The sequence below is a fragment of the Bactrocera latifrons genome, unplaced genomic scaffold (genome assembly GCF_001853355.1).
Source record: "Bactrocera latifrons isolate USDA-ARS-PBARC rearing strain unplaced genomic scaffold, ASM185335v1 scaffold_1, whole genome shotgun sequence".
In the NCBI taxonomy this organism is placed as follows: Eukaryota; Metazoa; Arthropoda; class Insecta; order Diptera; family Tephritidae; genus Bactrocera; species Bactrocera latifrons.
This window is the reverse complement of record NW_017534407.1, coordinates 4,901,618-4,961,521: the sequence shown is the minus strand read 5'-3', so window position 1 is coordinate 4,961,521 and position 59,904 is coordinate 4,901,618. Positions and strand designations below refer to the sequence as shown.

Genomic DNA, 59,904 nt, shown 5'->3' with positions numbered 1-59,904 from the left:
TCATTTTTAATTTTTTTTTTTGTAATTCCATTTTTAATTTATTTTTAATTTTAATTGTAAAAACTTTTGCTTTAAATCTCACTAAAGGAATTTAAATATTTTGCCCTCGTCACGTGACTCCGTTGAGCGCACGTGATAACATGACAAATTAACTAACCAATTAAATAAAAAAGCAGAACAAGAAGAAGCGTGTAACTACTACCAAATCTTATTTGTTGCAAATGTTCCTAACATTAACACAATTGTGTTGTTATTATTATTTTTATTTTTAAATAAGTAATTTAAAGTAATCATATGAAAATAATCACACACACACTCTCATACAAATTTGGCTAAAAGCTATTCATCAACAAAAAATCATCAAAACACCAAAAAGACCCAAATTTTCGAAACTCATTAAAAAATGAAAACCAAAAACAAAAAAAAAAAAACATTTTGCGCCGCAATAATTCATTGGCAAGCGATTTCGTGCTCATTATTATGCTTCATATATACATAAGTATATATACATATACATAAATTGTATCATACACACTAACACATACGTACGTACAACGTCAAACAGTTTTTAGACAAAATTTTACAACAATAACAAAATAAAAATAAAAATATTAAACGCGAARTGCGCGTGATACGCTTTTTTGTATCACCTCGTCATTTTGCGAAGCTGTGCTATATATACATACATACATATTTTTTAAGAAGTAACGGTCAACAAACACACAATTCCACATAACGGAAATTGAATGCAAGCAATACGCGTAAATTAAATAAAATTATTTGCAAACGGTTTTTATTGCTAAAGTCAGCATACATACATATATAGATTTATTGTTTTGTTTCTTGCCCAAATAACATTTGTATCGAGCGATTTTATTTATATTTTATGAGATAAACATTATTGTAAAAATATCTTTACTTATATTCGTTTTTATGTTTTGATTTTAATTTTGCAACAAATATAATTTTAAATAAATTAAGTTTAAGAAAAAGCTTTTAATATTGTGTTTTCTTTCGATATTAGTTTGTTGTTGCAAAAATTTATTACCATTTATGCTGGGAGAAAGGAAAAAGGAACTGAATTGCTCTCGTTTGTCCTTCATTATATTTAATAGATTAGTTTTCAGAAACATTTCTTAAAAAATTTCCACTATTTTATAAACTGAGTATACTTTGTAATATCATTTAACGAGGGAGGGTTCCAGGGATGACCACACTTGCAAAGAAACTCGAGAGCGTTCAACGGGCGGCGCTCGTCAGCATGTGTGGTGCGCTAAGGTCCACTCCAACCATGGCACTTAGCGCCATCTCACACATAGTGCCCGTAAGGTCTATGGCTGCTAAAGTGGCTATTACACTTAGAGAATCTGGGTTCTTAAAAGAACACGTTTCTGAACATTTGGGATATCCTCAAACACTTTGACTTCATACCGGACCACTTAGATTATGGAGTGCCCAAGTCGAACTCTGGCGGCTAATTCTCTGCCCATATACTGACGAAGGAGCTATAGGTGGGAAAGAGCATTGGAACATAGACGTAGTGAGTTTCTTTACAGATGGGTCAAAGCTTGGGGAGAAGATGGTGGAGCAGTTTACTGTTAGGAGCTTTCTATCAACTTCAGACTTCCTAAATATTGTAGTGTCTTCCAAGCCGAGGTTATAGCCATTAAGGTAGCAGTACATCTCGTTCAAAGAAGTGCTCATTCACTCAACAGAGCGGCGATACTAGCGTTGAACTCATTTACAGCGTTGAACTCATTTACAGTGCCTTGAGGGTTGGTCGAGGTGTGCCTAACCTCGCTATCAATAGCTTCGAGTATCTTTGTGATAAGACTGGTATGGGTGCCGGGTCACAGCGGAATTGCAGAAGATTGTTAAGCTGACGAGCCAGCAAGAAAAAGAATATTAGAACCACTACCGGTATAATGGGAGCGGGTCGGTGCTCCCGTATCAACTCAACTAGTCACGCTGATCATTTATATACATACATATATGTATGTATATGCTTCATGGCACCTCTGACGTTTCTTTCTTATTGTTATGAACATCGTCTTACTTGAACAAATAAATGCCTATAAATATTTAAATATATGTACAATTCTGAACATATAATAAATTGTACAAAATGGCCTATTCTCCAGCTACATTTAACTAATTCACCCTTTGATGTCTGTTGGTGGTATATTTATAATTTTAACGGAAATTTTATATCGTCGCGCCTAAAAGTATGCAACATTTTTGAAAAAAGGTATGTGGGAAACATGAAATGCTGCCCAGTAGGAATATATTAGCAGTGGCTTTAAATATCAACAAAGCTTATAGCCCTGACAGACGACAGCGCTAATATGCATTAGCGGGCTTAATTTACATTTATTTGCGCATTTGATTCATGTTAATGCAAGCTTGCAATGCAAAAGAATGTCGTGCATTTAGTTGAATTTACCAAATTGGAGAAGGCAACACTGCTCAAAAATGACTGATTTTTGCTATTTTTTGACAGATGTCGCTTGAAGTCTGCCGCTTCCTTTGCGTTTACATCATCAGAGGTTAGCAGCTTTTATATTGCTAAATTATGTGTAAGTATTTTAACAAAAACAAATTTTAATATTTTTAGATTTCAGAAAATAAACAACGCACAGTTTGCTATCCATTTTTCAAATATTTTTAATATTAACTATTAATTTCACTCCATTATCTTTTAACGTAGTTAAAAATAAACGATTTTTTTCGTTAAATTTGTATTGATTTTCCAAAAATACCAAAATTTCTATTAATAATTTATGTTATTAATTTTTATTTCACTTTTTTTTTTTAATAAATAAATTTCACTATCAGCTGTCTAAATGCCGTCTGTCGTCTGTCGCCATAAAATTTCAATGCGTATTAGCGTTGCTAAAGGCGCATTAATTTTGCTTCTCTGTCAGGGCTATTAGCCTCGGCAATTAGTTTTAGTAATGGGTCATACTCGGCATTGCGAACTCGAAACTAAAAATTAAAATTCTATTCTTGGTCCAAAATTGGAATGAAGAATTGATAAGACATTTCTTTTTTATTTAATAATTGGATTAATTGAAGACAATAAACGTGTGTAGTATTTTAAGTATATTTTTGTAATTTCTTCGGACTGCTATTCTTGGGATTCAGATCTTCTTAGGTTAAGTGTATCAATTGTACTCCAACTATTAACATACAACATTATTATTTAATTATGAATATCTACAAAAAAAAAAGAAAAAAAAAAAAAATCAGAGAATATCTACAAAAGAATTCTACAGATTTCCTCGTAGTTGCAAATTATAAAAGCCACGGCCACGCCATAGAGCCAAGTTGCGTAATAACGCGCTCACAAAAAGTTTTCTTCATTTAATTAATTTCTTCATTAGCATTGAAGCGTCTTTTGTTGGAACCAAAAGTCGACCACATCAACACCTCCAATTCAGGCACTAGTAAGTTATCTATCATATTCCCCTTCGATTGTAAAAAATTTTGGTCGGCTTAATTTTTCAAAAATATGGGAATCTGCTCAAAAAGCTCACAATGGCTTGTGGATTATTATCGTTTGGCAAGAAGCGAGCTTAGCCGGTGAAAGAAAAGCAGAATCGGCGACCATCTTCTCAAACCACGATCCTTCGGCACAATTTTCCATTAAGTGAATGGGTAATTGTTGAATTACCGACTCTACTAGGCGATTACGATTTTCAAGTAAAGAGGGCGGTAATTCATCGCTATTTGAGCGTCTTTATAGTCTGTCAATAGCATTGAACAATTATTCCACTGTCATCGATTGAGCAATCGGGTTCTCCAGATCTTACACTTTCATTGCCGTCCAGCAGACTGGACAAGTGTTCCCCCATAACTTCAGTATGCTCTCATCATTAGCAGTTAGATCCCCACTTTAGACCATACAATAGTATGCTTTCTCGCCACCGTTAGGTTCGCCGGGCGTACGCACGTCACTGGAGACATATTGTCCATCTATCACAGAATCATTGATCTAGTCTTAAGCTTTCCGATCCGGAGGCAGCCAAGTAGCTTGGGCCCCTGCCAAGTCGATCAACACATTTATAGAGGTTTCGCCATGAAGATTGAATTTTCATGCATTAACACTCGCTTGTAAGAAAGTTGTACAATAAAAAATGCGAAAATCTGAATCAACGCGCACACAAAAGCGCTTATGTGGGAGCTTGCCCCAAAAGTGAAAACAAATATGCCAACAAATTTGGCTAAATTCCATTGTTTGTGCAAATAAATGCAGAGACACGTGCGCAAAAATCACCTTTTATGATTTGCCCAAAACGCTATGCAAAATTCAAATATCAAATTGAATCGAAACAATGCCAACGCCAATGCATGAAATTCAACGCCTGCGCCAAGCGCATGCGCCACCGCGCGTACAAACACCAGACACCATGAAGCTGACGCGCAGGCAAGTGGAGTGCGCGACTACAAATTGCACAAAACCGAAAAAGGAAGTGAATGACCAGGGGCACCAAACCGCTGGAAGCGATCCCGTGTCGCATTGAGCGGAGCTGCAAGGCGCGCGCAACGCTGCAACTGAGGCGCAAGTGCAATTAATTGATTCGAAAATTATGCCGTTTTATTGCGCGGACGCATACTAACTTAATGCGCGAATCTGTATGTATGTATGTAAATGTATACAGTTATTACTTCCAAGGCGCTTCATAAATATCATTTGACTGCCGTGTGGCAACACCCACATCATTTTCGCGCAGCCGACAATTGGCACCGCACAAACCACTGTCTTAACGTTATTGTTGTTGTGCTGGTATAAATCATGCGCTAGTGATTTATATAAAGCAACAGGGTAGCATGCAACATTATTGACGTGACTGCAACAAAGTGGCGCGAATTACAAGTCGAAATCGCTTAATGCCACAGTGGCGCACGAAGCGCTTGCAACTCAATCGCTGCGCCGGCACAGTCTGCCATATGCGCGTCGAAAATAAACACATCACATGGCGCGTTGAGCTGCGGCCAATGAGATTAACTCATATTTGCAACGTTGCAACATCGATATGATTTACTGCGCGCCGACTGTGCAACATTACATATTCAAATCGATGCAGCGCATCGCAAACGACCGCATCCAGTCCACCTTCGCAGTTTGCTTGGCGACAAATGGCAATGCAAAGCCGCGCGCGCGGTTGTGCGGGCACAAAGTAGCAGAATGGGAAGAAGAATTGCAAACAATGCCACGGAAATTGTAGCATATATTGGCAACATTTGCAAACACAAGCTGATTGTGGTGATGAAGATGCCTGCTGGATGCTTGTTTGTTTGTATGTGCGGTTGTTGCTGCTGGTAGTTGTTGATGGCAGCGCGCATGGTGTACGAATCGCTTCTAATGAAAAACGCCTGTGTACCACAGTGCTCCTGCACTTGCGCGCGTCTGCCAAGCAGTAGTGTGGAGGTAGTTAGTTGTTTGCCGCTGCACCTCTACCGCGCCGCCTCACGTGGCGACGTTGTGGCAGCAGTTGCGCTTGCGCTTCAGTAGGAGTTTCGCCCGGCAGGATGCAATTGTCCGCCTAAAAGCCACTTATTGTGCGCTGCAATGCCGCAAAATATGTGGCATGGTGGCTTGTGGGTTTGCGTCTGCGGCTGCGCGACACTAGAATCTTTGATTTATAGGCTCGGCTACATATAGACTACGTGCGAAGCTTCTCCTTGGTAAGTTAGCGTGGTCCCAAGCGCTCTGTTGGCTTCACTTTGTGTATTTTGCTGCAAAGTGCACATTTTGTGTTCGTAATTTCCACTATATCCGGATTACGGTATTGAATATTTCGCTAAGCGATAGTGGTTTAATATTTAATGGACGCTAACAAAGATAATAGAACATTTTTCAAAACTTTCGGAAACAATTTCACTTCCATTTTTAGGCTCCAATTCCAAATGTTTCAATTAACGCTTTTTCTACACATGAAAAGCTCACTTTCGGGTGAGTTTTAGATAGACGAAAGAAGTGCTATACTCCAGATTGATCCTTTTTTAGAGGTTATCTGCTTTTGTTTAACAATAACACACATAAACTTCAAATCTAACGGCGATTGTTTATTATCATTCGAAAGAATTATTATTCGGCCGTTGAGTCTAATTTTCGATGACTCGTCAGAGCATTTCGACTGATAACTGGCGAATGACACGCGTGATATTTAGCTTCAAGACCTGAATCGAAGCGCATTTGTCCGCATAGACATTAGACTTTACATATTCAAACAGGAAAAGGTATAACGGCTTGATATCAGACAATGTTGGTAGCCAATCGACCGGCCAAAAACGTGAAATTATCTGCTCACCGCAGTGTTCTCTCAATAAATCCATTGAATGATGCGATATGTGGAAAGTGGTGCCGTCGTGTTGAAACCAAATGTCTCTGAGATCACGAGCTTCAATTTCAGGCTTCAAATAGTCGGATATCATGACGCGATAACGGTCGTCATTGACGGTTACGCTCTGACCAGCACCAATTTTTTGAAGAAATATGGACCGATGATTCCACCTGCCCACCATCCCCACAAACTGTTGTGTTTTGTAGAAGAAATAATAGCTCTTGAACGTCTTCAGATTGCATTTTGTCTCAAATGTTTACATATCCATTGAGCCTCATGGTTGAGCGTAATTTGGCTCGGAAATGTGGGATCTACTTGAAACAATTCACGAGCCTATAGAGCGGAACGATTTCGCTTGGGAAGGTCGACCGGCTTCAGTTCAGTTTTATACACTTTCAATTTAAGATTCGACGTCCGAGTTGCTGCGAACGACACCGAATCTACTCTCCACGGTCTACGTCTACACTCTCAGCTACGCCTGTTCACTGTGTGGTGGGCGTTGGCTATTCGGTCGAATATTATCCAATAATGAATGCTGGGTCTCAAGATGGTCTATAGAGTTGCGAGTGAACCGCGCGAAACACATTCTTTACAGAAGGTGAATTTTCTTAATAAAGTTGAAAAATTTGTAAACGCTATAAAAACGATTTGAAAACTTATTTTTCTATTTTTCGCGGTAACATTAGAATGAAATAAAATAAAAAAGTTTAAACATTGCCACCTGTTAAAAATTTTTAAGTGAAAAAAGTCATGCAAAGTTAAGAATACAAATTTTTTTCAAACTATTTTTCAGGAGAGTTGCCACTCACTTACAAGTCTTAATTCAACTATTAATATAAATATTATATTGAAATTCTTAAAATAAAATTAATAAATTAAGAAAAACAGATTTAGGAAATAGTCTTTTTGGTTTTTGAAAATGGTTGCCATCTACACATGAAATGTGTCCAAAAAATTAATAACACAATAAGCATTATAATATGGATCTAAAAGTTATGTGATTTAAAAATACTCAAATTATTTTTATTAAATTAAAATTTATTTGTCGCTCGTATATTTCAGGATGGCTGCCACTTATTAGGGATTTTTGTAAATCCTAGAAAAAATATGGGTTTTGTATGGGTACTAAAGATATTTAATATTTTTCAAAATTGTTGCCACATTTAGCAATTAAAGCAATTATTTTTTTCTTTTCTAGAAATTGTAGTAAAAACCATAATGTTTCTAAAGGTTATTTTGAATATTAGATAGATATTTTGATATCCGCGTCGGAACAATTTTTAAGCAACGTTGCCACATGTCTGGATTATTGTACCCTAAAAAGTTATGAAGTATTCTTGTTAATCCAATATGACTATACAACTTAAGAAATAAACTTAAAAAATATGTGTTTAAGGGTTGCCACCTAATTGTATTCCTTTTATAGACTTGACCCTAAAATCAGTTAATACTGTCGTTTTGTATTCAATATTTTATATTAATGTGAGGCATTTTTTGACACTTGTTGGACCTGTGTTGGTTAAGGGCATGAAGGATATTTAAATTTGAAAAATTTATCATTCGAGTTGCCACCTTATTTTATATAAATTTTTCTTATCTTCTAAACTTCGTATTCAAATCACATACACCTTTCATGCACTTTGGTATATTTTATATTATGTAAAAATGTTAGTTATTTTTGACGTAATTTTTTTTTGGGAAAGCTTGCCACTTATTTGGAAAAATTTGGGGAAAAATATAAGGTATATACTATTGGCATTATTGCTGTACGAAATAATGTTTTTTATTCAAAAGATGAATACCTAAATTTTAAAGGTTAGTAGATCAGAGTTGCCACCTTATCCAAAACAAAGAAATTTTATATTTTAATTTTCGCTAGATTTCGCTTAAAGTCACTTGCTGCAACTAAAGATTTAAGCTAAAAACTGAAAATTTCTCTTAAGAGTTGCCACCCTATTCGTTGCTGGTATATCATCTCATCTTTTTGTTAGACTTTATATTAAAATCACTCAATACTTCCGTTTGTATATTTAACTTTGTAATTTGTAATAATATTGGAAACTTTCACATGCTTGTTGGAGCTGTGCTGGAGAATGGCTGCCACCTTTTTGAAAAATTAAGGTTGCAACATTTTTTTAAATAAACTCTATATAACAATAAGGCAAATAAAGAGAAGAAAAGAAGGTTAGAAAACATAAAATTGCAATTATTTTGTTGCAGTGTTGCCACCTTTATCTTACAAATTTTACATTTTTTCTTTTATTTACACTTCGCTGCCGAATTATAAACATACTTTCGTGAAGCATTAAGTATATTAAGTAAAGATGTTGGTATTTTTGACGTAAGTTTTTTTTGGAAAACTTGCCACTTATTTGAAAAACTTGGAGAAAAGATAAAATATTTTTGTTTTGTTCAATAATAATATATGAATTAAAGAGTTGTAAAATACTTTCATTTGAAATTAATCGATTAGAGTTGCCACCTTATCTTTTAGTACTTTTTCTAACTTTCTAAGCTTTGAATTAATAAAACTAAATAGAGATGTTGGTATTTTTGGAAAAGGTTATTTTATTTTAAACATTTTTGAAAATAAATAAAATAAATTTTTCTACAATAATAAACATTTATTAATGAGTTGAAAATAATTGAATATAAAATTAATCGATAAGAGTTGCCATATTAACTTTTAACATTTTTTCTAACCTGCTAAACTTCGCATTAAAAAATTAGATAAAGTTGTTGGTCTCTTTTACATAGGTTTTTTTTGTAAAGGTTGCCATCTACTTCAAAATTTCGAATAAAAACAAATAAAATATATAATTTTTTCAATATTGCTATAAGAATTAATGGTTGCAAGAATGCTTATATTTGAAAAATTAATCAATTGGAGTTGCCACCTTATCCTAAAAAAAGTAAATTTTACGTTTTGGTCGTCTTCGTGCATGCTATTACATGCTACCTCCGTAGACCTTTTTGTATATAAGATAAATATGTTGCTGCCTGAGTCTGCAATCACCAATACTCTACTCTGCAACAACAAAGCTTTTACTCAAAAAGTCGCAAATAAATTAAGTAATAACGAACTCAATGTGAAATCTTCAAATGAAGTAACAAAAGCCGAACTGCTACACAGAGTTATTTGCTTTGTGCAACAAATTGCTGCAAGTACAACCAAGTTGGTACATCTGTGCGCCCATTTACTACACATTGTCCAGCAGCCGGATGTGCTCAAGCGCCAGCTACCAGAGAAGCCACATATTTCTGCTCGTGCAGCGCCAGCCACAGCACAGCGACAGAGGGCGGCACTCCAGCAGCGCCTTTCTTTGGCAAATTGGTAATAATTTTTCAGCTTAATCCATAAACATTGCACGCTACTTGTTGAGCCGCAGAGCTGTAGAGCCGTAGAGAGCCTCGGAACCGCACAATGTCGGCTGACATTAAGATTCTAATAAGTAAACTGAAGTGCATTTATCTATCAGCGCAGCGGTGAGTGGTCATAAAGTTAAGATGCAATCGATGCCACAGCAGCATGCAACATGCGACTGTGAGGACGCTGGCTGAGACCGCTGATGCGATGGCGACTGATGTGTTGCGCGTATTTTGTAGCTCCTGGCGTTTTTGTTGTTTCCTACTGAACATTTTTGTTGTTGTTGTTTTTCTGCATCATTGTTGTTTTTTGTTTCACCTTGTGTTGTTGTTTATAATACTTTTATTTTTGCTGTTGTTGCTTCTTTAAGCTGCTCAGTTACCGTCAATCCCAGGTGATCTCAAGTGGAGTGCCTCCAAATGACTTGATTGCAATTTGGCGACCAATGCAAACACACACACACACGCATGCGTAGCCTTTTGTTGCCACAACGCATAATTTACAAACTACAAATTGCCGTTAAGTAAGTGAAATCAATAATCGAACAATCAGTAACCGCTGTGGATTGATATTTATGCGCGTGCAATCGGAGTCTGGCAGCGAGTAGTCAGTCGAATAAATATATGCACAGGCAAACAAAGAGCTGGAATTTCATTTCAGCTTTGAGCATAATGAGCACATATATATATATATATATATATATATGTAATTTATATAAAATATTATGCAAATGCCCACCTAACCATGTGTAAGTGCGTATATGTGTAAGTGTTAAACATTATCCAAGCGTTTAATTCACTTCGTTGATGGTTTTCCATAAAGCACTTTTCCTGCAAATGTGAGTAATTGATTCAGGAGAAGGTTAATCACACAGGTCAATGGGGTTACTTGCGAGCCAACACGCAAAAATTAATACGATTTGGCTCGTACACGGTGAAAAAATATTTTTGAGCAGAAACTAATTTGTAAACATATAAGGCTTTTCAAAATTGGCATTTCATGTAAACATGTGGGTATCACCTCTCTTTGTACTAAAATTATGTAAAATTTAATGGGACATACTGTGAGAGCGATGTGTATATTCTGCAAAAGAGTATATAGTACACATCAAGGAGGCATGGCTGTCTTCACAACTCTGGACTTTAACAGTGAATAAAATGTTGTTGGCTCTAGAGAGGGTGTGGCGATTTCGGTTAGTGGCAAATGTCACTAATAGCTTCTCTAACCTTATGAAAACAATTTTAAACGACATAAACCGATGGTCCGTATTGTGCAGACTAAACTTAAATGCCGGCAAGACAGCGCTAGTATTATTCGGAAACTTTGATGGAAACCAAATCTAGACGCTAGCGCTTTGCACTTGTAAAATAATGATGGGGTTCAAATGGGGATTAACACCTGGAGTAGCTTATTGGATCTACACAGCAGTTGTAAGGCCATTTATGACATACGGTATATTGGTATGGTAGGAAATAACGAAAAAGCAATACGCGTATGGCGTACGGAAAGCATGCAAAGGGTAGCTCAGCACAGAGATAACTCATGTCGAAAGTTGTATAAAATAATCACTTGAAAATGTTCGCAGTTTAATTACATTTTTGGCCGAGATGAATATTTTTAATTACTGTGAACAACACGACGAAGCAAAGTTGAATCTTCTTCAAACTACCATACCGCGGTGTCCTCCCTTACAGTAATTTAAGAAGGATTTCTTTTCTGACAAGTAGTGTGCTCACAACAAAGAATATATTTATATGCACAGATAGTACACATAGTCAAGCGGGTTTGAAATCAATAAAGTCTTTTAAGGTTTTGTCAAAGATAGTGAAGAAAGCCATTGATCTATATAATATCCTATTTCACTATAAATCGGCAATGAGTTCCAGTACACGGTGATAATCCTAATAACTGTGAAGCAGATACACTAACTACGCACCACCTACAATTAGACTACGAAAAGGTGGGAAGTTATATATCTTTGGCTACTTGTAGATAAGTAATCGAAAGATATTATATGTTACAAATACTACAGCTAACTCTCGGTGGAGTCAATCAACAAGCACAGAAGGATAAAACATATTCTTTACAAAGGTATATGAAAATAATTGAAATTATCAGTGCAGGGTTTCTTAATGGTATTTCGGAATTTGCTTTGATAAAACATCATAGAGAAGATAATAGTGTGAGGGGATCTTAGTCGCATAGTTCCAAAGGCCTACGTTCATTGTCAGACAATAAATCTATCTACCTACCTAAGTATATAGGCTAACTCCTAGTGTGAGGTTACTTTACTTTGACAATGGAATACTTTTTAAAATAAAACATATGTAGTTATTGGAGGTTGACTCTTGAATATATATACATATAAGTGGATTTCTGGTTAGTCCAACTAGGTAGTTCTGCAACTGTTAACTGGCCTAAAAATTATATATTAATATTAATTACATATTTGGTATTCAATTGCCTCACAACTCCAGGGGAGTTATATCATGCTCACAAAAGAGTATTTAATAAAGAAACTTAATGTGATGCCAGTCGATTCGTATCTTCGGGTTTCCTGAAGGATACCTACTACATATAATGTGTAACAGATTGTAACATATTTAATGAGTATAATGAAAATAACTTACTTTTGTCATTTATTTGTGGTCCATATTCAATGCATTGACGAGAAACCCAACTAAACTACATTTCAATGAAACTTTATTCAGGTAATGAGGAAAAAGTCACTAACATAATCACTCACAGACGTTTTTGAACTTTTATTATTGCTGTTTACGATTCGAAAATATTTGGAGAGTAGCAAATAGAACAAACAATTAATATAAATGCAATATACTAGCATAATCAAAGAGATATTAAATGCCAATAAATGGTGTGCCATTATAGTTAGGTATTCACCTACTCCAAACTTATATCGAGCATTCATTTTGAATGTGGTTCCTTTGCTAATCTCCCAACCAAAAAAGTCAGATATCGCAGAAATTTATTATAATCCATTCAATTAAGAAAGCATACCATATTAATATGTGAGGTTCAGCAAGTCAATTAATATACAGTTTTCTAAATTACTTTATATCCTCACTATGTAAGTCGCATATAAATTCTAAGATGGGTAAAAAATGAGTAAAAAAAAATATATATACTTGTAATGTCCTCTTATATGTATATAATATTTGCTTTGACTTGTCTAGAAATTTTTCAAAATAAAATTAAAAATATATTGCTTCTCTCTCGATCCTTTTAATAATTTTTAATTTTCTCTCAGTACATAATTTCGGCTCCAGTGTAAACAAGACACACGAAATTTACCTGATATATCAGAATTAATCGAAATTATTATTATTCATGAAATTTTATTGCACAATTTGCAGACTGGCTGACTGAGTGGCTAACAACTTCATATGCTTCATTTTTGCCACAAACACACACAGGTGCATGAAAATCTATAATAAGTTAAAAAGAATGAACTTATGTGGCATTACGAGGAGTTATTGATAAACAAGTTTCTCTTGAATTTGCATCAACTTTGCAACCAATGTTAGGGTTGACTATATATCATACAGATTTAATAGCTGTAGTGCCATCTATGTGTCAGCCTACGAACTTTTTAACACACCTTAGGCATCAGTCTCCACAATTTTTATCCAACCAGCGATGAAAAGGAAAACGGCCAGATTCGTAGAATAAGGTAAATAGTGAAACGATTCGAAGCTCCATTCAGGAAATTTTGCAATCATTTTCATTTATTCAATAGACGATGCGATGTTTTGATAAAACAAACCTTAATTATACTTCAAATAAGTTTCTTCCACTATGAAAATTATTATAAGCGCATCTTTCGGCATGAATGACTAGTTCGTTTTTCAAAGCTTTCGAGGAGCTTTCAAGTCAGCAGTTTACTTCGCTGACTGTTATTTACATATAAGCCGAAAAGTTTTTAAGTATCATAGTCACACGTTCTTTCGACATCTATAGAGTCCAAGAATCTTGGCATGCGGAGATTGTCACCGATCGTGATTTTCGCAATATGATATCCCTCAGCGGACCTCAGTGCCTGTCGTGAGAGGCCACTAAAATCTAATATGCACCATGTCTGTCATTTGGCTTGTCTCGAAATTTCAGCACAATCTTGTCAGAAGCCTGAACTGATATTATAGACTTTGAATGAGACAGCTTCTACCGAAAAGACATTTGAAGTTCAAGCGACAAATGTCATCAGCCATTGAGTTTGATGGTTGCTCAAGTCCTTGTAGTTCGCTTCTATCTGCTCATTGGGTTTGGCCCTTTTGAGGAGATCCGTGGTGGTTGTGGTTGTGGCGGGTATAATTGAATATTCAGTTCAGTGTCTAGTCGCATTGTAGCCGAGTGCTGGACCCACAACACGGCAGAGATTTTAGGTCGATCTCGGACCCAGACCAGTGTGTGTGTGTGTTAAAAGCAATACAAATAATGAAACAATAAATTTTTTAAAGGAAACTATTGGTTTGCGAATCCAATATTGTGCGATTTAACACCGCTTGCGTAATTTTTGTGGGCTATGTGAAGTTGCTTGTTTACGCAGATAAGCCCGCGACAGCTGCAGTCTTGGAAGAGAACATTCGGCGCATTTTTGTTAACATATGTAAGTGGTGCAAAAAGTGGTCGAAAATTTAGCCTCCCTTCAGTTTATGCGCAGCGGCGGTCACTTGTCCGAAATAATTTGTAAAACTGGGTCTGGCAGTGACCGAAGGCAAGACGGAATATCTCCTGTCATCAAACAGTCATCGCACTTGTGACTTCACTTCCACATCGCTGTTGACAGCCATAATTTCGAAGTCGTAGATAACTTCGTCTGACTTAGGACTAGCATTAACACCAACAACAACGTCAGCCTGCAAATCCAAAGTTGAATAACTCTTGGACTTTGGACTGAGTAAGCAATTGAGAAGTAAAGTACTCTGTCGACAAAAAAATTACCAAACTCTACAAGTCACTCATCATACCCGTCTTGCTGAATGGTGCAGAGGCATGTACGATGACAACATCTGATGAGTCGGCGTTACTAGTTTTCAAGAAAAGGTTCTGTGCAAGATTTAAGGTCCTATATGGATTGGCAATGGCGAATTCCACAGGCGATGAAACCATTAGCTGTACGAGATATATGACGACATTGACATAGTTCAGCGAATTAAGAGACAGCGGCAACGCCTAGGTTATGTCGTCTGGAAGCTCTGTGAGTATTGGACGCAGTCCCCCTGGGGGAAGCAGTGGAAGACCTGCACTCCGTTGGAAAGATAAGGCGGAGAGGACCTAGCTACACTTAGAATTTCCGATTGGCGTCAAAAAGCGAAAAGGAAGGACGACTGGCGCACTGTTCTAAACTCGTCTATAATAGTGAAAGCGGTGTCTACGGTGTCTATCGACTAAAGACGATATAAAGTTTCGTAGAAAATGGCATGTATCAATCAAATTGGCCTCGTATAAGTGCAGATAGATGTGAGCATAAAAAGTATATCTTTAAATTAGGAATATCGTTACTTTGACTTTTGTTTTATAATATTTCAAGAGTTGTTGTTGCAATTTGTGCCATATAGTAAATATTTTCACCGAAAACGCATTTCAGCTACACAAGAAGCTCACACACATATAAACAAGTACATTCATATGTACATAGTTATACGGATGATTCCGTTCGCGCATTCGCCAATTATTTGCTGCTCGTCCATTTCATTTGTGTATTTGCCACGCAATCGTCAATGAAAAATTATTCACACGCTGTGCGCAGCCACCAAACCCACCAAACGGTGTGTCGGTGAAGCATAAAATTCAGCAGCAATGTTGCTGGCCGTTTAGCAGTTTCGGCGCAGCTCGTGCGCCCGTTGCGCAAGCAATTTTTTAACTCCACTGCGCTTATTAGCTTTTATGCGAGTGTGCATATGACTCGCTATTACGTCACACGCGGTGATTATGGCGATTTTTCGTTAGCGTGGCCCCTCCTCACTTCCCTCTGCGTCAAACACTAACAGTCCATCTTATTTCCTTACAAAATTCTTGTACGGCAATCGGTGCGCGCTTATCTCAGGTGTGCCTACAAAGCCCCGCTTAACTGTACTGTGTGGCGCGCCGCGTTCCAGCGTCTCCATTCGCCCTTCTCCAACCAAGCTTAGTGCTCATGCGCACACCGCTTGCGCAATTGCTTCTGACATTATGAGCAACATTCTGTAGATTGCATGCGTTCTTACGTATTAATATATTTTGTTGTATGTGTGTTGTTGTTGCACATGTGTACAGCCTTTATTTGCCGTGGGTGTAATTTTCCCACGGTTCACTGCTTGCCCAATGGCTGGAGCAATCTTTTCGCAAGTGTCTTTTTAGCCACCAACACTTGAGTGGGCGATTACGCGGCGCGCAATTTGGAGGCATGCAACACCTGAGCAAATATGAGCAAATCAATAAAGACAAATAGCAATAACAACAACATGTAATAAAAATGAAAAATAAGCAAAGACTGGCCCATTCGTGCCTCCAATGCCCATAATGTTGCGCATTTTATCGATAACTATTGATATTGCTATACACATACACACAAGCATATGATACATATGTACACTTGTGTGTTGGTATGTCGGTTGATAGCCCTTTTGCAGGCGCGCAAAGCGATCGTGAGAAAGTAAATTTTGTCAGCGAATTTTTCACTGTCATTAATGTCAACAGCGATCATTTTGTGGATTTTCGTTGGCGAGTTTGTCAAACCGCAAACACACACGCACACACACACATAACCATATATAAAAATATATCTACATCGAGTATGTGGGCCAGTGGCACTGTCACCAGCGTCAGCAACAATGAAATGCCTGTTTCAGTGCAAATATGTACTGAACTACACACACACACACACACTCGTACATACATACAAATGTATAGCGGTTTGTTTGCTTGTGTGCAAGTTTATTGGTAAGCAGTGTAAATATTATTCTCATTCGCTGATAAGCAACTTGCAATCGCTCAACATTCACGCACTAATCCCTGCGGCTACTTTGCGTACACACTTACACACACACACACGCACACACGCACACACAAATTATGTACCCACACCAGCTAGCTAACGACTATCTGACATTAATAAATAAATGTAATAAAATAATTCTTCAACTTGACCGCTAAATGTCTGCAGACGATAGCAAATACTTTGACATAAAAATATTTACTTGTTTTTGTTGTAATGCATTCATTATGTGTCAAGTCAAACAAGTGGACACTTTCTGTTAGAACAGTAAACACAAGTAACGGGTGGTGCAAATGCAAGTTTTATTTCAAATAAAAGTATGTTTCCCGCAACTTGCAGAAAACAAAGCCAGGGAAATACTTCTAAGTGTAAACCGTCAACCAGTTATTGGGAAACACAGGAATTTAAATATACATACCTGTACGCTATATATAATAATAGGGTGTCAAAAAAGTCTTGCGGTATTTTTGCGGTATTTTTGCGGTATTTGATTGCATTTTCAATTGTTCATAAAATTTTTTTTGATGACTCATGCCCAGCACTTGACCGATGCTACGCCTGCATAGTATCTCTTTCGACCAATTCAGCGATTTTATCGCAATTTTCGACGACAGGCCTTCAGGAGCGTGGCACATCTTCGACCACCTCTACACCAGAACGAAAACGTTGAAACCATCGTTGTGCGGTGGAAATGGAAACTGTATTGGTCCATAAACTGCACAAATTTTATTGGCGGCTTGATATGCATTTTTGCCTTTATCGTAGTAGTACTGTAAAATATGCCGTTTTCTCATTATTTTGCTCCATGTTTGCGACGCAATAACTCACGAACGACTTAAAGGAAACGACAATCAATCAAACACGTGTTAGCGCGTGAAATGAGCTTTCCAAAAAGCTATAGCATGACTCGATGCGACGAATAAAACTAGAATTACGCGCTCTCAGCGGCAACTACCGAAAATACCGCAAGACTTTTTTGACAAGGTTTGTTAGAACAACGAAAAGAATTATATGCAGCATATGAAAGTTGGAGTAGTATCGACCAGCATTTATCCCTTTTTCCCAATAACGCGTAATATTAACATGTCACTTACTAAAAAACTAATCATATAGAGTAAAGTCAGCCGGATGAATAAAAAATCCTGATATTGGTTATGTGGGGGGTAGGTCAAGTTTGGCTCATTTAAAGCACAAATATATACTGTTATGAGTAAAGTATGTTCTGTAATTTTTTTTTTATTGAGATAGCAGACATATTGACCGATATATGCAGTATAAATTCACCCGATAGTTCGGAAATTTTTATATTGGGAATATTTAGGGTAATGGAAGTATTGGTCCGATTTTTGACTTCAATTATATATCTCAGACATTGACCGATTTTGAGCAAAAGTCAACTATAAGTACCGGGGTCTAAATATTCGGTACCTAGGGGCTTGAACAGTTTTTGTTGGATTCGAACAATTTTTGGTCATAAAGTGTCATACCTATAGGCATTATTTGTGCAAGTTTTATCCCGTTATATTAACAGCTTTTTGACTTGTGTACTGGAAACTGACCGAATCAAGTGGAACTTATAATTGTGTGCTATATGTGAAGTGGGCGTGATTGTTGTCCGTTTTCGTACATTTTCACAATGTGACTTAAGAATGTCACGTACTAAATGTTGAATTGAAATCGGTCGGTCGAGTCCGACGGTCGAGTGGGCGGTGCCACGCCCTGGTCCAATTTTGACACCTGGTCCTCAGCAAATTTGATTTTTGTTGATTCAGTAGCTCATTAGATAAGTCCATTAAACTTATTAAAGCGCGTGGTCGCGCCCATTTCTTCAAAGTTTTTTTTCCCACAAGTGTCTCTTTTTACTGCAATGCCTTGTACCAAATTAATGTAGTTTATATGTTCTCAATTAGTGGGGATTTGTGGGCGTGGCAGTGATCCGATTACACCCTACGACGAACTCCAACTTTGGTTTTATACTAAGAAACCCACATACCAAGTTTCATCGAGATATCTCAATTTTTACTCAAGTTATAGCTTGCACGAACGAACGAACGGACGTACGGGCGGACAGACAGACAGACGGGCAGATAGACAGACAGTCAAACGGATTTCAACTTTTCTCATTGAGCATTTATATACATATAAGTATATATAACCCTATATCTATCTTGCTGGTCTTCTACTAGAGTGTACAGCTGCTGGCGTACTCCGATGGTGTTTATATCATTGGCCTCAATAACGTCATTAGTTCTGCGTTATCTAGACTTGATAAGGAAGGGAAGCAAATGGGTCTGGTAGTGGAAGAGGGCAACAGGAAATAACTCCAATCATTAAACAATCACGATTACGACATCGTGACTTGGCTCCCACGTCACTATTGACAGTCATAACTTCAAAGTAGTAGGTGACTTCGTCTATCTTGGTAGTTACAACAAAAATAATGTCAGTCTCGAAATCCAATGCATCATAACTCTTGCCAACAGGTGAAGCTTTGGATTGAGTAGTCAATTGAAAAGTAAAGTCCTCTCTCGACGAACAAAGACTTAACTCTACAAGTCACTTATCATATCTGTCTTGCTATATGCTGCAGAAGCATTGACGATGATAACACCTGATGAGCCGGCGCTAAGAGTTTTCGAGAGAAAAGTTCTGCGGAAGATTTATGATCTTTTGCGCTACGATGAGGTGTACGAGATACACGACGACATTGACATAGTTCAGCGAATTAAGAGACAGCGGCTACGATGATTGGATCATATCGTCAAGCTCTGAGAGTATTTGACGCAGTAACCGCGGGGGGAAGCAGGGGAAAAGGAAGACCTCCACTCCGTCGGATAAACCAGGTGGAGAAGGACTTGGCTACATTGGAATCACCGATTGGCGCCAAACGGCAATTTTGATCCTGAGGAATAGAAAACCCATGTGAATAAAATAAAGTCGTCAAATAATAATCGTCAAATAACAGCTCGAGAGATTTCTGAAAGTTTAAATTGGTCCAACGTGATCTGTCACAAGCACATAGAACGTCTAAAAATAATTTTGTAGCTTGACATATGAGCTCTTCGTGTTCTTACGGAATGAAATTTGCTTCGTCGCATTAACGACTGTTGGTTTTTCAAACGTCGAAGAAACGATTTTCAGGCGGATTGTTACTGTTGACGAAAAATACCGTTTCTAAATAATGTAAAGGGCATGAAAATCTGTATGGCGTAAAAAGGCACAACGTGTAAGGTCGCTATTCACCAAGAAACACACGTTAAAAACTATGTTTGGTGGGATTTCCAAGTGATCGCTTGTTTTGACAATACCAATATTAATTCTTAAATGTACTGTGATAAGTTGGACAAATTGAATAATGTACTCAAATAGACAGTATGAGCAATGGAAAAGGTTTCAGCTCGACAAGAATAGTGCGAAACCTCATACAAGTTTGATAACTTGCCAAAAGCTTTCACTGCTTGAAAGGGATGTGCTACTATAACTACTATATTTTTCAGACTTAGCACGCTCCGACTATTACTTGTTCCGGTCTCTGAAAGATTTTTTGGATGACAGAAACTTTAAGACAAATCTGGAAGACAAAAACCATTTGGACCACTGTGGATATTATCGTCACCGTATCAAGCAAGAAGTTTTAGAAAATTGGGTTAATAGAGCGAGGTAAATCGAAGCCCAATGATTACAATGCATTATAAACATTCGCTAATAACTAATTTATTCCAACCTTCGCAATATATCGCACATATGTACAGCCCGGCCACTTTTCTTCGGACAACAAGCGTTTCGATGAAACCTTTCTCTTCTTAAATAAGCGCCTACTGTGGATCCATATATCCCGCGCTGCGCTTCACTGATCTCTTATGTTAATTATATGCGGCGATTTCTGTGTTGCATGTAAAATTTATTGAAGATACAAATCGAACAAGTGTTCAATGGATGACCGCTGCATACAGAGCTACTGACAGATGAGCAGCGAGAGGCCTACGGAGTTAGAAAGCGCAAAGTTCCTTGAAGCGGAAAAGTTGCGAATTGCAAATTGCGATTGAGTGAGTGTACAAGTGTGTGTGTGTGGGTATGAATTAAATTTGCTTTTCATTGAAGCCTTTCGCAGCGTTGCATTATCATACATTTATATTCGTGCAACGCGACAGCGTACAAATTGTGGCGCAGCTAACTGTCACCTGCTTAGAAAGTACGACGACACATGTGGCGCTACTGTTAGCGCGCAACGCTTACCGTTTACCGTTCACCGCTGACTGCTGACTGCTGATCGCTGTCAATGTCAACTTCGCGCAGTTGTTTTTTTGTTTTTTTGTTTTGTTGCATTTCACCGCTGAATGTTCGCTGTCACAGCCAGGCGTTACAACACGAAAGCTGCAGAGCAAGAGCGCGCGTGAGGAACAAAAACAATAACAACATTGTAATGGTAATAAAAGCTGCTGACAAATCGCAGTCGGATAAGTGATCACCAGCAAAATTGCAAATTATTGAAAAATGACAAATGCGCATTGCCGTAAATCTTTCAATTTAATTCGATTCAAATATTGAGTGTTGCACGCACACATAAACACAATGTGTCAGCTGGCGCGCAGGTCAAGCTGCAGCACTATCACCTGTGGGGTCCACGCGCGGCTGGCCGGACATTATGGCCCGCTATGCGCTTCAGCATCGCGTCGCACCGCAACGATTTTAAGTATTTGCCACACGTTTGTTGCAAGTGCAGCGCTAAAAAGCGCCAGCGAACGCGTTGATCACGGTGCGTTACACAAGCGCCGCTATTGGAGCGCGCGCGCGCTCAGCTCATCCGCGCATCATTGTGCATTCCTGTCGCATTCGTGTAATTGCTACTGTACATTTATATATTGACACAGATACGAGCGCCACATTGCGCATGCAACATTGACCGTAGTGGCATTGACAACAGCTTGCCACCAGCATCAGCCGTGGTGGTTGTTCGCGCAGCGTCGGCGGTGGCGACAGACGTTGCCAATGGTATCGATTTTAATTAATATTAATGAAATTTGTCGGCAAGAGATTGCAACGCCTTATAAGCCGTAGCGTGGCGCCCGACTGATGCTAACATTTGCTTGCAAGTACAGAAGCATCGCGGCGTGTGTGTATGACTCATGTGGGTATCTGCGAACAACCAGATAAGCGATACCTGCAAACTTGCATACATTTGTTCAGCTATCTTGTACAGGCATGTGCTTAAAACCTAGCGAGCCACAGAGTCAATCAGTCACTTTGTCAGTTGGCCGTGCGGCATTAGTAGTGGTTGCTGCAACCTTAGAAGGCAAACGGTTTTGATGCTGATGTTGTTTGTCTTGGTAATTTCTAGAAGATGTGGCTGCCGTTGGGGAAAGAAGTTGTTGTTTTTTGGTGTAACCGTAAATAGGAGTTTCACGTAGGTCGAACAATTCAAACTGAGATGTTTCATGGAATCAACCTTTAGTACAACTGAAAGGTGCCTTTATTTGATGAAACCTCTGTAACGAGCAATAATCGACTTCCCGATTCAGTGAGTACATGTTAGCTATTTGAATGTGATTTATTGTATATATGTATATAAATATCTATATATGTATGTAATCTAATAATAATGTCAAAAGCTGTCATTTTCTGAACCAGATCCCATAAGAAGAATTCAAATTCTGAAATAGCAATAATACAATATGTAAATTCAGATGAAACATGTGAAAAATATGAAATGATTTTCCAGTCCTCGAACTTTTTCTTAAGCACTTTTTGAGATGGCCTTCAGCTCCTTCAGCGAATTTTGTTTTATCTCTTCGATCGACTGAAAACAGCTTCCACGGAGTGGCATATTTAGTTTGGGGAACAAGGAAAGGTCACCCAGACGCCTCAATACGGAAGAAATTCATTAAACGCAAACCCACTAAAAAACAAGAAAAAAAAAAGTGAGCTTCACCTTCATTTTTCATCTTTCATTTTTTGGGGCGAAGTGCAACCTGGGAGCATTTCATCCAGAAAAAACAAGGGTTTGGTATGGTTTCTGGGCCGGTGGAATCATCTGTTCATATTTTTTCAAAAATGATGCTGGTGAGGACGTAACCGTGAAGGGCGACCGTCATAAACGACTATTTGATCTCTGAAAAAATATCGCTTTATTCTTGGCCTTAAAACAAAATATCACATTGGGGCGCACACATGGGCCGCGGCCAACATCTGAAAGAGATACTCTTCAAATAATAAATGTCAAAGACTGATGATTAATAATTAAGGTACAGAGAGAGCAGACGTGAGAGTCGTCTCGGCGTATTCAAATGCGTAGTTCTACATCTAAGTGACGAAATTTTAATAGGTATTGGAAAAGAAAGGAAAGCGCCCTAGTTATGAAAAAGCACATAATATAAATACACATGTCCGCAAGACAACAGACGAGGAAGTAGGTAGTCGCACGTAGATTCTTTTTCCACTAAAAGGCGAGCGAAATAGCTTGATATTAGCTATAAACTCGTTGGATTCCTGGACGCAGGGTGAGTGGAAACCGACCTGAAATACATTCATTTTGGTATCCCTCCCCTGAAGTAATTCGTAAGCGCTCCCAGGGTTAGGAAAATATCGATGATGGAAGGGGGAAAAGTTTTAGCACAGCACTCACATAGGATGACGATTTCTTTATAGAAAAATGCCATTCATTCTTGCTACGTGGTCTCATTATCATATGTTATTATTAAAATTTCCCAGGCCAAATTTACATACATACATACTTGCTTTATTTTTTATGAATGAAACAATTTTTTGCAAAAACGTATTTTTGGGGTCGTTGTCCTGTTGAGACCTAGGTTTTAGAGGCATTTTTCATTCTGTAAAAAGAAGCATAATTTCATTGAGTATGCGGACGTAAATAAATATAATCTTTTTCCAATACAAAGGACTTACAACCTGCCGAGAGAAGTATTGCCATACTATAATGCTTCAATCCGAGTTCTTAAAAGTTATTGCAGTATGTTTGGGGTGAAATGCTTCAGTATTCAGACCCCTGATTCAATATTTCTCATTAATTCAAGCTAAATTTACTTTGTGCTGGCAATTTTCTTTTCATATTTATTGGGCCGTTCAATTCGACATGCCACAGCTTCGATGTCAATAACGACACTTTGTTATTTCATAAAGCTGACCGAACACATGTTTGAACTCTAGTCTTCCCCTTAATGACGATAGCTGATTTGAAAGGACCACGCAGGGATGCAATTATAATGAAATTATCGTCTGCGCTTGTAGTTTTACCACGTCTACCTCTTATGCACTGAGTTTTTTTTAAGGTGATGGGACTTTTTGAACGAATGCGGAAGATCTTCCAATAAATCTTGCATTTTGCATAATACTTTGACTTTCATTTTTCAGTTTTTTTACTATTTCTCACTTTTCCTTGTTAAAATGCTTCGTCCTACCCATTTTGTTCCTCAAATGTGAATTTATTTGCACTTAATATCTTGAATTGGATTTTGTTAAACTCTATTAATATATCCGTTCCAAAAACAAGTGAATTTTGCCGCACTTTACACAAAAGAAATCGCCTTTGCTTCTGTTCTGATTTTTATGTCCAAATACATTCCATTTATCAGAGGACTAACACATACATGCTGTCAAATTTTCCACTGTTACATTATAGACGAGTATTTTAGAGTTTCCTTATGTTTAAAAAGCGAAGGCACTGAAAAAATACATGATCAGATTCTTCTCTGCACTCTGTACACATCGGACAATACGTACTAACGTTGTGTTTAGATTGCAACAGATATTTTCTAAAGCATCCATGACCACTCAGTGTTTGAGTTATTTGAAAATGCAGGTCCTCATGATGCCTGTCTATTCACGAAGGAATCAGAATGGATCAGTTTGTGGGTCCAGCGTTCTTGGAAGAGCTTTGCCACCCCCAATGGCACATTGTAAGACTCTTGGCTCGCTCTTCTTTTTTCAGCCTTATAAATGGCTTTGATTGCTGGTATAATCGCCCGAGTCAAGCCCTTGGATGTTTGGAGGTCAGTATGTGGCATGCTGGCTAGTACTTCAGCAGCATCGATATCGTTCAGAAGTACTTCTTACTCGGATTGCAGAAATCTTTTGTACTGTTTTATTAGTCTCGCATATGATTTGATGTTTAGCGCCGGTATTCATCACGGAACTCATTGCTGTTGCTATTGAAATTGCCGACTCGATTGTACGCAGCCTCCAATGGCCATTATTCTCCATAGAACGTTATATATTTTGATTGCTTTGTCGCAAGTTTACGCCAAGTGTTCCTTAGTCCAATATTAATTCCAAAGACTTCAGATGCGGCACTCCTTATGGTGAGTGACATTCTATTCTCCATCTCTCTTGTGCTTATGGCTAAGTTTTCTGTTTAAAATTTTTAGTTCTTCATATAATAAATTATTTATTCCATGTGATACTAAATCAACATATCATCTTGGTGTTATTTTTTGTTAAAACTGATGAAATTGGCTCTCCCAACTTGCACATAACCAATCAATTTATTTTCATCTTTTGGGATTTTTGATTATAATCGATTCACAATTTAAAAACAATTAAACTGTTGAAAGCGTAATATAATTCATAATATTAAAATGCTTTCTAGCACCATGCTTAAACTCAACTCAGTTACTTTACACCAACAACTTGGCGTTGCTGCTCTTCTCCTCGCATACAATCGCGTCAAATTCAACGCGAACGGTCGTGCGAACTTACAATATCCTTTACAAGGTCATCTTATCGAATTTTATTTATTTTTATTTATTTAAATGTAGCTTAAAACCTCACCTTTCCAACACCTGTCTCTTATACACATCTAGATGTGTATAAGAGACAGAGTATGTATAGCAAATGTCACTGTCTTATGAGAAAAGAAAAACAAAGTTTTTTTTTTTTTTTTTTTGCTTTGCGAATAACACTCGAAAATAGGTGAGAGAAGAACGTAAGAAGTCACTATGAGCACTTTAAGCACAACCGTACACGTCGAGTATCAGTCGATGACTGCGTATCGAATTTTACACCTGACAATTTGCTCAACTCTAAAAGCCAACAGCACAGCAACATGCCAACAACATATCTGCGATCTCTGGTATGCTGACGACAGGCGACACAATGAAATTTGAGCATACCAACCTGACAACGCGGCTAAGTGCAGGCGTACCGCAACGCGCCGCCAGATCGTGGGCGCTGGCGTGCGAGTACGCGCCAAACTGACAGAAGCGAGAACGAACGCAAGGCCAACACCAACACTTGGCGATTGCTTATCTAAAGTGAAAATTTATTCATTGTCGTTCGCGTCGTCGGCGTCGTCGTAGTGGTTGGAGACGTAGACGTAGATGCTGCAGACGGTGTGGACGACGCGGCAGTGCGGCATACTAATGCTAACCTTGTTGTCAAACATGTTGTTGTTGTTGTTATTGTTGTTGCCTTTTTTGTTGTTGTTAACGTTATTGTATTTGTTGTTATAGCTGGTGCATGCTGCATTCGACATAGATGTTGCATGTTGTTTTTGTTGTTGTTTTCTTGTAGTGGTGCATGCAATGGTTGTTGTTGCAGTTGTTATTTTCTATACTGCTGCATGTTATTTTTGTTGTGACGGCATCTTGCCCTGTGCTGCTGTCTTGTGGCACTTCGTTGTGCTTGCAACATTAACGTCAAGGCATGCGGCAGCTGAATATCTGCAACACGAAAGAGGGAGTGTGTTTAACAACAATAACAAAACAAAAGTGTGTTGCAAAGCACGAAAAAAAAGAAGAAGTAAAAGCAGAAGACGCGTTAAAAATTGCTGCGTTGACCATGTGGCGCAACGCCATCCTAGGCGTGCGTACTATTACTTGCACCTAATTAAGATCTGCAAATATTATGTCGTAAATTAAGTGGCGGGTGAAAGGTTAGACCAGCCCAAATCGCAGAAAAGCCAAAAACAAAAACAAAAATATACAAAAAAACTCGAAAAAAGCACACATGCAACAAAAACGTTGGATTGGCAAGCGCGCATGCATTTGTGGCAAGTGCATAGTGTGCGCGCGTATAGTGAAACAAACGCGCGCGCTCACGCCTGCCGCATTCTCAGCAGCGGCGAGTGTCGAAAAACAATTGCTGGCGGCGCGCATGTTGCAACATTGCCGCATTGTAGCTAGGCGGTGGTGGTGGTGCTGCCAGTTGGCGGCAGTTGGCGGCGCACATGCTAACATGTGTGAACAATTTGTGTGCAACTGCAACACATTGTTGCCGCCATGTATGGGCAGAGCGCTTAATTTGTTGCAGCAGTTGCGTGGAGCTTTCGTGCGCGAAGTAGGTGTGAAATGCACATTATGCCAGCGATGTGGCACACATACTCACACGCATAAATGTATGTGGCAATGCGTCGCTGCTGCTGCAACATACTGGCAAAATGTTCTAGAATTTACCGCATCGTGTCCCATTAGCAGCGGTAATTCCCCTCATTAGATGGAGCCGTCGATGGAGCTACTCAACACTGGCCTAGAATGGCAGCTCGAACGCAGCCAGCTCACTGCGATGACTGCTGGTTGTGGTGGTGTTGCTGGTGGCCGGTGGCAGCGCTGCCATTTTGATGGGTTCACCGCCTCACTAAACGATGCCCTGGAATTTATGCTGATATGGTTATGGTAATGGATGTGCGAATGGCTGGCCGGCTGGCTTGCCGTTTAGGCAATTGGATGGTCGGACGACTGTGGGGCTGCATGCGCGCCTTAACAGTTGCATGCTGCTGGGCTGTCGTTGGCTCGTATATGGGTTGGGTGGCGCGCTACTGACAATGGAGTTGCGTGTGTTTTGGACTTACAGCTTGTGCGTACCTACACGGTGCTCCCGTCTAACTGCCGCGCGCTTGGCCACCGCCTGCCTTTTGCTACTTGCCGCACTCACTCGGTGCGTAATTCACGCTTCGTATGTGCCGGCAGTGTTGCTGTCTCATTATATTGCCGCTTGTATTGTATATTGTTTGCTACTTGGGTATAATGGTCTCTGCTGGTTTGTAGTGGTGTTGCAGCCAGCGGCCTTTCGGTTCGTTGGGCTCAGCAGGCCTTTGATGGACTGCAGATGGACAGTTTGGATTGCGTAATTTATTGTTTGCCTACACTTGATGAAGTGGTGTCGGTGTGCGCTATTGACATGGTCAACAACAACAAAAGCAAAAGCATTCAGAAATACAACAACAACAAGAAAAACAAGAACAATAGAAGACAACAACAAACAATAGTAAATTAAGCGTACTGGTGGCAGCAGTAATTTGAGCAACGCCTTCCCGGAATCACTTACAGCCAACAGCAGTAACGAAATACGCGCAACTCGACGTCAGTGCCAAATAAATTGAAATGTGGATTTAAAGCGGCCGCAGCAAGGGCCGCAAGAGCACATAGTGGGTGGCGGCGGGCCGACCCAGCAAGCGGTTAGCCACACGTGCTTAGGCGAAACAGATCAGCAGACCAGACGGGCAACAAAAATAAATTTAAACCAGCAACACAACACACAGACACATACATATGTGCACCCATACACGCACACACGCACACACAGAGGAAAATGTTGCCCTAACATGTGCGTGTATAACTCTGGTCCGCGCTGCATGTCAATCCTCTTTTGGGGAGTTCAGAGATTGATGGTTGGAGTTTTTGCTTACATAAATCGCAGCAAATGCCACAAATGCCACGCGGCTCGGCCTGCTTGCAACATTACATTTGGCAACGCATCATTGTAAATTTACTCACACACATATATACCTATTTATAAACGCGCTTACCTCGCTTGCTGTGCGCGCTCTGCGCTGTTGTGGGAATTGTTATACGCTTCTGCATGTCGAAGACTCCGGAAAGCTGCAACTGTTTGCCACACCATACTGGCGAATGTTGCAAGCAAGTATTGTGGCTTTAAATGGTAAATTATCGTTTAATTAGCTACGCAATCTACATATAGTTAGAAGGTGGTGGCGGGAATGGACGGACGAAAGTGCGAATGGGGTCAGCAGGAAAGAGAACTTTGCAAATTGGTGGAACCTGAGTTGTTGAGCGGGCATACTTTTTGAGGTATAAGAAGCTGAGAAAAATCATGGTGTGAAACCAAACTTTTATTGTGTTGAATGGCGCTTCTTAATGTGGGAGAATCTATAGTTGAACCTGAACAATTTTTTTCGAATACTTAAAATATTTAGAATATAAACTCGAACTTTCTTGTACCAAACGAATAAAGAAGGTCAAGCAAGCGTACCATAATTATAATATTCAACTGCAATTAAGTTCCCACTTCTATATGGCTGCGAAACATGGAATCGAAAGTGTTATTAACCTTCAAAGTGGAAAGTTTTCACAATACAAAGCTTATTTGCTGCATTTCCTGGCCTATCACCGTCTCCTTCACGGACTTACCATATGTTCACGCACAAATATAAAAAAGAAATATAAATAAAAAACAAGTAAGGAAGAGCTAAGTTCGGGTGTAACCGAACATTTTATACTCTCGCATGATAAAGTGATAATCGACATTTCAGGCGTGGTGGGAACCGATTTCACCCATATTTGGTACATGTCACAGGGTGTTAAAAAAATATTATGTACCGAATTTCATTGAAATCGGTTGAGTACTTCCTGAGATATGGTTTTTGGTCCATAAGTGGGCGACGCCACGCCCATTTTAAATTTAAAAAAAAAGTCTGGATGCAGCTTCCTTCTGACATTTCWGCCGTAAAATTTAGTGTTTCTGACGTTTTATGTTAGTCGGTTAACGCACTTTTAGTGATTTTCAACATAACCTTTGTATGGGAGGTGCGCGTGGTTATTGTCCGACTTCTTCAATTTTTGAACTGTATATGGAAATGCTTAAAAGAAACGATTCTATACAGTTTGGTTGACATAGCTATAGTAGTTTTCGAGATATGTACAGAAAAGTTAGTAGAGGCCGGGGCCACGCCCACTTTTCCAAAAAAATTACGTCCAAATATGCCCCTCCCTAGTGCGATCCTTTGTGCCAAATTTCATTTCAATATCTTTATTTACGGCTTAGTTATGACATTTTATAGGTTTTCGGTTTCCGCCATTTTGTAGGCGTGGCAGTGGGCCGATTGTGCCCATCTGCGAACTTAACCTTCTTATGGAGCCAAGAAATACGTGTACCAAGTTTCATCATGATATCTCAATTTTTACTCAAGTTACAGCTTGCACGGACGGACGGACNGAACTTAACCTTCTTATAGAGCCAAAAAATACGTGTACCAAGTTTCATCATGATATCTCAATTTTTACTCAAGTTACAGCTTGCAGGGACGGTCGGACAGACGGACAGACGGACGGATGGACAGACAGACATCCGGATTTCAACTCTACTCGTCACCCTGATCATTTTGGTATATATATCTGACTCTTTTAGTTTTAGGACTTACAAACAACCGTTATGTGAACAAAACTATAATACTCTCTTTAGCAACTTTGTTGCGAGAGTATAAAAAAATGAGACTGACTGGGGTATGTTTTAAGGTGAGATCGAAATGAATTGCTTCAACCAGACTATTTAGAGACAAATCATTGGAGACTATCACATCGAAATAATATTATGGAAGAGTCTCATTTTAGTCGTTTGGTCGCCCGCGAACTGATAATTTAAAAATATATATTTTTGATTGTATTTAATTTTCCAAACCAGACTATTTTCATCAACAAATCGATAATAATGTTTACAGAGGAACAAAAATATCACAGTCCATATTCTTCCTATAACCGTTAAATACTCGAAAGCAATAAAACGTAAAACTCATACCCCATTGAGACTATGGTAAATAAGAAGTCCAAACCTGATATTAAGGTTGGTTTTCGTACTTCAACTGAAATAGCAGCCATACATCTCAAGAAGTGAAATATTTAACAATTTCACCCTATAAGACCAAACAGAAAATCTCATCCACACAAAGGACTCATCCAGACTAGACTTTAAGGTCGGATATGTGAATTTAGTTTGAAGTTAGTAGGGTGAATAATCCTTCTGTTATCACATACACTACTGTTGATGGGAGTCCAAAACTTTGAATCTGGGTCTTAGTTTCCATTCCTTTTCCGACAAAATATTTTCTATTGCTGTAGAAACAACCATCCAAATCATACATACCCGGTGGTTGCGGCACGATATTGGTAGGAAATTTGGCGAAGAACTCACGAAAGAACAATGCAGTGAGCAGTGGTGCATTATCGTGGTGCAAAAACCAAGACTTGGGGATCCATAATTCTGGACTCATTTTACGAATAGCTGCATGCAAACGACGTATAAATACTCAAATAGTTTTCCTTTGTTGACAATCTAGTCGGTAGATAAGAATTCGTAGTGCTCCATGTCTCGATAATGGAAGAAAACTGTCAACATCTATCTTGATTTTTGACCTATTTGACGTGGTTTTTTCGGCTTCAACTCATCTTCACCACGATATTCGACCGATTGATCGTCTGCTTCCGAGACATACGCATAAATCCAACACTCGTCGTCAATAATAATATCCTGGTAGCCGGAAAGCATTGCTTCGCAGACGTTAACGCGACACTGTTTTTCGAAAAAATTTTGTGAAAATTGCGGGTTCACTTTTTTAGGCCCAAATGGTCTTTCAAAGTGGTTTTCACTGATCATTACCATATTGCAATAATGTCAGTAAAATCTCTGACTGTTAAATGTCGAATCTCAAGAATCAACTCCAAGGTAATACCTAACTACCTAGTAACGATATTCCAGGTTATTCCTCTTTAGAAGATTAGAATGTTTTTGAGAATTTAGTTGGTCAACTTAACAATCAAATGAAAACGGAAGGGGAAAGAAACTGTGCAACCAAGTTGATACTGAAGAGCAGTATAATATCGGAAACAGGTAACTTGGATCGTAGATACACAGTTGATGTTTTGACAACTTTTGAAAGCAATTAGCATCTGAGTCCACCGTAGTAGGGAACTTTTAATCACATAAGTACTAAAGACCTTTTAGAGGTAAAATTTTCATGGTCCATCGGCACCGAACTTATATAAGATAAGAATAGTGGAGGTGTTCGTATACAAGTCTAATTGATAATTGACACCGGGAAAGAAAAAATTTGTGGCGATATGACGGGAAATGTATATAGATAGAAGACTTTACCGGAGGCTTCGAGTAAATCATTTACAAGTCAGGCTCTTCGGTCAGTTATAAAGTCAAAAAATAGTATTTCAACTCTTCGATGATCTGTCAAGTTCCATCTACTTCGCAGTTCATTATCTTAAGCAGTTTCATTATAGCAATAATATTACTTTTCAATTACATTTTCATTGCACATTTTAGAAAATGTGCCTCCAAATTTCCTAACAGCCATTTGTTAACACCACGATCCAATTAAGCACCTCTGCGCCTTTTCGTAAATATTTAGTCAAGTACTCGTGTCAGCTGCCTGTTGCACATGCGACAAAACATTTGTAATTTATTGCGTAAAACACGACAATCTGACGACAATGACAAGCGGCAGTCGAATAAGAATTAGAGACAACCGATGGCGAAGGCTGTGCTTTCTAATGCAACGCTGCAGTTGATGACGCTGAAGATTTCTGCGAATTCAACTTGCACAAAGATTCTCAGCAGACACTGCGTCAAAGTCTTACCACGCGTTGTGGCATACAAGCTGGAAGCAAGTTGCTCGCACCTAGCGGTATATGGTTGTCAGGGAGTGCCCAGAGACTGGCGACACGTGCTCCCCGCGCGTGCCAATCACAGCAACAGCAATACCGTATACGATGCACCGCTTGTTCGATGCTGTGTCGGAGCTCACAAGCTCGGTCGAGCCAAGATGCGTTAAGACGAGTCGGCATATTGCACCGCAATAGCTCATTGTCTCTGCAGGTTCAAGAGGTTAAACGTTTGTGGTACTGTGTTTGCTGGCAGAGCCGTGCGCTACGGCGACTCGCCAATCGCGACAGCGCGCTGTCTCAATCGTCGTCGCTTATCGAAATGGCGGACAATAAAAACAAATCAAATTGCCAATGAATAGGCAGAAAGCAGCAAGCGGACAGCAATGGTTAGCAGCTCGACGCCTCGCTAACGAATTGCGGTTGCCACTTCGAATGCTATTCATTATAGCTGTGATTGCTGGCGATTGCTGTTGTAGCCGCAGCAGCCAACAGCGTTTGTGGCATGTATCAATTGGTGGCTGCTGCTGCGCGCTTTGACATCCTGCTGCGCCGTAGCAATGAGTTTTTCTACGCTCTTTGCGCACTTTATTTATTTGCTCTTCAGTGTTTTTGACTCTGTGCGTCATGCAAAATGCTGCATGTGCCACAAGTTGTATGTAATACACTTCTTCTGTGGCTGACGTGTTGTTTTCGGTTAGCGGGTTTGTCTAGTGTTGTGGCTCGTGTATCCTGCCTTATGTGGCGTTGGTGGTCACTGAAGTCAGTTGGACATTTGGCCAAACACAATTATGGTCGCGGATGATTGATGAAGCTTTCAGATTCGCCATGACGAGCAATTGGACAATTATTTACGTTTATTAGAATGCTTTGCCAACGAATTGAATTGAAAGTGTGCGTAGTCCTGCTTAGCTATTTCCGTTCATGGAGTGGGCAGGTGTGGTGCGGATTGGTGGGTTTCTGGGAATGTCTTCGGAACGTGGGAGCGTGAAATTTTTGGAAGGTATGTGATTTGCATTTGCAAGAGAATAAACTCATATATATACATATAATTTTAAGAAATTTTCGCTGTAATTTATAGACTGCGAATTAAAATTTTCATATCTCCCAGTATTTTTGTTTTTACAATTAGAATCTTCTGCAGTAGGACTTTAAATTTTATATTTCTATATTATGCATACCAACTCCAACTCCAACACTTACATAGTAACTGAGAGGTAAAACTAAAAAGAGTTTACACAGTGCTGTTGGAAGGAAATTACACTTCTTTTACGACATGAAACCCTTTTGTGCACTTACTGTTCTGCACGAACTCGGGGATGGAGTAGAAGTTCACGCAAGTGAGGAAAGTTCTCTGATTGCTATTCACTTGGGAGTGGTCAGAAGTGATTCTTTTACATATGGCTGAAGCAGTTCACGACTTCCGCTCTTAGACCAAGTATCCTCTGGGTAGCCAAACAACATCCATTTGAAAGCGAGCTAAAGTGAGAAGGCGAAATTTCCCCTACACAGGATTGTGCGCTGGGACCCGCAACGTAAAAAGCGCCCTCAATGCAAATCAAACAACAGCTTTGGACGCCTATTTTAATGACGACCATGGCAAACGCATTAAAAACAACAATTGAAGGGCATACTTCTTGAATTACCGGTCCTTAATTGGGACGGTGCCGCCGCCCAGTTCGTTGATGTTGTCGTAAAAATATAGGTTGACTTCACCGCCGTCCAAGAAGTGCGAGGAACGGGACAAGAACTGAGACGAGTAGGTCTTTGTGGCATTTACTGCGGTAAATGAAAATATGTAGTACTATATGCCAGGAGAGAAAAATTCATCAAGCTACCTGGCTGTCTCCGAAAAGCCCCTAATCAGATCGATCATGCTGTGATAGGCGGCAGACATGTCTCCCGTGTTTTGGACGTGCGTGCGCTCTGAGGTCTTAACATTGACTTGGACCACTATCTTCTATTGTTGTAGCCAAGATACGCCTCCGCTCCTATGTAGTTTGTGTGCTATAAAAACATATTTATCTTCAAATATTGTGTGGAAGTGAGCTCGAACTCTGGGTCTGTGTAGTGAACCTTTCTGACAACTGCACCACTTTGATTTTTAGCATTACTTAAATCATTGCTGTAATCATAATACAACAAATGATGAAGGTATGGTGAACAACTTCGAATACTGCGAGTCTCAAGATTTCAGATACCAACTGGTATAAATTGTAATTTAGAGAAAGCGTAAAGAAAATCGTAATTGCGTATGGTAATTACGAAATTTGTATGTACGAATAAAAGATTAAGTACTTCATATCGCTGGCATCTCAACTAAGTCTAGAAATAAATGATTATTCCTTCACTACCTGATCTTATGATACTAAAGAATTCTTCAGTCGCACTAAAAAAGGATAATATATATATTTTTCCACCTTAGTCTTTTTTAAGATTGATTCGGTGATCCTGACCAAAACATACATTTGCTCCAGATGAAATAGGAAAATGTTATAGCTCACACGTTCTGAATCCATGAAAATGATAGCCATTATCTTTCCGGCACAAAGCGAGTGATCACCTTCTTTGGTGCACATTCACCGGATGAAGACCACCGCTTCGACTTGATCTTTGGTCAATAAAAGTGAACCCATGCTTTGTCGTCATGAAACAGCACAGAACTACTTCGGATTGAGCTTATGACCCACAAACAGTGACGAGTATTGGTCGCACGGTTGGACTTATTGTCCGGAGTGACGAAATGCGGTACTGCTTTATTATGTGCAATATTTCGTATCGTACACGACCCCTAGGTAATCTTTTGGGATGTCTGCTATGTCAGTTATCTTGCATACCTGCAATTGTTGGTGTACCAATATGTCAGGTTACGTTAAAAAGTTGATTCTAACAGAGGTCTCTCTTGGACAGCGTAGAACATTGGTCCGTTGTGGTACCTAAATCTCAGATGAATTGTTCATAAAACCATTATAGGCCGACAATGAGCTTTGCGCTTATCACAACTTTCTTGAGACTGCTAATATCAACTGATTCGCCGAAAGTATGACTACCAAAATGTTTCAACTTCGGTCTCACAATAGTTGGACAATACAGCCTTATCGCATAAATTTCTATGGGACAATATCCAGTAGTAAGAATAGTTAAAAAGATGAGCTTTTCTTTAAGCAAGTGGTTCAGTAAATCCCCTGCGTTCTATTCTAGGCTAGAAGAATCTAGTCGTCACACAGAAGCTGGACGTCGACCAATGCTTGTGATACTCGTGATGCTAGAAGGTAAGATGACAGCGGAGATCAGACGTTACCTCCTCGATGAGAGCGGGAAAGGGTGTTACTTCTATTAATTCATTAGCTTTGTAGTTTCCAGCGAATCCGTAAAGATGTCTGAAAATACGAAGTCTTGGACTGTTATCCTCTATAAAGCTTTCGAGGCATGAGGAATTCGTTTTTATACTCTGAAAAAAGTATACCAAGTTTGTCACGATGTTTGTAACACCTAAAAGGAAACCTTGGAGACCTCAGATAAAGTTAGGTTAGGTCTACCTGATTGACCCAATAAGCCAAGCATAGACCAGTTTGATCATTTATAATACGAGATGGAGTTTCCTTGTTAAGTCCAAGAGGAGTAGTCATCGTTTAGGATGCCATCATCGTTAGTCATCATTTAGACTCTGCTGCTCTGTGAGTCACTAATGATGGGGACCCCAGATGCTTGCGGCATAGTTTTGCCAATGCAGGACAAAGGCCAAAGTTCTGCTCCATTATTTCCTGGCGCCCAGCTCTCGACATTTCCTACAGTCTTCTTGATCTGTTAGCTCCATCTAGCGGGCGTATGTCGCCACCAGACACTGACCAGTTAGTATTCCGCTGGAGACCCTATAAAAAATAAATGATCAGCGTAATAAATTGTTCTATTTAGCCATGTCCATCATTTCGCCCGCCCGTTGGGCCGCCTGTCAGTAAAAGGGCACACCACGAACCCTCAGTTTTTTAGATGTCGATCTGAAACTTTTTTCCTTCCTAAAAAGCTGATCATTTTTCGGAATCGTGGTTATCCGACTATTACAGCATCGCTGCTATACAAAGTGATCAGACTCAAGTTCACTTTTTCAATATTTCACTGGTAAATTTTCAATATTTTGTTTCTCATAGAAATGTAATGACGCTTAATCTCCTGCGTTCGAAGAGTAAAAATATGTTTGCCTGTGTAATTACACGGATATCTTCGTATTGCAATCGCATTGATTAGATGTGAACTTTATCTCCATCAATTCAGGGCTGTGTGCTTGTGAAAAGCATATATAAAACTCAGTTCAGACGCTACCGCATGCAACATACATGCTACGCGTGGACTCGATGGCCGGAAGAGGAGGTGGTTGTGATTTTTTCTTCATACACTTTTACTCAAAATTTTTTTCAAGCAACTTTTTTCAAGCATCTTTTTTCAGCAACTTAAAAGTTCTCTTCTTTGCGCATTTGCTTGCAACTCCTACCACGGCTAGTGGACGCATCGTAAATCAAATGTTGAAGAGCAACCGTGCAACATCTCCCGCACAGCAGCACATTGCATATGCAGTACAAACACGCATACAAACACCGACCGCTTTGTTGAATATAATTGCGGCAACGCAAGCTCTTGTGGCAAATCAAGCCAATCGGCCGGTATTTGGCGGTGTGGCAGTTGCAGCGGTAGGAGGCGCGCTCCTGTGTTATAACGTGGCCAGCAGCAATAAGTGAATATGCCGTCGTCGTCATCGATGGCGCATCTGCGCGATCTGCGTGCACATGAGGGTGGCAGTGGCGGTAGCCATGTGGAGGCCGTTGCGCCGCAACATCACTTGATGACGTTGCAAAAAAGTGGGAGGATGCAGTGAAGTTTGCGATTTTTTCTGCTTTGCTGCGCTCACGTACGCTGCGCTTTTGCGCCCCGCAGACATTATGGACCACTTTAAGGGCGCGCTAGTGAACGCAACGTAAGGCTGAGGGGCAAAGCAAGAACGCAAGGGAAACGCGCGCGGTGCCAACGCACATCAGCTGGATGGAGTGGCGTTGCAAAAAAGAATTTTGAAATTATAAAAAATGTTCGGTAAGTGGGCGGGTTCGGCTGCACAAAAAAGATAAGTAAAATGAGCAGTATAAGAGATGCGGCGTAAGTGCAGTCGCCGCAGGCTAAATTGGCTGCGATTAAGGACAACCATACGACGGTGATAGCCGTTGAACAGACGCTGAGGAGCGCGGTACGCGCAGCTCACGTAGACCTTCGTATAGTGCTCAATGAATTACGAAACGGAGTCGTAAAAGTTTAATTCAGCATTTTGTTTACATTTTTTGTATATATATTATTATTATCGTTGTTGTTGTTGTTGTTGCTGTTGTTGCTTTTGTCTTGCATTATTTCGTTAAGTGGCTGCTGCTGTGCAGCAAATAATTTACTCTCGTCCAGCAGTTGGCGGTGGCTGCGGTGCGCGCGCGCCTTGCCAGCCGGTATCCTTGGTGGCGGACAGCTTCTGCCACAGCAGCTAATTGCATTTCGGCGGGCGTTGGCGGTTGCCAGTTGGATCGGCGCGTATAGTCATCTCAGATGCATTCGTTGCGATAGCGCTGCACAAATGAAGTTAATGATCGGTTGCGCGCAAGAACATATCCTCAACTTATATGAAGATTCGGTAATAATAATAATATTCRGTGTTGTTGTTATGCGTAGTTAAAGCTTGCTGTGGTGCAATACTCGTCCACTCATCCAACGCAGGCACAACTTGAGGCGTGTACTAATTTTCTATTTCCGCCGCGTTGCGTTGTTTCATTGGAAAAGAATGCGCCGCGGCAGCGCAGCAGTTCTGGAGCTACGCTGCGACAATGCGCGCGTTTAACCGATAATTATTCACCAAAATATAATAATTTACTAGTCAAATCGCGCGCGTTTTCTGCTCCGTCAGCAAGCAATTATTAGCAAACAATTTACAAATCAAGCGCGGCTATTCAAGGACTCGCGCTCAATTGTTAGCCAAAGCGACTTAATCGCTTTGGCCCGCTGGCTAGGCGCTTTTATGCAAATAACCGCGCAAACAGAGACAAAGGCAACAACAATAATACACTTCTTCTTCTTGATTGGCGTAGTCACCGCTTACGCGATTATAGCCGAGTTAACAACAGCGCGCCAGTCGTTTCTTCTTTTCGCTACGTGGCGCCAATTNGGTCAAAGACCGGAAGTCGTGAGCTGCTTGAGTCATATGTAAAAGAATCGTTTCTGGCCACTCCCAAGTGAATGGCGATCAGAAAACTTTCCTCACTTCCGTGAACTTCTACACATGACTCTATCCTCCACAATCCAATAATACACACTAAATGCAAAAACACACGCACGCACCCACAGTTATGTGCAAGTATTTGTTTGCGTGTGTGTGTGTGTGTGTGTGTGCGCAGTAATGAAGAGTGCCCATTGCCCGGTGGCAATTTGAATTCCGAAAATCTCTTAAATTGATATTTAGCCGCAAAACTTTCTTGGAAATTAAAACGGCCAACAACAGTCCAAGTCACAACAAAAATGAAAACAACAACAAGCGCACCTCAGCAAGTGCTGTTGACTAAGCGCTGAGTAAAGCGAACCCTTTAGCCGCTCATAACAACATTTTAATAATAGCAGCCGCGCGCAGATAGCCAGATCAGCCACTCAACTGTCCGTCCGCACAGCCAATGCCACAAATGCCACAAAGATTGTGTGGGCGTTTAAGCTTAAAAATTATCTTGCACGGCACATGCTAGTCTGCGTAATCGTACCCTTTCGTGCGGTCTCTGATTTGCAGTCAGTAGTCTGCTTGCTTTGCCCTACAGCTAGAAAGCCAAATGTTGCTCCGCTGCGCTTCAGCCGCTTCGGTTGTATGGCTGCTCGCCGCGCACTTCACTGAAACGTCACTGCCTACACGTACCCATTATTCAAACGCATATAGTTTCATTCTTTAAAAAATCTATATAACATATACATATGTAGTATATAGAGTTAAACATATATTCGTATATGTAAGGGTGTTCATATCATTATATGGGGATTAGGGCGATACATTTTATTCGTTCTTAAGTTAGTTCAAGTGTTAATTGAACGAAACTTCGATATTTAAAAGACTCCTAAACATCAAAAGAAATATCTCTAGTCTAAGAACCTCCTGTCGAGGCATATATTGATCAATGGGTAATAACCGCTGTGGAATTTGTCTTACGGCCACTAGAAGGTGGTTTAAAATACGATACGATACGATCTTTTATATATTTTTCTCTTTTTTAATCAAAAAGTTCGTCTACAACCTGTGGTTAAGGTATGCCTAACCTCACTAGCATTGTCGACTCACCTCTGGAAAAGACTAATCTGGGTACCAGATCATACAGGTATCGCTGGAAACTGCAGCGCTAAAGAACTGTGAAAGAAGAACACTTCAGCCTGGCTGTCGTTGAAGTAGCCAATGTTAGAAGCATTGTTCTTTTCCGGCGAATCACTATCGTGAGAGAACCAGCTTACTTTTATTATACATAGACATTGGACTATTGGTGTTTCCATGTTAAGGTTAAGTATTTTACCGGATGCCAGCTGCAGAATCTGCTGAGAGGAAGACGAGGTTGAAACATCTTCTTTTTAATGGAATCACATTCAGCCAACCCGGTGACTGTTAAAGGTCTATATGAATTGCAGTAGGTGTGGAGTGAACCTTCTTCTAATTGAAAGCAAGTGTCACTTCAGCCATATATCTGAACAATAAGTCCAAGAAACTTTCAAAACATAATAGGATGAATATTACGTGGATTTCTGGTGGTCCGAAGTGTTCCATACCGGAACCGGGTATGAAGGGGTCACTTTTACCTTTTTCAGGCCTCAGACTTCCAATGTGGTACAAATAGCTATATCAATTTTCAAAGTCAATGTGGAAAGGAGCAGATATCAAGCAGTTGCATACTTCGTCTTAAAGAGAAAGTAGTTGAAATCCGTATTCTCTTTCTGTCAAAATAATGCCAAGCTATAGGCAATGTCATTCCTATACGGAACAAACCGCTTTTTCATAATCTGAAACCCCCTTCGAGCCGTAAAATAACAAATTACTTTTCAGGCAAGGCGACTCCCCATCGTGGGAGTTCCTCAACTCTAATGTTGGAAAAAAAAAATCGAGCTGCAGAACTGAATTGAGTAGGTACAATCTTCCACAAGAGTATTCAACATTCCTTTTGCTTTCTCTAGGTTTAACAAAAAAAAAAAAACGAAGCCAATGAGTTTGTATTTCGCATACGATAGAATGATGAGCTGTATGAGTCATACGACGACATTGACTATGCTGGCTATGTTTTGTGGTCGGATTGGTTAAAAACACTCAAGCTCTGAGAGTATTTTAGCCAGTATCCGCCGCTGGAAGCAGAGAAAGAGGAACGCCTCCACTCTGTTAGAGAGACCGAGTGGAGAAAGACCTGGCAACACTTGGAGTATACTATTGGCACTAAACAGCGAAATGAAAGAACGACCAGATCACTGACGCATCTTTCAAGTGGCGGTGACAATCATCAACTGTCCTTGAGTTCGCTGCGATCAAGACTTGTTAAAGAGTGTTTAACTTACAATTTGTTATAACATCAAGCTATTTTGTTATCCGACTTGTTCGAGTACCGGATTAGAGCCGTACCAGGACATTTTACCCCAATTTGTAATTGAGTCAGTACTTCGTTTTCCTCTTGCTCTCTAGCGTTTTATTTATCCAGTGAAGTCAATAACCAAATTTGTGTCGCTGCGGCTTCCTTTGACCCAAAGTGGAATTCAAGAAGTAGTCTCGCCGCCAATAGGCTCTAGACACTATCCAGTAAGCTCACATGCGGTGAGGTTACATACATATATTTTCGGGTGCAAATTCTTAACTAATTTATGGTCGGTTCAAAGCGCTTCGCCGATCTACAAAGATCTTGTAATTCATATCGAGGAGTTTCAGATATCACAGAAGACGAACGTTTACAGCTGTTCAAGTGGCATCCTGGCTTACTTTTGGTACGAGGATAAGCCTTACATTCTAACCTATCTTAACCTAAGCTGCCGGATATAGACACTTCATTTACCGTTTTTCTGACATAACCTAAAGTCACTATTAGAACTCTATGCTTTGATATTGACTGCAGATTTCAAACACTGAACTTGAGAACCCTAATATCTGAATCTTTTATGGTAAATATCTATAGCCTCCATTAGTTGCAGTTATGCATTTAATAAAACGGCCTTTTTTTGTTCTTCTCTGACTCAGCCAGCTTTTTATAATTTTTTGTTTTGCTTACTTAAATAATTCATCTTGGCCGCTGGGCTTTGCAGGCGCATGGGCAAGACAATGATCTCGAATGTGTGAGCATGCGGTTGCTGCTCTTCGTTTGTTCACAATTTATCTTGTAGTAGTAGCGCCAAGGATTATGCAAGTAAAATCTACAATTGTGGGTGATAAGAAAGATGATCCTTTTTAAAAATAGTTGTAATAAAATATAATAATATTTGTGAATATAGAAAACTATTTTAATAACACTTATCTATTGTTTCTGAATATTGTTACTAAGGATTTTATGAAGGAAAAAGGAAAATAGTTGATGGTTAACATGTCGAAAGGAAGGCTTTGAATATTATTGTTCACCTTTATCTAAGCATGATGAGCTGTGTCTCAAGGCTTTTAGTACTCTGGCATTAAAAGTCACTATAAAATAATTCCTACTACTATCTGTTCCTATCAGATAACATAGAACCTTCAACCGAACGTTTGTGTCTATTAAATAATCTGTCATTTGATTATTGTAAAGTAGATGCGATAGAGAATTATCTGGTTAGCGGGTTTGTTGAAAGAAAAGTGGTAGACGGTCTGACTAAAAGCGGCTCCAATCAGACTACCATTAGGCTCACTGTGCTCCAAAATGGTAGCATCAAGAAGAAGTATGATCCTTTAAAACCACTTCTAAATCTAACTATAATACGTAAAAGGTTGAGATAATCAGCCAAACACTGCCATGAAAAAACAGCATAAACGTAAATGTTTCTAAATTTTACGAAAGTTTTTGGAGTGATTTGCGATGATTAAGGATTGATTATGTCATGGAAAGTATTCGTCGATGAGATTGATGTAATCTAGATTATATTCAAACCGTCATCTGTTTGCTCAAGTCATTGTAAAAGTACAACCTTATCATCGTGGATGCTTATCTGAATATTAAAGCTTTTCAGAGTCTAATCCATACGTTTTCGTATGGAAATATTCAGTTCAGATGCAGGACAGATTTCATAGATTTTAACAGTTGAGCCAGGTAATCGTACATTTTTCATACACGTGATATCGGCGATAATTTGTTTCAGCAAGACCGCGATACTTCCAACACATCGCATCAATTAACGGATCTGCGAACAAATAATTTAACATTTTCGCCCGGTCGATAGCCCTCGAAAATCGTGTGATATCACACCGTTAGACTTTTTCCTGTAAGAACATGTAAATTCAGACCTTGATGCGAAACATCACAACTGTCATTCGCCAGTTACCAGTAAAAATGCTTGAACGAGTAATCGAAAATTGAACTCAACTAAGAATGTTCTTTCGACTGATAATAATTATTCCCCGAAGTTCCAGTGTTGTTTTTTCAAGTAGGGAAACTCGAAATGGATAACCCTTTATTGCTATTCAAACTACAACTTAAAAATTATAAATAATTTATCTCTTTTTGAATAGAGGAAGTGACTTACGTATAAGTCAGCCAAACACTATGGCCTTGTCTATATATCGCCGGATACTCCCACTATAATATTAAAATGCGATATCAGAACGAAATTCGGTATACTAACATGTGAGTTAATACATTTTTTGAAATTTTTTGCATGAATTTTTTTTGACAGGTGAATTTTCGACACCATTTTTGTAATACGATTTGTCTTTTGCTTCAAAATAGGCCTCGGTTTCGGAGATCACATCTTCATTCGACGTAAATTTTTTCTCGATCTGAGGTAAAAAATAGTCGATAAGGTGCCAGATCTGGGTAATATGGTAAATTCATGGGTTATCGTTATCGCAGTCATCGACTTGTGATTCGGTACATTGTCTTGGCTGGCGCGGAACCCATTTTGCACAGAGCCTTCTCATACCCAATTCTTCGCGAATGATATGATGTACATGTTCAATTGATATCTCGTGCTATCTCGGACGACGTCATTTTATCGTCATCCTAAATTATTTTGTGAACGTTTTTGATATTTTCTTCTGTAACAGCCTCTTTAAAACGTTCATTGCCTTCGTCATCGTACTCGGTGCCAGAGCCAAGATTCAGAAGTACATATGCCCATAGTTTTCTTCTATGACAGGAGCTATAAAATGTTGTACAACTTCTGCATAATTCTGAGCGTTTATCTTCCCATCAATAAAAAGTAAAGGACCTCGGTTATAAAGAGAAGAGCACGCTCAGACCATTTGACTTTCAGGATGCTACACCGTTCTCGTCACACAATTTTCGGCGAAACGTTGCCCCAGAAATCGACGAATATGCGGTAACTGGTCGTTCCATTGCAAATTAAATCTATTTTCATCTGACCGTATTACCGCTTTCCACTGCTCCAAGGCTCAGTTACGGTGCGTTTTCGCCCCTTCCAATTCCTCATTTTCGCGCATTCAAACCATACTCCTTCAACCTCCTCCACACTGTTCTCGCACTCATTGTCACATTGTATTGCTCCTCTAAGTCCCGTCTTATCTCTTTGGAGTTTTTAAAGATGGTTACATCCTATTGTTCTCGCTACCGCGCGAATCGACAATACGTCTTCCTTTAAAGTAAAAATAATCAATTTTTTATTACGCGTTAACTGCCTTATTTTTAGGCGCGCAATTTTGAAAGATATTCTATTTTCTTAACGATTTCTCACAATACATTCAAATATATTTTTGGCAACATTTCATTCCATCAACTCAATTTTGTCTTCACACAGCTAGAAAACTGTCCAGGCAAGGACACATGCAGAACATGCAGCGGGAGCAACCAGTTTCAATAATATTAAGCGCAAATAGAATACGTCGACGTTCCATTCTAGTGGAGCTTGAAAACACTTAAAAATAAAACTAGTTAGTTCCCTCAAAGTATTTTACTGTTATAAGTTATTTGCAATAAATTGTCATCAGCTTGTCGTGCGAACTTTACAACTTTCCATTTAAAAAGCAATTTCTCGCACAACTTCCTTCCAGCTGCATTGTGGCAGCCACAATAAGGACCCGCTTGTGACACACGCACAATGCAAAATGCAAATGTATATTTATGCCAAAGCATTTGTATTTGTTGATTTGAGTACGCCGGTGACCGATTTGACCTCATTTTGCGCGACAACTGCGACGCTTGCCAACACAATGCAACAACAACATATCAATAACAACATTAAGCATAAACCAGGCAACTATTTGTTGTATGTAGGAGTAAATTCCACAATAAATGCAAACAACAGCAACGCACTTTGGGCGTCAACTCCGCCGCGCCGCGCTGCTCATTCATATTCACTTGCGTAGAACATTTTCAATTTCATTTCACATTTCACCTCGCGCTGCCGCGTTTCGATCGCTGCAAGGAATATTTTATGCAAATTGCGCATTATAAAAATCGAATGCAGTAAAATGTTGACATCAAAGGTGACAAAATGTGTGTACGCGCGCCGCAGCGTCGGCCGTGCGACCAATAACCTCACGCACCCGCAATAGCCGCGCGCCGTAGCCGCGAGGCTATGAATTTGCATATGCATTTGCGTGTGTAGCTGTGTGCGTGCGCGCAGCAGTGACTTGCTCATCATGGCTGCCAATAGAGCGTGCGATTGGCATTTAAAAGTCCACTTTCAATAGCCGAGGGCGGTGTAGGTTCAACGCTGCTCTTTAGCGCCTACCAGGGACGTACAACAATACAACTGCTTACATGTATACAAATTTACATATACATTTATATAAATATGCATTTCGATTTTATTTGCATATGCATGTACGTAGCGGTTTCTGTGTATAATCATTGCGGTGGCGGAAATGTTTCTGCTGCAATAATGTAAAATGCAATACACATAAATCCCTGGCAAATGGGAGGCTTGTTTTTTTCGCTTTCGCAGCGCAAAGACTTGCTAGGCACAAACTCAATGCTAATAACAACAAATTATTTAGTTGAAGTTGTTTACTGCTACGCGTTGTTTATACGACTTTTGAGGACACTGTACTTGTGGGTGGTTAAGGTTCAGTGCATTGTCTTGAGAAAAAAGGCTATTTAATTAACCCTTGCTTCAATATACTACAAGTATATGGCTATACCCTGAACAGGGTGCCTTCAGTTGGCTCGGAAGCTTGTATGGTAACACCCAGAAGGAAACGTCAGAGGTTATATAAGTTACTGGGCTTTTTTGGTGGGCCGGGAAGAGAGCGCCGATGAATGAGCGTATCCAAAGTGAAAAAGACGCTCATTCTCTTTTTTGACATCAAAGGCATCGTTCACCATGAATTTGTTCCTACTGGACAAACCGTCAAGTCAAGTTTTACGTGGAAGTCCTCAAGAGACTCAAACGCAGGGTAAATCGGGTCGGACAATATATCGCAGCCGCTTTTCATCAGAACAGCTACCTAACCAAGGCCGGCATTCCAAAGCATCCGCAGCCGCTCTATTCCTGCTTGACTGAAAATGCCATTGAAAGGGGATCCAAGCAGCGTGCAGCTCGGCTCTCAGGGCTATTCTGAAGAACGCCTTCCAAGGCTATTCTGGAGAACGCCTCCAAGACGCCTTCAATCCTTAGAAATAGCGCTGGTAGCGCTGCAGCGACGCCGAAAAAGCTTATTTTGGAAGTTTTTAAATAATTTTAGCGATTAACATTTTTTTAAATCGCTTCAGTCCTACTACTTTCCGGACAAACCCTGTAGGTAGGTAGTTTGTAGGATAGCCTCCTCGGGCTCAATTGGCGCTAGATATCATTTTGATATATTAGACCTTTAAATCTTGCTATCTCGTTTCATCGGCGTGTTTAAACTGTTTAGGGCCCTCAATGACACGATTCATCTCCGTTATGCTGAGACAGACACTCAAAGTGTAGTAAGTGATGGATTTCAAAAGTTCTGTGTCGGGTTTGTAATAGACTTGGACACTCATAGAAGAAGTACATGAACATTTTCATATTATCTTTGAGTTTGCAGCTGCAGCAAGTGTTGCTATAGAGCATTCCCATTTTCAACGCATGTTCTCCAAGTAGCCATATCCCCATTATGACAGCCCTAAGCCTCTAAATAAGTCTCTAAATACTATTATATATTTGGACCTATGTAATAAGTGCTTAGTTCCAGTTTTGTCATACTCCGTTATCTGGTATTTGCTCTGTTATGTGGCAGTTTGCTATTGACTTCCATCAGCTATGAGCAATCTATTAAAAGTGAATGTAAGGTTCTTTTTGATGAAGTGTTATTGCTGCCTCGAAATCTTGCAGAAAGACTTCTGATCTAATTAATATGTCTGCTCTTTTATGCCAAAAATATTCCCATTACCGGAAACCCAGATTATGGACAAGTGGAGAGGACATGCGAGTGAGCTGAAAATCTTTCCTACACTTGTTGACTATGTTGGCATTAATCTTTGCCGAATACTAGCAATGCTCCCTGGTTATCTGTGTATACTATTGTTTTCTATATCCTCCCGTTGTTATTCAGTAGAACTTCACAAGCTTTTTAAATGCCAAGTACTACCGCTTTGTTTGCAAGACGGATAGAAAGCGAGATATCCAGATCCCCGAAATATACCCCTGTCTCTACTCCAGAGTTCATTTTGGATACGTCGTTTAAGAATGAGATAGTATCCTCCTCCCGTACTAAAACTCTTCTCCGCTCTCGCCTAGAAGATATTCCTATCTCACACTTGGATGGTAATTTCACCTTGAAGTCACTAAAAAAAAAAAAAATTAAAAAAAAAATAAAAAAAAAAAATCTTGAGAGCATATAATCGGTGCATTTAGATTTATTTTAAGCTGGTTCAAGATATCTTTGTGTCCATAACTTTGCATGTTACAGCTGCATATCTCATTGATTCTTATAACAGCAAATGCTAGTACTTTTTGTATGAAAATATCTATGAGATCGATGGGTAGTTGAAACAGGTGCATTTTAAGCGCATCAGTCGTACATGACATAATAGCCTTAGTAACCCGTGCAGAGTTTGCTCTCTGTGTTCCATTTAATTTTCTGATATTATATTCTCTATTGAATGCCAACCACCAGACCATTGCTTTAGCTTACAACAGTATATATATTTGACTAAACGAGTCACAATGTCTAAAATTTCTCTTAATATCAAATTGAAGTCAGGAGTTATGTATATCAGTCATACTACCAAGGGCATATGTAGTTTTTGAAGATTTCACGTTTAGGTCTACCGGAATGTAAAGAACTGTAGTTTTTCTTTACTTAAGTGTTGGATAGTAGTGAATCGTACCATCCCTACCATGACGCATGCGCAGTGGTGTTGCACTTCTTTCTTTGATATATAAATTCTTCTTTCTGCGAAAAAAATATTTTAGTAAGCATTAATTTTCCATAAACAACTATAATTTGTTAAAAGTAATTCTATAATGAAAAACTTAATTTTTGGGGTCTTTGGGTCACTTATAATGATAAAACTAGCAAAAACTTTTTAAGACCACGTTAGGTGGATAAGCCAACTTAATGAAGGTTAAACATATTCCCTTGCATTAATTTCAGTACTCTCTTCAAAACAGTGTACTTTTCACAATTAAATTTTTTGAAAAGCGAGCAGCGCGAAGTTACCGAGCATTGTAATGGCGAATCGAAGACAGCTGATATGTGTTAGATATGTTACCGTTTTTGAAACTTGGTTGGTGTTATTTTCCTTCAAACAAATAATAAATTTTTCCTATGAGACCGGTTTTTCCTTGGAGCACTTCACATTTAATTGTTTAGACGAAACCACAAGCTCCAATTTCCTACTGGCTACTTTGCCAGATACTGGTATATACGTAAATATGTTAATACTGTAATAATATGCATTGACTTCGATGCGTCGCGATTGTTTGGCAACTAGAATTTGCTGCGTGCAATCGCTATGCGGGAGGTCATCACGACGCCGTTGTCATTTCATTTGCAAACCAATAACGCGGGCACATTTCTCCAGACCACGCTGAACGTGGGGATACTCGACAAAGCGCTGATTGTTTTTTCACCTTTGCTGCGTATGCATTTGTAGCACGGAATTAGCATAGAAATGGCTGCCAGTTAAATTTGCATTTTGCAAAGCAAACTTCCGGCAAACGCCGACTTTGTAAAGCGACATTAAGTTGCCGTAAGAATTGCAGATGGAGGCGCGCACAAGCAAGTAGGCACACGCGCGCACACATGTCAGTTGATATTGTTGTAGTTGTAATGCGTAGTGTTGCGCTCACAAACGCCAATTGGGTCACAAACTTCACATTCAAGTGTCGAGCGCGAGCGAATTCCAGCAAGCAAACGCCAAGATATGCGCGTGCGAGCGCGCCAACTTTAATTGCCAGGCGCGATGTGTGTATGTACACTAATGTAGGCTTAGTTTTGACTGTCTTCGCATGCAACATACAGCACATGCGCTGTGTGTACGACAACGCGGTATGCGCGGCACATGTCAACGCGTTGCGGCAGCAATCATCATCAATAGCCAACAACAAGCGGCTGATCGGCTGATCAACGCCATCGAGCATCGTCAACGCCATCACTTTGGCAGTCTGCCACAGCGCGAACGAAGGCGCAAGGCGCGCGCCGTCATCAGTGCCACATCACTGCCAGCGCGCTGGTGGCTCCGCGCTCCATTTGAACACGGGTGCGCGCGCGCGCCGTTTGCATGCAACTTGGATAGGTATTACTGAATATATCGTTATGCTGAGCATGTCACATGCTGCATGTTGCACCATGTTGCAAGTATGTTTGCAAGCTGCGTTAGAAAATGGCGCTGCGCATTGCCTGCAGCCGGTAATTTACGTAGCGATTGAGCGAATGTCTGGCAAATAGTCGCGTTTACTTAATTATGCGACATGTTACTCCGTTGCTGCAACACACAGACATGTAAAAACAGCAGCAACAAAAACAACAACTACAATAGCTGCATTGTGGTTGCAAAAATCCAGCAGCGCTGTTTACATTCGCATAATTGTTGTTGTGCGATTGATTTCTACTACTATTGTAGTTGTTGTTGCCAGCTTAAACATATATTGTAAACAATTGTCGGCCACAAATGGCAATCATCGAAATCGATTTTCGGTTTGACACGACAATTGACATATGATTTCGATTTGTAGACATTCACCGAGCTCAGCGGCAACTGACTAACACACACACACATATATACTTGCAACAATGCGACAGAGTCGTGGTAGTCCATACACATGCATGTTTTGTACAACATCAGATAGCAGTAATGACAGCGCGGGCATGTTGCCGACAACAACACCAACAACTGTGTAGTTAGTGCCAACAATTGCAATTGACTAGTTGTTGCTATTGTAGTTGCTGGTAATACGAGTGTGGTTTGCAGTTAAATAAATGTTTATTGATGACTGATTAAGCGCCGCCACAGACATAAGTACACAGATACAGCGGTTGGTGGCAGGTGAGCGGCAGTATTTTGCGGCACGGAGTTCCACGAGAGCAATAGGAATTAGGTCAACCAGTCGGTTTGGGCTCTTTGTGCCCCCAACAGGTAGCAGTTTTGATTTGCATCAATATTTCCAGTGAATTATCACTTTAATATTCCAAGCGGCATCTGTGAAACAAAACACATTGATGCTTATGTTAATGAAGTCAGTAATTCCCAATGCAAGAGCTCAAAAATTACTTATTTCTACTATTTTACGAAGGAGTGCGCCACACTTCGATAATCGAACAAAATTGTCAACATAACCTGTGCCCAAAAAATAAGGTGACATTTGCATTTAAACTGTGCGCGTCGAAGGATTTCGAGAATTATTGTTTTTTTTTTTTTTAGCTTGGTAGTACTCTCAGTCACATTTATGTCAAATTCCATGTCAAAATATTCATTAGTGTTTGAGATACGTGTCGTTTTGTGAGCTGCTAAAAGTGAGTTTTTCGTCTTTTGCGATGTCGAAATTTTTTGAGCAAAGAATTTGCATTAAATGATCATTTCGCCAAAAACTCAACCCATATCTTTCCGCAACCACCGTCTTCACCTGATCTGGCGCCGTGCGACTTCTGGCTGTTCACCAAGCTCAAAAGACCGCTCCGGGGACACCGCTTATATACGATATTCAAGCCGCAGCGAAGACGGAACTGAAGGCCATCYYGGAAAGTGACTACAACCAGTGTTTCGAAGATTGGAAAATCCGTTGGCATAATGTACTATATCTAGTGGGGATTACTTTGAAGGGGATGAAATTGTTGTGGAAGAATAAATAAAGAATGTTCAAAATAAATACAATGTCACCTTATTTTTTGGGCACAGATACTTCAGAAAGATAAGCTTACACTAAATACTAATGATTATTTTGATATGACATTTATGACATATATCACTGAGAGTCTTATCAACCCACCAAAAAGATATTTCCATTAATGGGCTTTCGCGCGAAATTTACCTGAAAAAGTCTTAAAATTTTTTGCGCAAAATAGTACAATATACATACATATTGTATTCGGCTTACAAAACTTAAAACTATTTTTTCTCGAAACGCTGTTTTCAGAATGTGTGAGAACAGTTTCTACAAAACAGCTGGATTGAAATTTTCACACGACCGTCTTAAATAAGATTTTAGATAAGTCATTCAATGATAAAATTAAATATATTTATGGCATTAATTTGGCTTCTTAAGCCACTCTGTAGTGTACATTTTTTTCATTATTGCTTCATTTATGCTTATAAAAAAAGGTGTGTGGTTTTATATTGGAGATAATTTGTAGCAGTAAAATCTTCCTAACTTGTATGGCAGCTAAGCATAAGCTATAGCTATCCGAACTGGAGATTGTAACGATGCCTCGGAGAATAATATGTGCTTAATTTCCTGGAGATACCTTGTCAAATATAAACGTTTTTCATAAATGGGGTTTGGTTCAATCGATCAGTTTGTATGCCAACTATATGCTGTGGTGGTCCGATATCGGCGGTTCGGACCAATGTTCAGCTCTTTGGAGAGCAGTGACCTGAAAAAATACATTCCAAAGTAAACAAGACTTAAAAAGAAAAAAACAGAACAAATTGTTATTTCGGCAAAATCAATTTATTTTGTTCAAAATAGTCTCCTTCTGCTTCTGCCTCTACGCCTACATAACGCGTTCCTTTCATGGGCAAAGGCATTTTTCCGAAAAGGTAGAAATCGCATGGTGCCATATCAGGTGAATACGGGGAGTGGTCAATGGGTATCTGATTTTTTTTCAAATAACCGTCCTTCGATTGTTGAATTCTGAGCAATTTTTGGTCGTCAGTAATTTGTGCGGAACAAACCGTGCACACATCTTTCGTACGCCCAAATGTTCAGTCCAAATACTAATAAAAAATAATATGCAAAAACATTTCCATGAATTCCAATGATGATTTCGGCTGATTTTTGATGAATTCACATACACTTTCTATGAAATTTGCGCTGATCACGGATTGGCCCACATGTTGATCGTCATTTATGTCCTCACGACCACTTTGAAAACATTGAAACCACTCGCGCACTTTGCTACGGGATAGGCCATCATCGCCATGAACTTGTTTCATCAATAGAAACATTGCGATAAAAGTTTTACCAAATTTTAAAACAAATTTAATGTTGGCTCTTTGTTCGAAGCTCATTTTCGCACCGATAACACAAACGTACTGACACTTAAAACGCTATAACTTCACTTCAAATCTATGAAACGTCCTGAAATTCTCACTTGACAGTCGATAACGACGGCAGATTCTAATGCACCAATCGACGTATGTATAGATGTCCTGATTTAAACTGTCCTGTTTACTTAGGAACGCACCTTGTATATATCGTCACCTAAAATGCATAATAACGTAACATCACTTTTTATAAATAAGTTTACAGGCGAAGGAAAAAGTATATAATAGAAACCACTAATATTGAAACAAAATTTGAGTTTTATTTATAAAATCATTATTGATATGGGTTAATGACTGCTTAACTGTTTTTAAAAAACAAGATTCAACCTGCGACTACGACCGACGGAATCTACTCAAACTAATATTTTATTCCGAATTATAAGTTTGGCTTCAAAAAATTGTATGCCTGAATTGAATAATGCAATATGGTAGAATACCTTATAACTGTTGCTATGAAAAATACTGCTCTGCTGTTTCCTTGATGTCGGTCAAGCATTTGATAAATTCTGGCATCTAGAACTATTATTTAAATTAAAGGAAAAACTACCAATGCCTGATTATTTGCTGCTAAAGTCTTACTTGCACAATCCAACGTTCTGCTTTAGATACCCTCTTGTTGTTGTGTCGGATTTGAGATCTGTTCATGCTGGCGTGCCCCAAGGCAGTGTACCCGCCCCTGTGCTTTACATTCTTTATATAGTACATCAGATAGAGTTCTGCGCATCATGGCTGGGTATTCTATGTGAGTTCCGATGTCCTCCACCGGGATTTGAAGTTGTTTACAGCAAAGGAAAAAATTGAAGAAGTTAGGAGACGCTTGTATTGCCAAAAGTATTGCTTTCTACACAATAAAAGCTTTTTCAGAAAGGATTTGAGTCAATTTCCCTGAGATAATCATATTCATTATACACTGTCCTTATGTACCTTTGAGTTGCTAGAAGACGTAAAGAGTTTACATAGTTCGGTATTTCCAAAAACAAAGAATCCAAATTATTTGAACCAAATATTTATTGATGTAAAACCTTAAAAATCAGAACCTATCTAAAATCGATAATTATGTTTCCAAATCGATTAATCTTACGAATTCGCCTCAGAAATACAACTGACAGCTGAAATTCTAAAATTTGTTTATAATAAATTCTGCAAAACACTTACTGCTCTCGGCATGAAAAAACAGTTTAATGAAATGGACAAAACACAAAACAGCGTAAATGAAGATTATGATCCGTATCAGCATCGCAAGGTCGAGAATCCCATGAGGTACGCTTGAGCATACAAATAATACAAACAAAAAACAAAAAAATAAATTAATTAAATTAAATTAAATTAAATTGAAAAGCGGAAATAAATTTCAGTAATGTCGAAGTTTACATCAGCCTGCTGAAGGCCTCCATCGGCATTGGCTGCTTGGCCATGCCCAAAGCCTTCCAAGCGGCTGGTTGGCTGAACGGCCTGATTAGCACCGCCTTGATCGGCTCGATCGTTATATTCGCCCTGCATGTGTTGGTAAATGTGCGCATTCTATGTTTATGAATGATAAATTTTAATTGGCGCTGCTTACAGTTGCGTGGCATGTACAAGCTGAGCAAGCGGAAGCGTGTGCCGCGTTTGAACTATCCAGACTCGATGGCGTTCGCTTTGCAGTTGGGACCGAAATGCTTGCGCTTCTTAAGCGAAAGTGTGCGGTTTGTATGAAGTTTTGTATACAAAAATATATATTTTTCTTGTCTGTGTATGTGTGTAACATTTTGTTGTTTTAAGCTCCACGATTGACTTCGTGTTGGCCTTCTATCATTTTGGCGTCTGCTGCGCTTACGTCGTTTTCATTGCCGACAATCTGAAGGAGTTGCTCGACTTTTATGGCTACGAAATCGACACACGCTTTTACATCTTCGCACTTTCTTTACCGTTATCGGCGATTTATTTTGTGCGCGATCTGCGGAATCTGGTGCCGTTCAATGCGTTAGCTGACGCCATGATTTGCTTGAGTACAGTGTAGACTTTTGTTTGTGGCTTTGATGGAATTGATGCAGAATTAATGTTTTGCAGGTTTCGTCATTATATTCGCTTACATTTTCACGGGATTACCTGCGTTGGCCGAACGAAGTGCATTTGGTGACATGAAATCGTATCCGCTATTCTTCGGCACGGTGCTCTTTGCCATTGAATCTGTTGGCGTGGTATGTTAAAATTTTTGTTTTTAACTAAAAAATATATATGGAATTAAGTGATCAACTTCGGCAGATTATATCCGTTGAAGCTAAAATGAAATCGCCGAGGGATTACTTAGGTTTATACGGCATATTGAATATGGGCTTAGTCACCTCTCTAATATTATATGTATTGATTGCATTTTTCGGCTACTGGCGCTATGGTGAGAAAGTCAAGGATAGCATCACCTCAAATCTACCAATGGAGGATTTGTAAGTTGACTTGTAAAACTTGATCCAAGAAGTAGGTAACGTTTTTTGTTGAAAGAAAAACGTAGAAACTTCAATTTAATTGGGAATGTTTATTATCATTCAAAAGAAGATTAACTCTTTCGAATGTTGTATGCGGCTACGTCTTAGATGGTATATCCGTTGTATTTTGACTGGTAACTGGCGAATGCAACGCTTGATGTTTTGCTCCAAGGCCTGCATCGAAACGATATTGTCTACATAGACTTTAAACTTTACATATCTCCAAAGCAAAAAGTCTAACGACTTGACATCACACGATCTTGGTGGACAATCGACCGGCCTAAAACTTGAATTTTTCTGCTCACCGAAGTGTACTCTTAATAAATCCATTGACTGATGCGATGTATGGGAAGTGGCGCCGTCTTCTTGAAACTGAGATCACGAGCTTCAATTTCAAGCATCAAATAGTCGATGAAGAAATATGGACCGATGATTCCACCGGCCCACAATATGGTTTGTCAAACCGTTTTTTCTGAAGGAAAGTTCTTGCAAAAGCGGTATTTTGTACGCTGTCACTTTAAGATATCGACGTAAAATGCGCCAAGTTGTTGCTTGATGTAAGCAACCTGGAAGTCGAATTAAAGAAGAAAATCACATTTGCAAAATTTCAATTCGATATCCCAAAAACTGAAGGGCTAGTTCGGGAATATAAAGATTGACATCGACTCAGACCGCCCCGCTGATCTTCTATACACCAGCTTTAGAGGGTACCGGACATATACTTCTAGGTGGCAGGTTATAATAATACGGTATCAAATACACCAATTGTTCAGATTCTGCAGCCTCTTTGTATCTTTTCTTGAGCCGAGGTGAGATAAAATCTAAAAAAAAAAGAGTAATTACTATCACTATATATGCCTTTGATGTGTCCCTATGGAAAGAAATACCTCATATATTGATCAAAGCGATCCATTCTTTGGAAATAGTGTTCTTCATACGGACCCATTGTGGATAATACAAGACAGGATTAAGAGTTCGACAGCAGGGGGAGAAGCTCAAAACAAATGATTCCTTGCAAATCTCACAAAACAGATTGTGCTCCTGTTTGACAGTTAAATGTAGCTTGACCTCTGTTTCGACGGGTTTAGATTAAAGATACATATATGATGTACATACTCTGATGTACATATATCCTTATGTCTCGATGGCAGATCGACCTGTCACTACCTTCGTATTCAGCTTATTCGGTAACATCGTTTGATTTACATTTCTTTTAGCATATTATTGATCCGATATTCTCCGACGTAAAGCTTTTGTTTCTTCTTCTTCTTTATTGGCGTAGACACCGCCWGTCATTCTTACTTTTCACTGCTTGGCACCAATTAGAGATACCACCCTTCTGTTTCCATCGGCGTGTACTGTGTCGAACACTCTCCGGAGCTGGAGTGTTTTCATCCATTCGATATTGTTGTTGTCGACAAGTCGCGAATGCGGTGACTGTTTGTTTGATGAGAGGAGATATTTCGTATTGCCCTCTTTCAATACCAGACCTATTTTCTTCGCTTCTTTACCCATTCTGGAGAAATCAGAAACAACGGCGGCGGTGTTGAGGCCAATGAAAAGAATATCAAAAGCGTACGCTATTAGCTGTACACATTTGTAGAAGATTCGATTAAGCTCTGCATTCAGAATTATTTTCTCCAGCAGTAGATTGAAGAAGTCTCCTTTGGTAACGAACAGCTATGAGAGGTTCTTCTCGAACCCTACGGACCTTTTAGTATTGTTCATCGTGAGGTTGGAAGTCGTCCTAATTTTGCGCGGATACCAAATTTCACGGGTCTTTTCCAAGATTTGGAGCATGGTGAATATCTGGTAAGTTGTTGATTTTCTAGGCCTGAAACCACACTGGTAAGATCCAATCAATTTGTTCACGGTGGCCTTTAATCTTTCACACAGTACGCTCAATAGAATCTCATATGCGATTTTGAGGAGGCTAATTCCTGGGTATTTGGGGCAGATTATGGTGTCTCCCTTTTTGTGGTTTGGGCAGAGCATACTTAAATTATAATCGTCGGGCATGCTTTCGTCCGAACATATTTTACAAAGTAGCTGATACATGCTCCTTATCAGTTCTACGCCGCCGTGTTTAAAAAGCTCGACTGGCAATCCATCGACCCTCGTGTAATTGTTTTTCAAACTTCTTTATTATCGGAAAATGAAACGTCTACTCGATCACCATCGAGTGGGGAACCGGGTTCACCGGGCTCTTGGCATCAGTTACTAAATCACCTCTGGAGATCTACAAGACCGGAGTCTAGAAACCTTCTGTTAGTTATCGCATTTTTTCGTAGAATTTTCGAAAATTAGATTTTATTATACCGATGTAAGTAATTTATTAGCAATAAAATTTCGATATCCCTCCCGTATCTTTGCAGCTTTCCCCGCTTGGCCCGGTTAATGTTTGCAGTTGCCATATTTTTATCATTTGCACTACAAGGTTACATAACCATCGAGGTGTGTTGGCGGCGCTACTCGGAATATATGAATTTGAAGCCATCGCATCCTTTGGAGTATGTGCTGCGTATCGCCATTGTGCTGGGTGCTGGTGAGTGCCTCTTTCCACAAAACTTTCAATAAAGAAAAATTAACTTTAAAAATTTTTTAATTTCTTAACAAAATAACATTACAGTGCTCGCCGCCGCAATGAGTTCACATCTGGCCCTGATACTATCGCTCGTGGGCTCCTTCTCGCTCTCCTATCTCGGCTTGATCTTCCCCGGTTTGATGGACTTTTGCTTGCGCTACGGCCGGGGCTTTGGACCCTACAAGATCTACTTGTGGCAAGATATGGCCTTGATGGTCTTTGGCTTTATCGGCGGCGCTATAGGCACCTGGTTCTCGCTCAGCGACCTCTATGCAAATTACCAACTACAACAATGAGGCTGCCTTACACGGACTGCGCTGCTAAGTGAAAAATAATCGCTATCGATAATAATAAATGTTGCAAGTAATGCAAAGTCGTTTGTTTTTATGTTTGTTTTTTATTAAGAAAATCAATAAAATTGTGCGCTTGTGTGTGGCTTGTGTCCAGCACAGCCAGCGGCGGTGTGAGTGCGCGAGAAATTTATTAGCTACATTTTATACCTACCTGTGTCCTCGCAACAAGCGTTGCGGCACGTTGTCGTGGTGCGCACTTTGCAACATGCAACCAATCACCCCGCGTTGTGTTTGCTTGCTCCTTACGGTATGTGTCCGCGTCAACAACAACCACCGCTGCCGCGATATGGCACGAATGTGTGCGAGTGTATCGCGCGCTGTATTGCATAGATACTCGTGCAACATGCACGCACTTGTTGACTTGTTGGCCGTTTAGATTAAAATGTTTTGCTAACGGATAAGGCGAGATTCTGCGACTAATTAGGCGATAGCTCAATTAAGCTAACAAGGCATTAAATGAACTGAATTTACGTGCGCGCGCTTTGCTCCAGAATCGACGCAGATAACAACGCTATTGCTGGTGCGCCCATTGCCCATGCGCTTGGTGGCACACATTCTCAACTCAAACTCACATAAGGATATTACATGCCGGTGTTCGTTTTCATTGCCCTCAATATGTCGCTTGCGAAAGTATGCACACCCATTGCTGCTGCCGCGGCGCGCACCGCACTTGTTCGCGCATTTAGTCTCCACTTGCCGCATGCAGACGCGTAAAGCGCGTAGTGGTGCGTCTAGCTACGGCAACGTCGCCAAGTTGGCTTGCTGGCCTTTTACGGCAGCAGTTCCTACTCGCACACACACATACATACATACGTAGCGCAGTCCATTTGCCGCGCATGCGCGTTATTTCCAATTTTCAATTTCCGTTCGCCTGCTTCGCTGCAGCAGCTTAAGTGAATTAAAATTTTATCTTGATCGATTTGTGTGTAAATTTGCTGGGAAACAACCTTCATTGCGCAGGTCCACGCGTCTGTTTATTTGGACATTTGCCTGTGCGCGCGCATGTGTGTGCATGCATGTGTGAGTGCTTGCATGCAGTAATCTATGGGAAGGTGATCTTATCAATTCCGATTGCTGCCTTTCTACTGTGGATTGGGCATGAGCGCACTGGACATAAATTGAATTGTGTTTATATTTCATATACATGTACATTCACACATTTATATGTATGTATATGTATGCCATTGAGTGCCTGTGTGCTAACCATAAACTTCACTTTAGTTGTGCTTATATTATCAATCAAATGAGTTTACATGATAACCCTTCTTGCTAAATGATTATTTACACAATTTAATGATCAACGCTGTCTAAACTATTTAGATAAATCAAACATATGTAAYACATCACGCTGTACAACAACAACAATAATAAGGATTGTCAAAAAAGTCTTGCGGTATTTTGATTGAATTTTTTTTCAATTATCAATCGTTCATAATTTTTTTTTGATGACTCATGCCCAACTCTTGACCGATGCTACGGCTGCTACTATGCCGGCTCTTTCGACCAATTCAGCGATTTTATCGCAATTTTCGACGACAGGTCTTCCGGAGCGTCACGCATCTTCGAAGACCTCTACACCAGAACGAAAACGTTGAAACCATCGTTGTGCGGTGGAAATGGAAACTGTATTGACACAAACTATTGGAAACTGCACAAATTTTATTGGCGGCTTGAGATGCATTTTTGCCTTTATCGTAGTAGTACTGTAAAATATGCCGTATTTTCTCTGTATTTTGTTCCATGAAATGAGCTTTCCAAAAAGGTATAGCATGACCCGATGCGACGAATAAAACTAGAACCACGCGCTCTCAGCGCCAACTAGCGAAAATACCGCAAGACTTTTTTGACAAACAATATTATTATGATATAACGTCTACATACGTAAGGAATTAAATTAATCATGTGTTCAATAATACCTGATAGATACAAAAATATTTCGTTTTGATCTTCAAGTCTCCCTCCATATCGCCCTTCAATTCCTTTGGGTCTAAGAAAGTTTTCTTCATATTTATGATTGGTACTGTGGCATCTTCTCTAATTTGCGTGCAAACAAGAGTAATTCTTAAAGAAATACTTAAATAAACCAAAGCGTCTAATGCTCACTTTTAATCAAAGGATAACGGCAAATAGAGATTCTCGTACAAAATGCCTATCCATCTCCAATTTTGTGAAACTGAATCAACTAACATTTGAACAAAAAAGCACCAATAAATTGCAATTAAATTCACCGGCTAAAATATATACCAAACAAGTAAGGTAGGGCTAAGTTCGGGTGTCACCGAACATTTTATACTCTCGCATGATAAAGTGATAATCGAGATTTCATT

General features: G+C 39.6%; 1 protein-coding gene across 1 annotated transcript; it reads left to right on the top strand.

The window, feature by feature from the left end:
• Positions 1-37,078: 37,078 nt before the first annotated feature.
• LOC108978134 (proton-coupled amino acid transporter-like protein CG1139) lies at positions 37,079-57,531 on the top strand. Its single transcript, XM_018948272.1, has 9 exons — positions 37,079-37,196; positions 53,273-53,438; positions 53,534-53,684; positions 53,742-53,863; positions 53,940-54,166; positions 54,228-54,358; positions 54,423-54,601; positions 57,016-57,185; positions 57,270-57,531. The coding sequence occupies exons 1-9, from the start codon at positions 37,079-37,081 to the stop codon at positions 57,518-57,520; spliced, it is 1,515 nt and encodes a 504-aa protein (XP_018803817.1). The 3' UTR covers positions 57,521-57,531.
• Positions 57,532-59,904: the final 2,373 nt, after the last annotated feature.

What these genes read in the sequence shown, in the direction of transcription:
- LOC108978134 (XM_018948272.1), top strand. Translation starts at nt 37,079, where the DNA reads ATGCCGTCGTCGTCATCGATGGCGCATCTGCGCGATCTGCGTGCACAT. An exon ending in CTTGATGACGTTGCAAAAAA is followed by an intron (nt 37,197 to 53,272) that starts GTGGGAGGATGC and finishes AATTCGCCTCAG; the next exon opens with AAATACAACTGACAGCTGAA. An exon ending in CCATTGAATCTGTTGGCGTG is followed by an intron (nt 54,359 to 54,422) that starts GTATGTTAAAAT and finishes CAACTTCGGCAG; the next exon opens with ATTATATCCGTTGAAGCTAA.